Source organism: Hyla sarda, chromosome 5 (genome assembly GCF_029499605.1).
Source record: "Hyla sarda isolate aHylSar1 chromosome 5, aHylSar1.hap1, whole genome shotgun sequence".
In the NCBI taxonomy this organism is placed as follows: Eukaryota; Metazoa; Chordata; class Amphibia; order Anura; family Hylidae; genus Hyla; species Hyla sarda.
This window is the reverse complement of record NC_079193.1, coordinates 153,510,025-153,582,113: the sequence shown is the minus strand read 5'-3', so window position 1 is coordinate 153,582,113 and position 72,089 is coordinate 153,510,025.

Genomic DNA, 72,089 nt, shown 5'->3' with positions numbered 1-72,089 from the left:
GCGGATTGTCTTGGTGTTCAGTACTACGGATGATGTATTATACTAAAGAGTGTTGGAGCCTTCGCTGAACACTTACCTCTGGTTGCATTCACCTGTCTTTTTTGTGTGTTGGACTTGGACAGTGCCAGAATGTAACATAGCAAACTGCCTGAAAAATGCCAATACTAGAGTATGCCGCTTTTTGGAATAACTAACACTGACTACATACGCACCACAAGTGAATGAAAACCACAAAAAAAAAAAAAGCTACTTTGTTCGATTTTTAAAACCTCTCTATTGACTTTTAGCTAACATCTGGTCACAAATTTGTTGTGCTAAGAAAACACTGGTAAAAGTTCTGTAAATAAAAGTTGCCTAAGTCACATTTCTTTAGTGAAAGTGTCAGATGATGCATAAATCTGTTGCATTATATACCACTTTGAAAATGGTAAAAACAGGGTCTAAACAAGCAGCATATTAGCAAAATTATGTATGTAGTGCCAAAATGACCATAGCCCATGCACCATTGTACATACTAGGCACGCACCAAAATTTTGCTCGCTGAAAATTATCGGCAAAAAATGGTGCGAGAGAGAAACTGGGGCTGAAAGTATCAGTGGCCGTGGTTACAAAAAGGGCGTAGGCTACCTGTCCATGACAGAATGAAGGAGGATGAGATGTGTGGTGGAGGTAGAGAAGGCCTGCTGAGGAAAGAGGTTGAGACGTGCGGTGGAGGTAGAGAAGGCCTGCTGAGGAAAGAGGTTGAGACGTGCGGTGGAGGTAGAGAAGGCCTGCTGAGGAAAGAGGTTGAGACGTGCGGTGGAGGTAGAGAAGGCCTGCTGAGGAAAGAGGTTGAGACGTGCGGTGGAGGTAGAGAAGGCCTGCTGAGGAAAGAGGTTGAGACGTGCGGTGGAGGTAGAGAAGGCCTGCTGAGGAAAGAGGTTGAGACGTGCGGTGGAGGTAGAGAAGGCCTGCTGAGGAAAGAGGTTTAGACGTGCGGTGGAGGTAGAGAAGGCCTGCTGAGGAAAGAGGTTGAGACGTGCGGTGGAGGTAGAGAAGGCCTGCTGAGGAAAGAGGTTGAGACGTGCGGTGGAGGTAGAGAAGGCCTGCTGAGGAAAGAGGTTGAGACGTGCGGTGGAGGTAGAGAAGGCCTGCTGAGGAAAGAGGTTGAGACGTGCGGTGGAGGTAGAGAAGGCCTGCTGAGGAAAGAGGTTGAGACGTGCGGTGGAGGTAGAGAAGGCCTGCTGAGGAAAGAGGTTGAGACGTGCGGTGGAGGTAGAGAAGGCCTGCTGAGGAAAGAGGTTGAGACGTGCGGAGGAGGTAGAGAAGGCCTGCTGAGGAAAGAGGTTGAGACGTGCGGTGGAGGTAGAGAAGGCCTGCTGAGCAAAGAGATTGAGACGTGTGGTGGATGTAGAGAAGGCCTGCTGAGGAAAGAGGTTGAGACATGTGGTGGAGGTAGAGAAGGCCTGCTGAGGAAAGAGGTTGAGACGTGCGGTGGAGGTAGAGAAGGCCTGCTGAGGAAAGAGGTTGAGACGTGCGGTGGAGGTAGAGAAGGCCTGCTGAGGAAAGAGGTTGAGACGTGCGGTGGAGGTAGAGAAGGCCTGCTGAGGAAAGAGGTTGAGACGTGCGGTGGAGGTAGAGAAGGCCTGCTGAGGAAAGAGGTTGAGACGTGCGGTGGAGGTAGAGAAGGCCTGCTGAGGAAAGAGGTTGAGACGTGCGGTGGAGGTAGAGAAGGCCTGCTGAGGAAAGAGGTTGAGACGTGCGGAGGAGGTAGAGAAGGCCTGCTGAGGAAAGAGGTTGAGACGTGCGGTGGAGGTAGAGAAGGCCTGCTGAGCAAAGAGATTGAGACGTGTGGTGGATGTAGAGAAGGCCTGCTGAGGAAAGAGGTTGAGACATGTGGTGGAGGTAGAGAAGGCCTGCTGAGGAAAGAGGTTGAGACGTGCGGTGGAGGTAGAGAAGGCCTGCTGAGCAAAGAGGTTGAGACGTGCGGTGGAGGTAGAGAAGGCCTGCTGAGGAAAGAGGTTGAGACGTGCGGTGGAGGTAGAGAAGGCCTGCTGAGGAAAGAGGTTGAGACGTGTGGTGGAGGTAGAGAAGGCCTGCTGAGGAAAGAGGTTGAGACGTGCTGTGGAGGTAGAGAAGGCCTGCTGAGGAAAGAGGTTGAGACGTGCGGTGGAGGTAGAGAAGGCCTGCTGAGGAAAGAGGTTGAGACGTGAGGTGGAGGTAGAGAAGGCCTGCTGAGGAAAGAGGTTGAGACGTGCGGTGGAGGTAGAGAAGGCCTGCTGAGGAAAGAGGTTGAGACGTGCGGTGGAGGTAGAGAAGGCCTGCTGAGGAAAGAGGTTGAGACGTGCGGTGGAGGTAGAGAAGGCCTGCTGAGGAAAGAGGTTGAGACGTGCGGTGGAGGTAGAGAATGCCTGCTGAGGAAAGAGGTTGAGACGTGCGGTGGAGGTAGAGAAGGCCTGCTGAGGAAAGAGGTTGAGACGTGCGGTGGAGGTAGAGAAGGCCTGCTGAGGAAAGAGGTTGAGACGTGCGGTGGAGGTAGAGAAGGCCTGCTGAGGAAAGAGGTTGAGACGTGCGGTGGAGGTAGAGAAGGCCTGCTGAGGAAAGTGGTTGAGACGTGTGGTGGAAGTGCCCGACACCACTGGGAAGCAGCCATTAAAAACACCCCTGCAAAGATACACCTACAGGCAGGGAATAGGGCTAAACATACATATGGCTGTAAGTGTTTTAAAAACAGTGTGCCTCCAGCTGTTTCAAACCTCAACACCCAACATATCCAGACAGTTAAAGAATGTCTGGGCATGCTGGTAGTTGTAGTTTGGCAACAGCTGCAGGTATGCAGTTTTTTTTTATTTTTTTATGACAGTATTTTCCAAACAGTGTGTCTCCAGCTGTTGCAAAACTACCACGTTTAGCTTGCCAAGGGCTGTCCAGGCATTATGCTGTCCAAAGGCTGTCAAGACTGCGTTTTCCAGGGTGTGTTCAGCTGTTGGAAAACTATACATCTCAGCATGCCTAGGCAGTCAGTGGCAGTCAGGGCATGCTGGAAGATGTAGTTTTTCAAAAGCTGGTGGCACACTGGAAAACACAGATCTACAACCATGCATGTTGTGCTATAGAGCAGTTATCTAATCTGTGGATTTGTAGTTAGTGCAGGACTATAACTCCAAGCATGCCCTGAAAGCAGAAGGCTATCAAGATATGTTAGTGAGGTGTCCCAGCACCAAAGGCTGACCTGTGGGCTAAAGATTGCCTCGGGCATCCCTGCTGTCTATGTGTTGGGCCCACTGCTCTATTGACTAACCTGTAGTAATGTAAAATATTGTTGTGTTATGTGTTAATTTATGCACTGTACTATTAAGGGATTGTGGCAGAGGGACCAGGAGACCCTGATACCCAGCGGGAGATCCCCAAACCTAGCCCTTATGTAGTGTGGGGGGGGGGGGAGGAGCTGTTCAGTGGTAGCTTAGAGTTATAGTTACCTAGCCGATTAGGCTTAGGTAACTTTGACTGGGCAGACTTGAGGGAGTAAGGTCTTTGGGGAGTAAGGGGTTAAGAGGCCCGAGTGTGGGAGAGGATAGGGTTAATGTGAGTTTCCCCCTTCCCTTTCCTACTCCTCATGATGTGGGTGGTTCTGGGCGCCCTGTTTGGCAGGAAAGTAAGGCCCCTTTAGGCTGGTATATTCCCCCCCTCCCCCCCTGTTAGCTATACCTGCCTCCTTTTTCCTGGCTCACGCTAGTCTGGCTTACCGGCGTGCAAGAGGTTTTCCGGTGGTGCCTTTGTTTTTCTTTTTCTAGTACTGTTGTATCTTTTGTCACTTTGTTTTTGGCGGATCTGTAACCCCCTGTTTACATTTAAAAAAAAGTGTATATATACCGTATATATATATATATATATATATATATATATATATATATATATTCCAAAAAAAAAAACATTGTAGTGGAGATACTTGATTTTCCGCTTTGACTTTTTCTGCCTTTGTGTTTGCTGCCTCGGTGGAGTTGCTTTTAACTGTTTATGTCTATTGTATGTGTCTTAGGTTTTCTGTTTTTCAGGTTCCAGTTCCTTATTGAAGTCACAGCAGGCGGTGGAGAAGGAGAATAAAAGCAGAGATTGGGAGGCTGAAGGTGGAGTTACCTCGCTAGCAATGCCGGCGACCGGTATAGCGCTTCAGCCATTGTTTACAATTACTGTTGACCGCTAAGCGGTCTTGTTTACAAGTTAAAGTTATTTATAAATTTATAATTAAACGCTGGTCCAGCAAAAGGTTGCCCGTCCAGCAAAAGGTTTTGCTGTTGTCTGTCTCAATTACTTATAGTATTAAACGAGGGCTGGTTGGATGTGGGAGCTAATAGGTGAGGTGGTTCATGTTCTGCACAGTCTTCAGTGTGTTCAGAGTGAAGGAGAGTATGTTCCAGCTAGCAGGCTGAGGAGAAGCCTAGGGAGAAGCTGTCTAAACCTCGCACCATGTAGGTTAACGGTGCCCTGGCATCACAAACTGACAATTACACCTTACACCAAGTGACTACCACAAGAACTTGGCATCACGCACAGGATCTATACACCCTGCACCCAGTCAGTAGCAGTAGTGCACCACACTAGGAGTTGTATAGAGCCACAGATTGTAGATCACTGCTCTGTAGCACAAGTTGCGTGGAAGGTGTAATTTTGGGCCATATTCGGTGTTAGTCTTCAGCCAAGTACATCCCAAATTTTCAGTTTCGGACCAATATTTTCATTTCGGTGTCCCACCAGTAAGTACACTATTGCTGAAGGAAAGACACACTCAGGCAAAGCCTGTAATAGTAAATCTGATCCATACAATCTTAACCCCTTCCTAAAAAAATGGACGTATATGTACATCTACTGCGGGTTCCCGTTGTATGATGCATTCTTACCGGCTGAGAGCGCATCATACCTGGTGTGTCCCGGTTACTATCAGCAACCATCAGCCGAACATCGCCGATCGGGCTGATGTCTGGAATTAACCATTTAAACGCCACGATAAAATTTGATCATGGTGTCTAAAAGTGGTAAATCCCGTTACCGGCTAGCTCAGTGGGCTGATTGGGACTGCCGCGGAGAAACTGCAGAACCCTGATAAGCTGAGAGGTCTCTTACCTTCCTCCCTGTCATCCATTCAGTGCTCCAGCCTTGCATTCAGCAATGCCAGGCTGAAGCAATGGAGCACCGATAACACTGATCAGTGCTCTCCTATGGAGAAGTATAGATCAGTGTATGCAATCTAAAGATTGCATGTTATAGTCCCCTATGGGGACTTTGCAATAACCCCTTCCCTAATAAAAGTTTAAATCACCCCCCTTTTCCCATTTTTCAAAAAAAAAAAAAAAAAAAAAAAAAACAATAAGAAAAAAATGTGTGGTATCGCTGCTTGTGTAAATTTCCAAACTATTAAAATATAATGTTAATTAAACAGCATGGTCAAAGGCACAAGCATAAAAAAATTCCAAAGTCCAGAAATGCATATTTTTGCTCAGTTCATATACTAGAAAAAAAATGAATAAAATGCGATCAAAAGGTGCCATCAAAATAAAAATGGTTCCGATAAAAACTACAGATCATGGCGCAAAAAGTAGCTCTTTATGCAGAAAATAAAAAAGTTATAGGGGTCAGAAGTGGACAATTTAGCATACTAATTTTTGTACAAAAGTTTTTAAAAGTAGTACAATAAAACAAAACCTATATACATTGGGTATCATTTTAATCATATGGACCTACAGAAAAAAGATAATGTTTCATTTATAGAGAAAGGTGCACTGGGTAGAAACAGATGCCCACAAAATTAGCAAAATGGTGTTTTTTTTCTCAGTTTTGCCCTACAAATAATTTTTTGTTTGTTTCACTATACATTTGAAGGTAAAATTACAAAGTGCAATTTGTAATGCAAAAAGCAAGCCCTCATACTGTTCTTTATATGGAAAATAAAAGAGTTATGTCTATTAGAAGACGAGAAGGAAAAAAAATAATAATAATATGACCCGGTCCTGAAAGGGTTAAAATTTTTCATCTTTCATGCTGTCAGTCACTGTGTATGCAGGGAGAAGCAGGATTGGCAGCATATAAACAGTTTCTTATATGAAAAACATTCAGTGAGATTCTAAGCTTTAGAATCCATTAAAATCCATACATGACTGTAAAGAGAAGACAGTAAATAGTATATATATATAAAAAAAAAAAAAAGAAATCATTACTATCCAAGAGTGGCATCGTTAACTGGACGTTTGGGACAGATGATAACAGATTACAATTGGTTGTAAACAAATAGGTATTTGAACAATACAGTTCCATTTTGTTAGACATATGGCACATAAAGCATTTCACATTAAGAACATCAATCCCACAGTCAGTCATGGTATTGATTAAAAGTCGGGTGGGAAGGCCTGCTGCCCTAAGACCTAAACAATTTGTTATATCTGAAATTAGCATATTATTTTTTATTTTATTTTATCAGGTCCTGACTTCTTTGAATTACGATTCCAGTTAGGCCTGGGCTACACTGAGGGCCGATCCTGTGTGAATGCACGAGGTGAAGGAGGGGATGCCGAGTAGACACTTAGGGGGAGATTTATCAAAACCTGTGCAGAGGAAGAGTGGTGCAGTTGCCCATAGCAACCAATCAGATTGCTTCTTTGAGAGAGAGAGAGAGAGAGAGAGAGAGAGAGAGAGAGAGAGAGAGAGAAATATATATATCATAAGGGCTGGTCAAAACTCATTGGTCAGTAGAACCTGTCAGTTATGAACTCTGGGTATATCACATGACCCGAAGGTCCTTAATCCATAGCATAACATATATTAAAGGCACGTGACCTCTAAGGTCCTATACATAGGTATCCTATATGCATTAAATATATAAATATACACATTATATATCAACATATTAGAAGGCCACTAGGGGTTAGCCCTTCAGGAGAGCCCATTGTCATGGAGGGACTCTGGTTGAGGGGACTCCAGACAAAAGGGACAGGACATGTCCTGTACCGGGACACCAAAGAGGCTTTACTAAGTGGAGGCACAGAGGTAGCCTGACTATGTGGAGGCACAGCGTAGGGGCCTGTACTATATAGGGGCACAGAGGGGGATAAACTTTATGGTGGCACAGTGTGGGGGCTATAATATATGAGAGGCATAGACTGACTTAGGCAAACAATCCCCATAGCACCATAGCAGACACTGTCTTAACCCCTTAAGGACTCAGCCCATTTTGGCCTTAACCCCTTAAGGTTTTTCAGTTTTTGCACTTTCGTTTTTTCCTCCTTACCTTTTAAAAATCATAACCCTTTCAATTTTCCACCTAAAAATCCATATTATGGCTTATTTTTGGCGCCGCCAATTCTACTTTGCAGTGACATTAGTCATTTTACCCAAAAATGCATGGTGAAACGGAAAAAAAAATAATTGTGCGACAAAATCGAAGAAAAAACGCCATTTTGTAACTTTTGGGGGCTTCCGTTTCTACGCAAGGCATATTTCGGTAAAAATTACACCTTATCATTATTCTGTAGGTCCATACGGTTAAAATGATACCCTACTTATATAGGTTTGATTTTGTCGCACTTCTGGAAAAAATCATAACTACATGCAGGAAAATTTCTACTTTTAAAAATGTCATCTTCTGACCCCTATAACTTTTTTATTTTTCCACGTACAGGGCGGTGTGAGGACTCATTTTTTTGTGCCGTGATCTGAAGTTTTTATCAGTATGATTTTTGTTTTTATCGGACTTTTTGATCACTTTTTATTCATTTTTTAATGGTATAAAAAGTGAACAAAAATGCGCTTTTTTTGTCTTTGGTATTTTTTTGCGCGTACGCCATTAACCGTGCGGTTTAATTAATGATATATTTTTATCATGTTCGGACATTTACGCACGCGGAGATACCACATATGTTTTTTTTTTTTTTACACTTTTATTTTTTTTTATGGGAAAAGGGGGGTGATTCAAACTTTTATTAGGGAAGGGGTTAAATGACCTTTATTAACACTTTTTTTTAAAACTTTTTTTGCAGTGTTATAGGTCCCATAGGGACCTATAACACTGCACACACTGATCTTTTACACAGATCACAGGCGTGTATTAACACGCCTGTGATCAGTGTTATCGGCGCTTGACTGCTCCTGCCTGGATCTCAGGCACGGAGCAGTCATTCGCCGATCGGACACCGAGGAGGCAGGTAAGGGCCCTCCCGGTGTCCTGCAAGCTGTTCGGGATGCCGCGATTTCACCGCGGCCGTCCCGAACAGCCCGACTGAGCCGGGTCACTTTCACTTTAGAAGCTTTGACCGCCGCTTCTAAAGGGTTAATACCGCACATCGCCGTGATCGGCGATGTGTGGTATTAGCCGCGGGTCCCGGCCGTTGATGAGCACCAGGACTGACGCGATATGATGCGGGATCGCAAATATACGTCCTGCGTCGTTAAGGGGTTAAAGGGGTACGCTGGTGGAAAACTTTTTTTTTTAATCAACTAGTGCCAGAAAGTTAAACAGATTTGTAAAATACTTCTATTAAAAAAATCTTAATCCTTCCAGTACTTATTAGCTGCTGAATACTACAGAGGATTTTCTTTTCTTTCTGGAACACAGTGTCTCTGCTGACATTATGACCACAGTTCTCTCTGCTGACATCTCTGTCAATTTTAGAACTGTTCTTAAAATGGACAGAGGTGTAAGCAGAGAGCACTGTGGTCATGATGTCAGCAGAGAGCTCTGTGTTCCAAAAAGAAAATAATTTCCTCTATAGTATTCAGCCGCTAATAAGTACTGGAAGGATTACAATTTTTTCTATAGAAGTAATTTACAAATCTGTTTAACTTTCTGGCACCAGTTGATAAAAAAAAAAGTTTTGCACTGGAGTATCCCTTTAAAAGGGTACTTCGGTGGATAACAATTTTTTTTAAATCAACAGGTGCCAGAAAGTTAAACAGATTAGTAAATTACTTCTATTTAAAAATCTTACTCCTACCAGTACTTATCAGTTTATCAGATGCTCCAGAGGAAGTTCTTTTCTTTTTGACTTTCTTTTCTGTCTGACCACAGTGTTTTCTGCTGACACCTCTGTCTGTTTCAGGAACTGTCCAGAGCAGGAGAGGTTTGCTATGGGGATTTGCTTCCGCTCTGGACAGTTCCTGACATGGACAGAGGTGTCAGCAGAGAGCACTGTGGTCAAACAGATAGGAAATTCAAAAAGAAAAGAACTTCCTGTGGAGCATACAGCAGCTGATAAGTACTGGAAGGATTAAGATTTTTAAATAGAAGTAATTTACAAATCTGTTTAACTTTCTTGTCCCTGATAACTAAAAAAATGTTTAAGTCCTTTTAGGACCCTTTTTTGTTTTTTCCTCCGCTCATTTTAAAATCCATAGGAGGATCCTTAGGCCGCCACGCCCCCTCCCAAAGACTTGCATTGAGGGGGCTGGGTGTGACATCACAAGGTCCGCAGCCATGAAGTCACGATACTCTGGACCCTGTATCGTGAGTCATCAAACAAAGAGCGATCTTCGCTCCATGCAGCTCATGACAGGTAGGTGCTGCAGGAGAGATTGCAGGGGTATCCTTTGCATAGGGGATAAGATGTCTAGGGGTGGAGTACCCCTTTAATGACAAAGGCAAATTTTCAAAATCTGACATTTATCCCCTTATTTGGTAACAACTTTGGAATGCTTTTACTTATGAAATTTTTTTTGTTGTGACATATTGTACTTTACATTAGTGGTAAATTTTGATTGATATATTTATAGTTTTTTGTGAAAAACTCTAAAATGTTGCAAACATTTTTTTAGCATTTTTCTAGATTTTACATTTTCTGCTAGTATGACAAATAGTCATGCCGTACCAAATTAATAATTAATACACATCCACAAATATGTCTACTTTATGTTCCCATCATTTGATGAACATTCTTTAATTTTTTTGGGAATGTAAGAAGGTTCATAAGTTTAGCAGCAGTTTTCTAGGTTTTCAAGGAAATTTCAAAATCAGATTTTTCAGGGACCAGTTCAGTTCTGAAGTGGAATTGAGGGGCCTGTATGTTAGATATCCCGGAAAATCATCCCTTTTTAATAACTGCCCCCTTAATCCCTTAAGGACCCGGGGTTTTTCCGTTTTTGCATTTTCGTTTTTTCTTCCTTACCTTTAAAAAATCATAACTCTTTCAATTTTGCACCTAAAAATCCATATGATGGCTTATATTTTTTATAATTCGGACATTTCCGCACGTAGTGATACCACATATGTTTATTTTAATTTTTATTTACACAGTTTTTTTTTAATGGGAAAAGGGGGGTGATTCAAACTTTTATTAGGGGAGGGGTTAAATTATCTATTTTCACTTTTTTTTTGCAGTATTATAGCTCCCATAGGGACCTATAACACTGCACACTCTGATCTTTTACATTGATCAGTGGTTTCTCATAAGAAACCACTGATCAATGATTCTGTTGCTTGACTGCTCATGCCTGGATCTCAGGCACTGAGCAGTCATTCGGCGATCGGACATCAGGAGGCAAGGTAGGAAACCCTCCTCGTGTCCTACAGCTGTTCGGGACACCGTGATTTCACCGCGGCGATCCCGAACAGCCCCCTGAGCTAACCGGCATGATTTAGTTTCACTTTAGACGCGGTGTTCCAGTTTGAATGCCGCGTCTAAAGGGCTAATAGCGTGCGGCACCGCGATCAATGCCACGCGCTATTAGCCACGGGTCCCGGCCGTTGTTAGAGGCCGTGGCCCCGCGTTATAGAACGGGAGCTAACTCAGGTACGCCCTGGGTACAGGTTCGCCCTGTGTCCTTAACAGGTTAAAGTAGTCAGAATTACATTAAAGAAGTTTATTCGTACAGGTACGCCCTGGGTCCTTAACAGGTTAAAGTAGTCAGAATTACATTAAAGAAGTTTATTCACCCTTTAGGCGTATCACAGAAATAAAAGCAAAGTGGAGGCGGAATTTTAAAATTTTGGGGCCTCCATTGTCAGGCCTCTGGGTTGCCATGGCAACCGACAGCGCTCTGCTCCAGAGCGCCGATCGGGAACAGAGGTACATGTACGTGGTGATGCGGGAAGTCATCCCTAATCACCACGTATGTACCATAATGCGGCAAGAGGTAAAAAAAAAGTTGCTAACTTTTTTTTTTTTTTTACAAAATTGGTATACATAAAATTGTCCTTTTCTGACCCCTATTACTTTTTTATTTTTCCGTATGCAGGGATGTATAAGGGCGCTTTTTGCACCATTTTATCAGGACCATTTTTGTTTTGATGGGACTTTTGAATCACTTTTTAGAATTTTTTTCCTGATATATGATGTAGATAATAATCAGTATTTTTACCATGCGGGGTCATAAACATTATATTTTAAAAGTTTCGACATTTACGCATGTGTTGCTACCAAATATGTAATTTTTTTTTAAATGTTTTCCTTTTTTTGTAAAATGGGAAAATAAAGGTATTTTTTATTTGGGGAGGGGGCTTTATATAATTTTAGAGATTTTTATTTTATACTGTATAAGGCTATGGCATAGCATTACACCGTGTGATCGGCTATCCACTGATATAGCCTTGCTATACCACGTTACATCAGTGAGTCAGCAATTGGCGGCAGGAGGCAGTTAATGGGGACCCTCCTCCACCATTTTAGCTTACCAAACCCACGCAGGTTGCAGGGATTTGGTAAGCTCCTCTGAGCTACGGACGATTTTTACTTTAGACGCAGTGATTGGCATTGATCAGGGCGTCTAAAGGGTTAACCCCTTAAATTTCCACATTAAAATTTTTTTTCTTAGCCCCCATAGGGCTCAGCATTGATCAGTGTTATCAGTGCTCTGCTGCTCCAGCCTGCAGAGGCTAGAGACAGCAGAGGATCACTGATCAGACGACGAGGAGGCAGGTATGGGCCGTCCTCTAAGCTGATCGGATGAAATCGCGATGGTCCTGATTAGCAACACTGAGCTGACAGTATAGTTTTTACTTTCATTTTAGACGCCACAATTAACTTTGATTGTGGCGTCTAAAGGGTAAATGTGGGGTACCGGCCCGATCGGTGATGCCCGACATTAGCCCTGGGTCCTGGCTGCTGATAGCAGGTGGGACCCACCAGGTTTGAAGCACGCTCAGCCCGTGAGCATGCTTTAAACACTGGTAATGGGCCAGGGCATACAGGTACGCACCCTGGTCCTTAAGTACCAGGAAGCAAGCGTGTACCCATACACCCTTTGTCCTTAATGGGTTAAATGCCAGGCAACGGGATGTCGGGCCACGGTCCGACAGAAGCAATAAGTGTTTGGCTACTGATGGTAGCTGACACTCACTGCTCTGAAGCAAGTGCAGATCCTACATCAGGGTGTACAGGTGCGCCGTGCATCCTTAAGTACCAGGGTACAAGGGCGTACCTGTATGCCCTGCTTCCTTAAGGGGTTAATCCCTGTGCCACCTTAACAGAGGCACATTAAATACAAAATATATTAAAAATTCTTCAAGGGTTAAAAATGTTTAGTATTTAAGAACCTCACATTTTCTACAAATGCCCGTTGCAGATGCAAATTTAAAGCAACACACCACTTTCTATGCAATCATATGGACTGCAGTTGTCACTTAATGTGTACCTCAGCTCAAGGATGTTATTCACACTGAAATTGGGATCATGATCCTGTCCCTTTTATCTGTGTTGACTCAAGTTCTGGCCAGGTATTTTTTATGTGGCCTGCTCACGTCCCCTGCATTCCTCTCCCTAGCAGGGTGCATGTCCCTGAGCAATCTGTGTCAGCTTTTACATCCTTATTCTGTGTCTCTCAGTGCCTGCTGCAGGGATCCAGATAACAAACTGTGAGAACCTAGAGGACTCAGCCAGAAACTGAATATCAGATTAGCCTGAATGGGGACATCTAGTGGCTGGAATTATAACAAACAAATGTAAAAATACAATATTTTTAAAAGACATACATAAGAGAGAGTCTTCGAATTACTATATCTGAAACATGTCAATATTTTATGTTCGTGACAGTGCACAGATAGGGGAAAATAAGACAGTTAGGGGCATAGGACAGACATTAATATTTAAAATCTGTAGTGCTACAAAAAGTCATTGTAGCTCAAGCTTCAGTTGTAGTTAAACACTTATGCATATTCTAGACTTGTATGGTTCTATAAACCCATTCTTATCACTCATAGTGTCTGAAATGTATTTTGCACTATGAGCAAATTTTCTGTTGGAACAATGTCCACATAGTTGACGTAGTCAGTCAATTTACTTGATAAATTGCCTATGACATTTATAAAACCTGACCTTTGAAACATTGCTTATTGGGTACATACTGCAATTGTGTTATAAATCATTAGAGCATTAAAGTGGATCCCTACCTTCGAACAACTTTGTTACTACTGTGTAAAAATTAGTTTACAACTTTTGGGTATTAAAAGCAAATGTTTCAAAAGAAGACAAAAAGTGTTGCCATTGAGCTACTCCCAGTTAGGCAGCAGGATGGTTGTCACGATGCCGGCTGGCAGGAGGTGGATCCTCTGTGCCAGAGAGGGATAGCGAGGACCGTGCTAGTGGACCGGTTCTAAGACACTACAGGTTTTCACCAGAGCCCGCCGCAAAGCGGGATGGTCTTGCTGCGGCGGTAGTGACCAGGTCGTATCCACTAGCAACGGCTCACCTCTCTGGCTGCTGAAGATAGGCGAGGTACAAGGGAGTAGGCAGAAGCAAAGTCGGACGTAGCAGAAGGTCGGGGGCAGGCGGCAAGGTTCGTAGTCAGGGGAGATAGCAAAGTTCTGGTACACAGGGTATAAACACACAAAAACGCTTTCACTAGGCTCTAGGGCAACAAGATCCAGCAAGGAAGTGCAAGGGAGGAGACTAGATATAGCCAGGAAACAGATGGGAACCAATTAAGCTAATTGGGCCAGGCACCAATCATTGGTGCACTGGCCCTTTAAGTCTCAGGGAGCTGGCGCGCGCGCGCCCTAGAGAGCGGAGCCGCGCGCGCCAGCACATGACCGCAGGAGACGGGAACGGGTAAGTGACCTGGGATGCGATTCGCGAGCGGGCGCGTCCCGCTGTGCGAATCGCATCCCCAACGGCCATGACAGGGCAGCGCTCCCGGTCAGCGCTGACCGGGGAGCTGCAGGGAGAAAGGCGCCGTGAGCGCTCCGGGGAGGAGCGGGGACCCGGAGCGCTAGGCGTAACAGTACCCCCCCCCTTAGGTCTCCCCTTCTCTTTATCGGGTAACTGCCTCCCCTGGGATGAGGACACCGGGAAAGGAAGGAGGGATTCCTCAACGGCAGGCAGAACCGCAGGAGTAGGAATGGGGAGAGAGGGCAGAGGGCGAGACCTGGCACGGGGCAGTGTGACACCAGGACGGGGGCCAAGGGGTGGCACAGAGGCTTGCCTGACGGGACTGGGAGGGGGGGAGGGGCATTTCCTGTGGCAGGCAGAGTCCTTAATGACCTTAGGGGGACCGGAAACAGGAGGAACCACAGGGTCACGGCAGGGAGTACTGGGAACCGGTTTTAGACAGTTCTTGGAACAAGAGGACCCCCAACTCCTGATCTCCCCAGTGGACCAATCCAGGGTAGGGGAATGAAGTTGAAGCCAGGGAAGTCCAAGGAGAATTTCCGAGGTGCAATTGGGGAGGACCAAAAGTTCAATCCTCTCATGATGAGATCCGATGCTCATAAGAAGGGGCTCCGTGCGGAAACGTATGGTGCAATCCAACTTGGCTCCGTTGACCGCGGAAACGTGGAGTGGCTTGACAAGACGGGTCACCGGAATGCGAAATTTATTCACTAGGGACTCTCGAATAAAATTTCCAGAAGCTCCAGAGTCCAGGCAGGCCACGGCTGAGAGAGAAGAGCTGGCTGAAGCAGAAATCCGCACGGGTACCGTGAGACGTGGAGGAGCAGACTTGGAACCAAGAGACGCCACACCCACGTGAGCTGGGTGCGTGCGTGCGTTTCCCAGGCGTGGAGGACGGATAGGGCAATCCACCAAGAAATGCTCGGTACTGGCACAGTACAGACAAAGATTCTCTTCCTTACGGCGATTCCTCTCTTCCTGGGTCAGGCGAGACTTATCCACTTGCATGGCCTCCTCGGCGGGAGGCCCAGGCGTAGATTGCAACGGATACTGTGGGAGAGGTGCCCAGAGATCTAAGTCTTTTTCCTGGCGGAGCTCTTGGTGTCGCTCAGAAAAACGCATGTCAATGCGGGTAGCTAGATGGATGAGTTCTTGCAGATTGGCAGGAATCTCTCGTGCGGCCAGCACATCCTTGATGCGACTGGATAGGCCTTTTTTGAAGGTCGCGCAGAGTGCCTCATTATTCCAGGATAATTCTGAAGCAAGGGTACGGAACTGTACGGCATACTCGCCAACGGAAGAATTACCCTGGACCAGGTTCAACAGGGCAGTCTCAGCAGAAGAGGCTCGGGCAGGTTCCTCAAAGACACTTCGGATTTCCGAGAAGAAGGAGTGTACGGAGGCAGTGACGGGGTCATTGCGGTCCCAGAGCGGTGTGGCCCAAGACAGAGCTTTTCCAGACAGAAGGCTGACTACGAAAGCCACCTTAGACCTTTCAGTGGGAAACAGGTCCGACATCATCTCCAGGTGCAATGAACATTGCGAAAGAAAGCCACGGCAAAACTTAGAGTCCCCATTAAATTTGTCCGGCAAGGACAGGTGGAGGCTAGGAGTGGCCACTCGCAGCGGAGGAGGTGCAGGAGCTGGCGAAGGAGATGATTGCTGAAGAAGTTGCGAATGTTGGCGCACAATGGTGGACACTTCCGACAGCTGGTGGGTTAGATGGGCGATCTGTCGGGCGATATCAGAGACAACTGGCAGGGGAACCTCAGCGGGATCCATGGCCGGATCTACTGTCACGATGCCGGCTGGCAGGAGGTGGATCCTCTGTGCCAGAGAGGGATAGCGAGGACCGTGCTAGTGGACCGGTTCTAAGACACTACAGGTTTTCACCAGAGCCCGCCGCAAAGCGGGATGGTCTTGCTGCGGCGGTAGTGACCAGGTCGTATCCACTAGCAACGGCTCACCTCTCTGGCTGCTGAAGATAGGCGAGGTACAAGGGAGTAGGCAGAAGCAAAGTCGGACGTAGCAGAAGGTCGGGGGCAGGCGGCAAGGTTCGTAGTCAGGGGAGATAGCAAAGTTCTGGTACACAGGGTATAAACACACAAAAACGCTTTCACTAGGCTCTAGGGCAACAAGATCCGGCAAGGAAGTGCAAGGGAGGAGACTAGATATAGCCAGGAAACAGATGGGAACCAATTAAGCTAATTGGGCCAGGCACCAATCATTGGTGCACTGGCCCTTTAAGTCTCAGGGAGCTGGCGCGCGCGCGCCCTAGAGAGCGGAGCCGCGCGCGCCAGCACATGACCGCAGGAGACGGGAACGGGTAAGTGACCTGGGATGCGATTCGCGAGCGGGCGCGTCCCGCTGTGCGAATCGCATCCCCAACGGCCATGACAGGGCAGCGCTCCCGGTCAGCGCTGACCGGGGAGCTGCAGGGAGAAAGGCGCCGTGAGCGCTCCGGGGAGGAGCGGGGACCCGGAGCGCTAGGCGTAACAATGGTTAAATATGGCTCACATCAGTGGACACTTTTACACAGCATTTCCTTGTGCCAATTGCAGTTTTAGGATATGTTTATACTGCGCAATATCCAGTGGCTTTTTCATAGCAGGTTTGCATATGGAAAATGCATTATAGAAGCAATACAGTGAATGGGAATCATAGAAATCTCTCAACATGCTGTGCAAAAATATTTGTTTATTTTCCTGAAGATGGTGTTGACAATCATTAAAGGGGTATTCCAGGAAAAAACTCTTTTATATATATCAACTGGCTCCAGAAAGTTAAACAGATTTGTAAATTACTTTTATTAAAAAAATCTTAATCCTTTCAATACTTATGAGCTTCTGAAGTTAAGGTTGTTCTTTTCTGTCTAAGTAATCTCTGATGACACGTGTCTCGGGAACCGCCCAGTTTAGAAGCAAATTCCCATAGTAAACGTCTTCTAAACTGGGCGGTTCCCGAGACACGTGTCATCAGAGATTACTTAGACAGAAAAGAACAACCTAAACTTCAGAAGCTCATAAGTACTGAAAGGATTAAGATTTTTTAATAGAAGTCATTTACAAATCTGTTTAACTTACTGGAGCCAGTTGATATATAAAAAAAAGTTTTTTCCTGGATAACCCCTTTAAGGTTTAGCATTTATCAAGAAACAGGTTAACCAGGGACTTACTTTCCCTATCTAACTTTCCCTGTTACATCCTATCTAGCTGGCAGAGGTTTTAACCTGAAAAGGGCACCCCACCCATCCACCCTATGGAGACTTTACCCTTTTTTAAACTCCCCCTTGCCCTACCGACTCCTTTGTATACTGTGACACTGGGCTCTTATGATAACGCATTGTATGTGTTCAAATGGATGATAGCTCCTAAACCCCAGTATAAGATATTGGAAACATATGCAATAAATAACATTTTTACTCACATGTAATTTGTTTAAAACACCCTCCTAATATCATCATTTGCACCCTTCATCTGCACCCACCAAGCACCAACTGCGGTGGCGAGTGCATCCTGTATGTAAAGCATGTGTGCCCATTCTTCCAAGAGCACGGTAGCACTGTGTGCCTGTGTGCCATCATGCTTCTTCTCGTCATCACTCTGACTACCATAAGATGCATTCAACCATCACTACCAGTAACCAAGCTAGCTACGAGAGTTACGAAAGGCACTGTGAAACTGTTAACTCTGAGCACAGCGCCTCATTCAATGATTAATTATAATAATAAAAAGTAATTACTATGGTTGAAATAAAATCATGACAATAAGATGTAGTCTACCGCATGTCATAGGTCGGTAGATGTAGAACTGACATATATTCTACTGGGGACAACAATAAAATGGGACCATATTGATTAGAAAAAAATATACTACATAAAATATCTGATAAATTAAAGAAATATATCAGCCTTTTAAAAATGTATCTCCTATCCACAAAATAGGGGATCAATGTCTTATCATCGGGGGTCTTTCCTCTGGGATCTCCAGAACGGGGCCCAATTCTCTCTGCTGCATTGAACAAGGGATTGGCACTCACTATGCATGGGAGTGCCAGAGACACCCAAGCATTTTATACAGGTACAAAAGTTTATATTATTTAAAATGTCCTTAGTTAGAAAATATTGTTGTATAATATACATTAAAGAAGATGTCCAGTGAAACAAAAGGTATGCCCTAAGTGTCTGATCACTGGGGCTCTACTCCAGGAAATGACATTTGGCACCCAGCACATCAACTGCTGGAAACACCTTCGTCGGCCTCCGACTCTCCTATAGAGATGAATAGAGGGGCGTGTTTCGGCCAGCTGATGTGCTAGTCAGCTCGCAGAGCAGAGCTGGTAGCTGGGGCCCTGTGCGGATAGGGGATACATATTTTTTCACTGGACATCTTCTTTACATAGTTGAATCAGAAAAAATAAACCTCACACATATAGATGTAGTTAGTGCCAATGTCACAGTGTAGCTAGCTTTGCAAGAATCAGGACACCTATCTTTGACAGGTGTCCGCTCTCCCTTGCATAATTTCCATAGAGCCCTTATTGTTATTAGTGTAGGGCCCCTTGAAAAGAGAAGCAGGGGTAGGAGCAGGGCCACACACAGTATAACCAGTATTTTATATGAGTCTAAGTAAATGAGGGCAGCAAATTAAATTGGTTTAAAATCTAATATTCTGTTTCTAGGTCATATTTTCTCATTGTTTTGTAGACTTTATAGATATTTCTCAATAAAGACTGCAAATAGTCCAACTTTGAACTGCATAGAAATGTAAGTTAGTGCTTTATACAGAATATGCATAAATGAATCATTGCATCCATAAAGGTAGAAATGAATGGTATAAAATCATAAAATTAAATAATATATAATCATGGTAGGAGAGTCAAGTAAAAAGGTAAAATACATATAGGCAGGGCCCCCGTCAGGGGGGTACAGCCAGTACTCCAGTAAGGGCCCCGGACCCCCCTGCAGCTGCCGCAGCACAGAAGCAGGAGACCGCTGTCTACACAGGCCTTGAGCTGTGTAAGGGGCCCCAAAATTTCTGATGGTAGCCCTGCATATAGGGAACATGAAACATTGTGACGGGCCTAGGTTTATTGAATTATCTAGGCACTGAAGCTCTGATACCCTGTTGATTCAACAACTTGAGACATAGTGGATTAGACCTTTCTAAATCATGATTTCCTATGGAGGCAAACAAAGTAAAGCAATCCTTATTACAGGCTTTCTATAAATAACTCAGCACTCTAAGGTTATGTTCACATAAGGGAATATCCACACAGAAAATCTCAGTGCGGACACTCTCTTGACAGCAGATTGCCGAAAGAACATCATAGATGGCAATGGATTTCTGTGCGGAGTCCACAGAAAGAATAGACATGTCTATTCTTTCTGCGGACACCGGAATTAAAATTTCCACGTCAGATGTTTCCGGTGCAGAAATTCTGCTATATTACCAGTGCAGCAGAATCCCATTGGAATCAATTGTACTCTGCTGCTGCAGAATCTCTGTGAGGAATTCCAATGCAGAACTTCGCAGGTAAACTCTGCTGTGTGAACATAGCCTTAGGGTGTTTATTATTACTCCCATAGACTTTGCTAGCACAAAAATACACAGTATCAAATACATATGTGTCAAATACCCATACATCAAATTTGCAGTTTACGCTATGTGTGGCCTTACCCTAAATGAGACTTCTATAAACATAGTAATAATGAAACAGTTAAAAGCTAACTACTACCTAAATCATTGTGTTGTAATGGATTCTTGTTATTAACAATGGAAATTTAAATGTCATTTTGTTACTCCTTTACAAACAGCATGTTACCACATCAGCTTTACAATTTTTTTCCCAATTGTTTCTGAAGATGAAATAAATCTGTCAATTTCACCTTGTCATGCCAATGTTTTACAACCTCACTCTTTTTTTTACTAAAGCTTTTTCCATCCTCAGCAAATTCAGCAGATATAGTATTTTCCCATATCTAGAAATTATTTGCAACACATACATTAAAATAGGCACTTTCCTTCAATCCTTTTCTTTAATCACAGATGTGTTATTTACTGCACACTGTCAAAAAAGTGTCACATACATAGATTAAAGGTACATAACTAGACTTTGTTGCTGACTTTGGACAAAGCAGTCTAGCTGGACATAGCATTAGCAAATTCCTTCTTTTTTTAAAGGTATACAGCATTAATGTGATGAGCCTGTGATAGGCCTTTTCTGACTTACAGTCTGTTATTTATCATGTTGGTTTGTTACATTAAAAGTGAGTTACAACTATGAAATCACATTTAATAGGTTACAAAACACCATCACACTGGCTTTGGGTACCACTAACACAAGATGGCTGCCTCCATGGATTTAACCATTAGGTTTCTTTGTCATTTTCTGTTTCCAGAAGAACGAGAAGACAAGAAAGTAGTTGGTGATGGGACAGTTAGACCTTGTTCACATTGCCCTTGGACTCCGCCATTCAGAGTTCCATCGGCAATTCTGGCTCTATATATTTTTTTCTGTGCTAAACTACCGTATCCATGATGGACCCCATTCAAGCGTATGAGATCTGTTGGGACCCGACAGTGTCCGATCTGTTCTGACCCGTTTCAGTGTCCATTCTGCTCAATAATAAAAAAAGAAGAGCTGAATGGACCCTGAACGGGACGGATGCAAATGGCAATGTAAACAGAGCCTCACCTGGTGTCTAGTGAGTAATCAGATCATTATACTCATAGACTGCTTATTATTGGACAACTTCGTACAGTATGTGAGAATAGGATAGTTGGCCTTAAAATATACAAACAAATTAAATAAATTATATACAGATGATCCTGAAACCATACTAGTTCTCGCAAAAAGACAGAATTTCTATAACATCAATGTCGTCCTGCGTGAGCCTCAATGAAGTTCTAATTATGACCTTCCACAGCCACCTGAAGGATGATGTAACAAGTAATTAGGTAACAAAATAAAAAGGAGAGAAGCAAAAATTGTTCACGCCCAAATGAAAAGGAATTTAAGATCATGTAATTTTCCACAGTGGCTCATTTTCTATATACATCTTGTGAAACATACTGGAAAGGAAGTTTTCTCCAGACAAAAACAGTTTATCTTGAGACACTGTACATTATACAGATTTTTTACTAATAAAGATCTTAGATTGGGATAAAACAATAATACTGTCTGCATAGTTGACGTTCCAGTGTCAAGAAAAAAATAGTCTGAAATTTCTTACTATTTTAAAGAAGCGTGGCCATGGACTCATAAATCACCAAAACACATGGGAGACTTATCAAAACCTGTCCAGAGGAAAAGTTGCTGAGTTGCCCATAGCAACCAATCAGATCGCTTCTTTCATTTTTCAGAGACCTTTTCAATAATGAAAGAAGTGATCTGATTGGTTGCTATGGGCAATTTAGCAATTTTCCTTTAGACAGGTTTTGATATATCTCCCCCATTATCGTCGTAAAAATACACTAGAAGAATTGGGGGGTGGCATTACTGTTCCAAGCAGAACTAGCGGAGAGAAGGAGAAAAAAACAGGTATGAACATATCGAGTGCAGCCGGGCAATAATAGGCATGGGGTGGTGCTCACATCCTAATATATTCCGGTAGAATCCACACTAAAAAAAATAACATGTAGAAAAAATTGGACACTTACTCTTAAAATGTAGCTTTTATTGCCTTATATTAAAACCGATCTTCTGGCAATGGAACAAGATGGATACCGGTGGCCGCCGGCGGCCACCGGTGTCCGTCTTGTTCCCTTGCCAGGAGAGCGGTTTTAATGTGAGACAACAAATGCCATGTTTTAAGAGTGCCCATTTTTTCTACATGACACATTATTGTTGTGGTTTTATTTTTATAGATTTTCTTTTCCTCATTATTCACTTTTAGTCCCAAGCTGTTTGCGTGTCTGCTAGATTATTTTTGTGTGTCCAGTTTCCACACTTTGGCTACTAATAAGAATGTCGTCACAGGGCTTATCCCATTCGTATAATTATGAAACAAAATTTACATCTCATCCCCAAATATCCCAAAAATTCCTGGCTATTTAGGACCCTTCTGTTAGTAAAACTACTGTACACAAATACTGTCCCCTCATGCAAATAAAAAAGTGCATTGTTAATAAAGATATATTAGAGCATAACTGTCATATCCCTGGAAAAAAATAATGCTTATGTATGTTACTCACATATATGTAGGTCATGCAGATATTTTACATGTCTTTTTACAGTGTGTGTAGTGTCTATATTTGGCTCACAAAACCATCTGTTCTGCTGCTCACTCATTCTGACATTCACTGCTAAGAAAGGGGTGTGTCCGAGGCAAACACTAACCCAGTCCTCACTCACCATGCATTCACTTCTGTCCTTAGTCTGCTGTGCTGGGTGTTTTCATAAAAAAAAAAAACATATAACCCTAAATGGATGTGTTAGGGGCCCCCAATATTACAAAACCAAAAAACCCTGGGCCAAAGCTCAGAGTAACTAACACCCCTCCTAATCCTACCCCTTAAATGTAATTTGTAATGTTATGGTAAGAATATATACCCTGAAAATGTGTTTAAAACTAATACTGTGATAATACCCATGTAACAGTGACAATGTAGGATACCAGGTGTAGACCCTAGTATTGGGCAGACTACGGTGCTGCAGTACACTGTATGATACACTATCACAATATGATGTTTAAAATCATAACGAACATGCCATCCTCAACATGTTTCGCCATAACTATGGCGTTATCAAGAGGCCTAGGTTGGCAAAATATTCATTCAGAAAGATGTAAGGAATACTCAGGTAAGTATTAAAGTGGTATTCTGGGATTTTGTTTTATTTTACTATGCTATAGTGGATATAAAGTTAGTGTAGTTCATAATACAGTGTGTGTGCCTGGGTTTGATGGCATATGATATCTTTTCCCCGATGTTCATTTTTAGAGGCATACAAAATTAGTGTTGTCTCAGGCTTTTTCCAAATTACAGTGCGGCCCAAGACATTACATCACTAGTCAGGTTTTGAAAGGGAGCATGGCAATGCTTCAATGGGAGTAGTGACTGCTGGGTGGGAGGGAGATCATTATACTACCGCATGGCAAGTTTAACCGATGATCTTCTAGTACAACCTGCCTAATGCAGACTTTACAAGCAGATATGCCATGGCAGGCACTGAAGCCTCCTGTTGCCATGTTAACCAGCCCTCTGCCATTCTGTTGTGGCCATGCCATTAAGACCCTTGACAGGTTTGGCACCTGTAAATTCATTGTCTACATTCATTCTACATGCTACAATTGCTATTGATCATGGTCTGTTAAACTGATTTTTATCAAACTTAAAGAGGTAACTCAGCAGCTGTTTTTTTTTCCCCCCAAAAGTATGCTTGTTCTGTGGTATATAACAAAACATACCTTTACTCACCTCTGGCGCTCCCACAACGCCTCTTGTGTCTTACTTTCGGCCCACCAGCGATCATCTTATTGAGCAGCAGCCTGACCTGTCTGATTCGGGAAGCCTGACCTGTCTGACCCGGTGTGCCACCGCTGCTCAGCGAGTAGGAGCAGGAGACAGGAGGCATTGCAGCAGTGCAGGAGGTGAGTAAAGGTTTCTTTTGTTATATATTACAGAGCAGGCATACTTTTGAAAAACCCCTTCCACCACTGGACAACCTCTTTAACCCCTTAAGGACCAGGCCATTTTACACCTTAGGACCAGAGCGTTTTTTGCACATCTGACCACTGTCACTTTAAACATTAATAACTCTGGAATGCTTTTAGTTATCAATCTGATTCCGAGATTGTTTTTTCGTGACATATTCTACTTTAACATAGTGGTAAAATTTTGTGCTAACTTGCATCCTTTCTTGGTGAAAAATCCCAAAATTTGATGAAAAATTGGAAAATTTAGCATTTTTCTAACTTTGAAGCTCTCTGCTTGTAAGGAAAATGGATATTCAAAATATTTTTTTATTTTATTCACATTTCCAATATGTCTACTTTATGTTTGCATCATAAAATTGACGTGTTTTTACTTTTGGAAGACACCAGAGGGCTTCAAAGTTCAGCAGCACTTTTCCAATTTTTCACAACATTTTGAACCTCGCTTTTTTTCAGAGACCAGTTCAGGTTTGAAGTGGATTTGAAGGGTCATCCCATTAGAAATACCCCACAAATAGTAAAAACTACAGCCCCCAAAGTATTCAAAATGACAATCAGTAAGTGTTTTAACCCTTTAGGTGTTTCACAGGAATAGCAGCAAAGTGAAGGAGAAAATTCACAATCTTTATTTTTTACACTCGCATGTTCTTGTAAACCCAATTTTTGAATTTTTACAAGGGGTAAAAGGAGAAAATGTATACTTGTATTTGTAGCCCAATTTCTCTCGAGTAAGCACATACCTCATATGTCTATGTAAAGTGTTCGGCGGGCGCAGTAGAGGGCTCAGAAGCGAAGGAGCGACAAGGGGATTTTGGAGAGTACGTTTTTCAGAAATGGTTTTTGGGGGGCATGTTGCATTTAGGAAGCCCCTATGGTGCCAGAACAGCAAAAATAACCCATATGGCATACCATTTTAGAAACTAGACCCCTTGGGGAACGTAACAAGGAATAAAGTGAGCCTTAATACCCCACAGGTGTTTCCCGACTTTTGCATATGTAAAAAAAAATTTAAAAAAATTTCACTAAAATGTGTGTTTCCCCCCCAAATTTCACATTTTTGCAAGGGTTAATAGCAGAAAATACCCCCCAAAATTTGTAACCCCATCTCTTCTGAGTATGGAGGCACCCCATAAGTTGGCATGAAGTGCATTACGGGTGAACTACAATGCTCTGAAGAGAAGGAGTGATATTTGACTTTTTGAGAGCAAATTTTGCTCGGGGGGCATGTCGCATTTAGGAAGCCCCTATGGTGCCAGAACAGCAAAAAAAAAAAACACATGGCATACCATTTTGGAAACTAGACCCCTTGAGGGACGTAACAAGGAATAAAGTGAGCCTTAATACCCCACACGGGTTTCACGACTTTTGCATATGTAAAAAAAAAAATTTTTTTCACTAAAATGTGTGTTTCCCCCCAAATTTCACATTTTTGCAAGGGTTAATAGCAGAAAATCCCCCCCAAAATTTGTAACCCCATCTCTTCTGAGTATGGAGGTACCCCATAAGTGGACCTGAATTGCACTACGGGCGAACTACAATGCTCAGAAGAGGAGGAGCACCATTGAGCTTTTGGAAAGAGAATTCGTTTGGAATGGTAGTCAGGGGCCATGTGCATTTGCAAAGCCCCCCGTGGTGCCAGAACAGTGGACCCCCCCCACATGTGACCCCATTTTGGAAACTACACCCCTCACAGAATTTAATAAGTGGTGCAGTGAGCATTTACACGCCACTGGCTTTTGACAGATGGAACAGTGGGCTGTGCAAATGGAAAATTACATTTTTCATTTTCACGGATCACTGTTCCAAAAATCTGTCAGACACCTGTGGGGTGTAAATGCTCACTGCACCCCTTATTACATTACATGAGGGGTGTAGTTTCCAAAATGGGGTCACATATGGGGGGGGGGGTCCATTGTTCTGGTACCATGGGGGCTTTGTAAACACAAGTGGCCTTCAATTCCGGACAAATTTTCTCTTTAAAATCCCAATGGCGCTCCTTCTCTTCTGAGCATTGTAGTGCACCCATAGAGCACTTTACATCCACATATGGGGTATGCTCTTACTCAGAAGAAATTGGGTTACAAATTTTGGGGGGCTTTTTTTATTTTCCCTTGTGAAAATGAAAAATTTAGGGTGACACCAGCATTTTTGTGAAAATTTTTTTTTTTCATTTTCCCATCCAACTTTAATGAAAAATTGTCAAACACCTGTGGGGTGTTCAGACTCACTATACCCCTTGTTACGTTCCGAGAGGGGTGTCGTTTCCAAAATGGGGTCACATGTGGGTATTTATTGTTTTGTGTTTATGTCAGAACCACTGTAAAATCAGCCACCCCTGTGCAAATCACCAATTTAGGCCTCAAATGTACATGGTGCGCTCTCACTCCTGAGCATTGTTGTGCGTCTGCAGAGCATTTTACGCCCACATATGGGGTATCTCCGTACTCAGGAGAAATTGCGTTACAAATTTTGGGGGTCTTTTTTTCCTTTTACCTCCTGTGAAAATAAAAAGTAAAGGACAACACCAGCATGTTAGTGTAAAAAAAAATTTTTTTTTACACTAACAGGCTGGTGTAGACCCCAACTTTTCTTTTTCAGAAGGGATAAAAGGAAAAAAAGCCCCCAAAATTAGTAACGCAATTTCTCCCGAGTACGGCGATACCCCATATGTGGCACTAAACTGTTTCCTTGAAATATGACAGGGCTCCAAAGTGAGAGAGCGCCATGCGCATTTGAGGACTAAATTAGGGATTGCTCAGGGGTGGACATAGGGGTATTCTACGCCAGTGATTCCCAAACAGGGTGCCTCCAGCTGTTGCTAAACTCCCAGCATGCCTGGACAGTCAGTGGCTGTCCGGAAATGCTGGGAGTTGTTGTTTTGCAACAGCTGGAGGCTCTGTTTTGGAAACACTGCCGTACAATACGTTTTTTATTTTTTATTAGGGGGACAGTGTAAGGGGGTTTATATGTAGTGTTTTACTCTTTATTATGTGTAAGTATAGTGTTTTTAGGGTACATTCACACTGGCGGGTTTACAGTGAATTTACCGCTAGGAGTTTGAGCTGCGGTGAAAAATTTGCCATAGCCCAAACTTGAAGCAGAAAACTTACTGTAAACCCGCCAGTGTGAATGTACCCTGTACGTTCACATGGGGGGGCAAACCTCCAGCTGTTTCAAAACTACAACTCCCAGCATGTACTGACAGACCGTGCATGCTGGGAGTTGTACTTTTGCAACAGCTGGAGGCACACTGGTTGGAAAACCTTCAGTTAGGTTCTGTTACCTAACTCAGTATTTTCCAACCAGTGTGCCTCGAGCTGTTGCAAAACTTCAACTCCCAGCATGTACTGATCGCCGAAAGGCATGCTGGGAAATGTAGTTATGCAACAGCTGGAGGGATCGCAACTACAACTCCCAGCATGCATAGACAGCTGTTTGCTGTTTAGGCTTGCTGGGAGTTGCAGTTTTGCAACATCTGTAGAGCTATAGTTTAGAGACCACTGCACAGTGGTCTCCAAATTGTGGACCTCCAGATGTTGCAAAACTACAACTCCCAGCATGCCCAGACAGCAAACTGCTGTCTGGGCATGCTGGGAGTTGTAGTTTTGCAAGATCTGGAGGTGCACAGTATAGAGATCACTTTGCAGTGGTCTCAAACTGTAGACCTCCAGCTGTTGCAAAACTGCAACTCCCAGCAAGCCTAAACAGCTCTCTGGGCATGCTGGAAGTTGTAGTTTTGCAACATCTGGAGGGTTACAGTTTAGAGACCACTATAGTGGTCTCAGACTGTAGCCCTCCAGATGTTGCTAAGTAACTCACCGGCTTCCGTTGGATCCAGGGAGCTGCGTCGCGGTCCTCTTCTTCCGCCGATCGTCGCCCGCTGCCGCCGCTGATCGTCGCCGCTGCCGTCGCCGATGGGTAAGTGGATCTTCGGCGCCGGTCCCTGTCGGTTTCCCCGTCCTGCCCCGCCTATTGAGGGAGGGCAGGACGGGGAAACCGAAAGTAAACCCCTCCGCCCCCGATCTGCTATTGGTGGTCGCGTCTAGACCACCAATAGCAGAGATAGGAGGGGTGGCAACCCTGCCACCTCACTCCTATCGCTACAGGGGGATCGTGGGTGTCTAGGACACCCGCGATCCCCCTTCTATTCCGGGTCACCGGGTCACCATAGACCCATATGACCCGGAATCGGCGCAAATCGCAAGTGTGAATTCACTTGCGATTTGCGCCGATCACCGACATGGGGGGGGGGTCTAGTTATCAGCAGTCACCCCGGCGCGATCCCCGCCCCGGCGCGCGGCGGGGACCGAAATTCCCACGGGCGTACAGGTACGCCCTTGGTCCTTAAGTACCAGGGAGCAAAGGCGTACCTGTACGCCCTTGGTCCTTAAGGGGTTAAGTCTGATCCCAGTAGTTACAGGCAGTGATTTTTTATTCAATGACAGCCGAGCCACAGTAAAAAGATGCATCAGTGTGGTCAATAAGGCATTTAATTCCTCTCTAATGTGGTACATGTCAATATAAATGAGCAAAAACATTTTTTACAAAGAAAAAAAAAAACCCTATCAAGCAGAAACAAGGTGCAAAACCTGCAGCACTGTCTTATATAATGATTTCCACTGACTTATAATGAGGCAGATAAAAAATTTCTTACATGACATATGTCATATTTATTTTAGATACTTTTCAGAAATGTTTGCCCTTCTTTTGACAAGGGGGCATAGCTTAGGGAAAGTGGGCATAGGTTTGTTGAAAGGGGGAGTGGAATGTGTGCAACAAATATTGAGCCAAAAATGTGGTATAACATTTTAAAGTAAAGTAAGCCAACTAATACAGTAGTTTTTTTATTATTATTTTTATTTATTTTATTTTTTCCTTCGTACCAACAATACAAATCAATGCAAAATCAATATATAAAGTAACAGCCAGTATTTCAATTTTCAGATAAGAAGAAAACAGGCACATAATTACAATATCAATTAATAAGCTCTATAACCCCACTATACCACCCACATCCCCCCTTCCTTCCGATAGAAGTGGGGAGACAGCACAAATTGCATAAAAAAAAAGAAGAGAAGGGAAAGTCTGGGGAAGTTATTTATTACAGTTCCTCCAGTTCTTCTGAAAGCGAATCATATCCTTTTTTGAATTTTTTGCCACTTTAAATGAATAAAATTGGATTTTCTGGGTCAAAGCTCTCCATTCGTGTATGGATTAATTAACCACTTAAGGGTAGGGGAGTGAGCGCAGGGCATACAGGTATGCCCTGTGTCCTTAAGGGGTTAAATAGTTAAACTTAGACTAGACATATGGCAGATTTATCAAACAACCTGAACTACTGTGATAAGACTCAATTCTAATTGATTTACTGCCTAACTGTTAGCCAGCTTTGGAAATTTCAGCACGTGTGTCTGTAAAACATGGGTGAGGTTTTGAAAATACATTCTGACTAGTAAAAAATATAATTATATAGTTGTGATATAATGATAATTGGTGACATATATGGCATGCTGACCACTTTGGAATCTGATAAATAAAGCTCTTGCTACTACAGTGGCTTTGACAAAATTCTCCATATGCCATGTTGATGAAATGTCTGATTGAAAAAGCAGAACCTCGGGGGCGTGGCTTGGCGCAGACTAGGATGCTCTTTGAGACGGCTCCCTTTGTCTATGGGTGACCCACTTAAATTAAACGGGGAGGACCTCCTGAAGAGCCCGGACACCCTCCTCTGCTGCCAGGCAGATTGATACACCGGTAAGAGGTCTCCACCGCTATTTTCAGGTTCCAGCCCCTGCTCAACTGCCTGCCATTACGGGGCCTGCACAGGGCTTGCGCTCCCGCATGAGACAGCCCACTGAGGCTGGGATCGGAGCTCTTCCAGCCTTCTGCTTACCTGCACTGGGTCCTCAGGAACCCTCACTTCTGCTGCTATGGCACGTCCCTGCCGACCAGTGCTGCTCTGTGACATTGCCCGGCCATCCCTGAGCTGCGCTGCAGCACCGCCATCGGAGCCGGGTGAGTGCATATTGCCCCCAGCCTGCCAGGGACTGTGACCCCAGTGCTCCACACCAGCTCCCCATACCTGAGGGCTCTGTGCCCTGCTCTCCCCGCCGGAGTGCAGGCCCACGATCCTGGGCATCTATAGGGAGGAGTTTTCAGCCCCCTCCTTCCTGTACTCTGCAATCTGCAGCTGCTTTCATTGATTCAGCTCCCCCCTCATCTCACTAAATTTCTGGGGGACCTGAGATACCCTCTCCTCTGCTGCCTTCTCTGGAGGGCTCGGGATCTGTGCCTCCTGCACCCCCACCTTCAGTGTCTCTGAACCCTTCTGCTGCCAGCTGTCTTCATCAGGCTCCTCCTCAGTCACAGAGGGTCCCCAATTTTAGCAAAATGTACACCAGTGCCCTCACAGGGGTCACCTCCTCACTCCACTGGGACACTGCTGCCTTCCCCGCCGGGACCGGCTTCCTCCTCCTGGACCGCACTGCCAGAGGCCGACCTGCCTTGCTCAGGCTTACCCAATCTTACCTCTACTCTGCCGGACCTTACTGGTTTTGAAAGGTTGTGCCGTGGTGGGCCTCAGTCACGGGGTCTTCTCTCCGACATATACTCTTTAATCCTCCAGGCCCCAGATGGGGATCCCCTGTCTCACCGCTACATGGGCCATTGGGAGGGGGCTCTTAATACTATCAAGACAGGTTGTCTTTGAGGATAGTATTGGTGGCCTCAATGGGGACATGATATTAAAAGGCTCATTGCATCCTGTACATCCTGTGCCCAGTTGACCATTTCCATTAAAGAACCCTCAGGTCTCCTCCAGCCCTTGTCCATTCCAACTCAACTTTATTCTTGATGATTAAGTCTCGATGTGACCAACTTGCCTCCTGCTGAGGTGTCTTCTAAATCTGAGTTTACCCTTTACCCCTCAGTTAACTCAGATATTCTCCTAGGAAATATTTTGCCTCCATGGTACTCTAGTTAACATTTTCTCTGAAGTTAACTTTCACCAGAAGCTGCCGCCTTCTCTCAGCAGTCTTTGACTTCTGTGAATTTGGGTAGAAAAACAGACATGGTGCACATCTACAATCTTGTATAATGAACTGACTGCTTCTCAGTATAATATCAAAAACTAACAGGTTGTAAGTATACATTTTTGATCAAAAAGTACAAGCCCACTCGCCACGTCAAGGCCACCTATTTAGAGTGGGTCCCTAACGTCCCTAGCATTAAATGGCGAAGCACCGGGCGGCGACCACCACCGCCGCGACACCAATGCCCACAGGGGGGAACGACCCACCGGCGGAGCAGCCCCAATGCCATTCAAACCAGTCTATGGGCCGCACCTCCCCCCCCCCCCCGCAGACACGGCGCCACGGCAGCAACAGACACCGCACAGCACCACACCAGTGTGAACAAGGTCCAATAGCTCACTTACCATGCTCTCCCAGTCAGACTGAGAGGCTGCTAGGAAAGAAATGACCCATGTGTAGCTAACTACTACTTATATAGGGTTGGGCTGAGGGGGTGGGGAAGAGTACAGCACATGTTAAAACAAAAACAAAAAGGAGGGGATAGAAATCACAGTGTGAATTTGGGTAGAAAAGCAGACATGGTGCACATCTACAATCTTGTATAATGATCTGACTGCTTCTCAGCATAATATCAAAAACTAACAGGTTGTTAGTATACATTTTTGATCAAAAAGTACAAGCCCACTCGCCACGTCAAGGCCACCTATTTAGAGTGGGTCCCTAACTTCCCTAGCATAAAATGGCGCAGCACCGAGCGGCGACCACCACCGCCACGACACCAATGCCCACAGGGGGGAATGACCCACCGGCGGAGCAGCCCCAATGCCACTCAAACCAGTCTATGGGCCGCACCCCCCCCCCCGCAGACATGGCGCCACGGCAGCAACGGACACCGCACAGCACCACACCAGTGTGAACAAGGTCCTATAGCTCACTTACCATGCTCTCCCAGTCAGACTGGAAAGCTGCTAGGAAAGAAATGACCCATGTGTAGCTAACTTCTACTTATATAGGGTTGGGCTGAGGGGGTGGGGAAGAGTGCAGCACATGTTAAAACAAAAAAAAGGAGGGGATAGAAATCACAGTGTGAATTTGGGTAGAAAAACAGACATGGTGCGCATCTACAATCTTGTATAATGATCTGACTGCTTCTCAGCATAATATCAAAAACTAACAGGTTGTTAGTATACATTTTTGATCAAAAAGTACAAGCCCACTCGCCACGTCAAGGCCACCTATTTAGAGTGGGTCCCTAATGTCCCTAGCATCAAAAATGTATACTAACAACCTGTTAGTTTTTGATATTATGCTGAGAAGCAATCAGATCATTATACAAGATTGTAGATGTGCACCACGTCTGCTTTTCTACACAAATTCACACTGTGATTTCTATCCCCTCTTTTTTTTTTTTTTTGTTTGAACATGTGCTGCACTCTTCCCCACCCCCTCAGCCCAACCCTATATAAGTAGTAGTTAGCTACACATGGGTCATTTCTTTCCTAGCAGCCTCCCAGTCTGACTGGGAGAGCATGGTATGTGAGCCATTACACCTTGTTCGCACTGGTGCTGTGCTGTGCGGTGTCCGTTGCTGCCGTGGCGCCGTGTCTGCGGGGGTGTGTGGCCCGTGGACTGGTTTGAGTGGCATTGGGGTCGCTCTGCTGGTGGGTCGTTCCCCCCTGTGGGCATTGGTGTCGCGGCGGTGGTGGTCGCCGCTCGGTGCTGCGCCATTTTATGCTAGGGACGTTAGGGACCCACTCTAAATAGGTGGCCTTGACGTGGCGTGTGGGCTTGTACTTTTTGATCAAAAATGTATACTAATAACCTGTTAGTTTTTGATATTATGCTGAGAAGCAATCAGATCATTATACAAGATTGTACATGTGCACCATGTCTGCTTTTCTACCCGAATTCACACAGTCTTTGACTTCTGTTCATCAGTTGGTTTTTCAAAAACATCATGAAACCTCAGCAGATATCTGGCTTACAAAAGTTTTAGATGGTAAGTAGGTTGAAGGGAAATTTATTGACTGGAATTGACTAAGGAGACAGTCTTGATTCCCTGTGATGATGTTCAAAAAACTGTGCAGGAGCATCCCCTCAAGTCTCTCAGAACACCTTAGAGGGAGGGGGTACTGTTACCTATATCTCTTGGTTCCTGCAGATAGTTCCAGTGAGGAACTGTAGCAACAGCAATATCTCAAAGGCTACTGTCTATTACTGTCTGTTGGCTGCATTGGATTCCATTGACTTGTGGGCATGAGTAAGGGAGTGTGCCATCAAAACAGTAACAGATGAATCCAGAGATCCAAATGTCCTGCCTTCAGCTTAAAGGGGTATTCCAGGATCTTTTTTTTATTTGACTATGCTACAGGGGCTGTAAAGTTAGGGTAGTTCATAATTGTTTACATCTAACACAGTAGTGCCCCCATATTCCTGTATTGTATTATTCTAATTGTTACACATCCACACCGTCTATCTGGTGTAGGATTCTATTGTGGCACTTGTAGTTCTCTGCAGGCATCCTCCATTGTATGAATTTTTATGCTGGGGATCGCCCCTAGCAACGGACTACAAGGGCAGGATCTGCTCCCCCAGTATAAATGCACAACCGCATTTGGGGTTGAGCACCTCCAGCCATTTGAGACCACGTTTTTTGTTGTTAGTTCATAATGTAGTGTCTGTACCTGTGTGTGATGGTTTTCTCACAATTCTTAAGTGATTTTCACTCCAATATTTATTTTTAACAGCATACAAAATGACTGTTGTCTCAGATTTTTCCCAGCTTGCAATGCAGCCGAGACCTGACTCACTAGTCAGCTGATGACAGGGAGCCTGTCTGCTTCAATGGGTGGAGCGATCACTTGGTGAGAGAGATCAATCTGCAACTAATGCAACAGTTGTAGGCACCCTGATTGAAAACCATGCTGATTTGAATGGATGCAGCTCATTTATGTTTTAATGGGTGGGGTGGCTGATGTGTGGGAGGGAGGAAGATGGAATTTTGGGATTTGTAGTCAAAAAAAGAGAAGTCAAACAGGAAATACTAGTTCACAAACCGCTAGCCACAGTGTTATGGTAATCTCACAACATAGCCATTTAGCCCCAAGACAAGCGCACATCCATCCTAAGCATGTCCATTACTGTCTGCCAGGTACGTACTAAAATCACCTTATGGTGGATAATCCTTTTAAATATCTGTAATTAATAGTCCTGGAAAATAAGGTGAAGGAAATTATTTTGTACTGTCTTTCAAGTAGCCCATAACAAACTTGCACTGAATTTATGATATGCTTGCCCATAAAGGATGTATTCTCTGTCTAATGTTTAAAGACTGCATTGGGTTCCATCAATTCTGGCAAGAGAAGCTGGTATGATTTCATTGACTGTTGACCAAGGTACATTTTTACCTGGCTATTGTTAATATTATGGTTTTTGACTTCGGAACCTGACTTTTAACTCAGACCATTTTTACAGTATGCCAACATACACATGCAATGTGTCAACAAATTGCGATGTGACTGCAGTCTAAAAATGGTTTCCAGGATTAGAAGAAAAAGATTTCTTTAAAAAACAACACTATACCTGCCTTTAGGTTATTTGTGCTATTGCACGTCAGTTCCATAGTTATAATACCACATACAACCTGAGCACAGGAGGTATGGTGCTGTTTTTGGAAGAAATTAGCTGTGTATTTCCTGGATAACCCCTTTAACCCCTTAAGGACCAGGCCATTTTACACCTTAGGACCGGAGCGTTTTTTGAACATCTGACCACTGTCACTTTAAACATTAATAACTCTGGGATGCTACCTATCATTCTGATTCCGAGATTGTTTTTTCGTGACATATTCTACTTTATGTTATTGGTAAAATTTGGTCAATACTTGCATCGTTTCTTAGTGAAAAATTCCAAAATTTGAGGAAAAAATAGAAAATTTTGCATTTTTCTAACTTTGAAGCTCTCTGCTTGTAAGGAAAATTGATATTCCAAATAAAAAAAATTTTTATTCACAAATACAATATGTCTACTTTATGTTTGCATCATAAAATTGACGTGATTTTACTTTTGGAAGACACCAGAGGGCTTCAAAGTTCAGCAGCAATTTTCCACAAAATTTTCAAACTCACTATTTTTCAGGGACCAGTTCAGGTTTGAAGTGGATTTGAAGGGTCTTCATATTAGAAATACCCCATAAATGACCCCATTATAAAAACTGCACCCCCCAAAGTATTCAAAATGACATTCAGTCAGCGTTTTAACCCTTTAGGTGTTTCACAGGAATAGCAGCAAAGTGAAGGAGAAAATTCACAATCTTCATTTTTTACACTTGCATGTTTTTGTAGACCCAATTTTTTTATTTTTACAAAGGGTAGAAGGAGAAAATTTATACTTATATTTGTAGCCAATTTCTCTCGAGTAAGCACATACCTCATATGTCCATGTAAAGTGTTCGGCGGGCGCAGTAGAGGGCTCAGAAGGGAAGAAGCGACAAGGGGATTTTGGAGAGTACGTTTTTCTGAAATGGTTTTTGGGGGGCATGTTGCATTTAGGAAGCCCCTATGGTACAGGAACAGCAAAAAATCCCCACATGGCATACCATTTTAGAAACTAGACCCCTTGGGGAACGTAACAAGGGGTAAATTGAACCTTAATACCCCACAGGTGTTTCACGACTTTTGCATATGTAAAAAAATATATATTTTTTTCACTAAAATGTGTGTTTCCCCCCAAATTTCACATTTTTGCAAGGGTTAATAGCAGAAAATACCCCCCAAAATTTGTAACCCCATCTCTTCTGAGTATGAAGGTACCCCATAAGTGGACCTGAAGTGCACTATGGGCAAACTACAATGCTCAGAAGAGAAGGAGTCATATTTGGCTTTTGGAGAGCAAATTTTGGTCGGGGGGCATGTCACATTTAGGAAGCCCCTATGGTGCCACAACAGCAAAAAACCCTCACATGGCATATCATTTTGGAAACTAGACCCCTTGAGGAACGTAACAAGGAATAAAGTGAGCCTTAATAGCCCACAGGGGTTTCACGACTTTTGCATATGTAAAAAAAAAAATTTTCACTAAAATGTGTGTTTCCCCCCAAATTTCAAATTTTTGCAAGGGTTAATAGCAGAAAAGACCCCCCCAAAATTTGTAACCCCATCTCTTCTGAGTATGAAGGTACCCCATAAGTGGACCTGAAGTGCACTACGGGTGAACTACAATGCTCAGAAGAGAAGGAGTCATATTTGGCTTTTGGAGAGCAAATTTTGCTCGGGGGGGCATATTGCATTTAGGAAGCTCCTATGGTGCCGGGACAGCAAAATAACCCCAACATGGCATACTATTTTGGAAACTAGACCCCTTGAGGAACGTAACAAGGGGTACAGTGAGCATTTACTCCCCACTGGTGTCTGTTAGATCTTTGGAACAGTGGGCTGTACAAAATGTTTAATTTGCACAGCCCACTGTTCCAAAGATCTGTCAGACACCAGTGGGGTGTAAATTCTCACTGCACCCCTCATTACATTCCGTGAGGGGTGTAGTTTCCAAAATGGGGTCACATGTGTTTTTTTTTTTTTTTTGCGCTTGTCAAAACCGTTGTAACAATCTGCCACCCCTGTGCAAATCACCTCAAATGTACATGGTGCACTCTCCCTTCTGGGCCTTGTTGTGCGCCCCCAGAGCACTTTGCGCCCACTTATGGGGTATCTCCGTAGTCGGGAGAAGTTGCATTTTCAAATTTTGGGGGGCTTTTTTCCCTTTTACCTCTTGTCAAAATGAACAGTATAGGGCAACACCAGCGTGTTAGTGTAAAACATTTATTTTTTTACACTAACATGCTGTTGTAGACCCCAACTTCACCTTTTCATAAGGGGTTAAATGAGAAAAAGCCCCCCAAAATTTTTAGGCAATTTCTCCCGAGTTCGGCGATACCCCATATGTGACCCTAAACTGTTGCCTTGAAATACGACAGGGCTCCAAAGTAAGAGCTCCATGCGCATTTGAGGCCTGAATTAGGGATTTGCATAGGGGTGGACATAGGGGTATTCTACGCCAGTGATTCCCAAACAGGGTGCCTCCAGCTGTTGCAAAACTCCCAGCATGCTTGGACAGTCAACGGCTGTCCGGCAATACTGGGAATTGTTGTTTTGCAACAGCTGGAGGCTCCATTTTGGAAACAGTGGCGTACCAGACGTTTTTCATTTTTATTGGGAGGGGAGGGGGGCTGTGTAGGGGTATGTGTATATGTAGTGTTTTTTTACTTTTTATTTTATTTTGTGTTAGTGTAGTGTTTTTAGGGTACAGTCACACGGGCGGGGGATCTCCAGCTGTTGCAAAACTACAACTCCCAGCATGCACAGTTTATCAGTGCATGCTGGTAGTTATGGTTTTGCAACAGCTGGAGGCACACGGGTTGGGAAACACTGAGTTAGGAAACAGACAATGTTTCCCAACCAGTGTGCCTCCAGTTGTTGCAAAACCACAACTCCCAGCATTCTCAGGCAAGCCTTGAGTAGTAGTTTGGCAACATCATTAGAGCCAGATGTTGCCGAACTACAACTCCCAGCATGTTTGGAGTTGTAGTTTTGCAACATCTGAAGGACTACTGTTTGCAGACCACTAATACAGTGGTTCCCAATCTGTGCCCTTTCAGATGTTGCAAAACTACAGCTCCCAGTATGCCAAAACTGTCCAGGCATGCTGGGAGTTGTAGTTCTGCAACATCTGAAGGGCCAGATGTTACAGAACTACAACTCCCAGCATGCCTGAACAGTAAGGGCATGCTGAGGATGTGTAGTTTTGCAACATCTGGAAGGGCACAGTGGTCTCCAAACTGTGGACCTCCAGATGTTGCAAAACTGCAACTCCCAGCATGCCCAGACGCCAAGGGCTGTCTGGGCATGCTGGGAGTTGTAGTTTACAGGGTCCCATTACAGCAATGCATGTCGCTTTACGGCGACGTGCATTGCTGTAAAGGGCCCGACCACGGCTGAAGATCAACTCACCTGTTGCCGCTGCCGCCGTCTCCGTCACCGGGATCTGGGTCTTCAGGGATGAGGTAAGTACTGGGGCCGGTCCCCAGCTCTCCCCCGTCCCCCGCCGCGTCCTCCAGTCTTCCTCCCGTCCTCTCCGGACTTCAAGGGGCCGGGCAGGATGGGAGGAAGTAACCGCCCCCCCTTGCGATTGATCGGTTAGTTAACCGACGGATCGCAGGGGATCGGAGGAGGTGGCAGGCTTGCCACCTCGCTCCTAGTCTTCAGCATGGTCCTGGCTGTCTGTGACAGCCGGGATCATGCAAAATTACCGGGCGGTCGGGTCCCAGAGACCCTATCAGCCTGGTATCGCCGCAGATGTCGGCGTTTGCATTGGATGCCTGCTGAAGGATTTCAGCAGGCATCTGGTGCCGATCTCTGCCTGACGGGCGGCAGAGACCGGAAATACAACAGGACGTTCTCTAACGTCCTTTGGCATTAAAGCCCAGGTAGTGGGGACGTTAGAGAACGTCCTATGTCCTTAACCTCTTAAGGACCCAGGACGTATGAGTACGTCCTGGGTCCCGGTCCTGCGATATAACACGGGGTCACATGGTGACCCCGCATCATATCGTGGCGGGCCCGGCGTCATAGTGAAGCCGGGATCCGTCTCTAATAGCGCGCGGTCCGAATTATAAAAATATACCGCTTTTTAAACCGCACGTTCAATGGCGTACGCGCAAAAAAATTCCAAAGTCCAAAATATCGCATTTTTGATCACTTTTTATACCACAAAAAAGTGAATAAAAAGTGATCAAAAAGTCTGATCAGAACAAAAATAGTACCGCTAAAAACTTCAGAACACGGTGCAAAAAAATGATCCCTCATAGCGCCCTGAACACAGAAAAATAAAAAAGTTATAGGGGTCAGAAGATGACCATTTTAAACGTATACATTTTCCTGCATGTATTCATGATTTTTTTCTGAAGTGATACAAAATCAAACCTATACAAGTAGGGTATCATTTTAACCGTATGGACCTACGGAATAAAGATGTGGTATCATTTTTCCCAAAAAATGTACTGCGTAAAAACGGAAGCCCCCCAAAACTTACAAAATAGTGTTTTTTCATCAATTTTGTCGCACATTGATTTTTTTCCTGTTTCACCGTAGATTTTTGGGTAAAATGACTAATGTCATTACAAAGTAGAATTAGTTACGCAAAAAATAAGCCATCATATAGAATTTTAGGTGAAAATTTTAAAGAGTTATGATTTTTTAAAGTTAAGGAGGAAAAATTGAAAATGGAAAAAGCCCTGGATCCTTAAGGGGTTAAGAGGTTAAAGGGGTTCCCAGGTGGTAAACATTTTTTTTTTCAAATCACAGGTGCCAGTAAGTTAAACATAAAAACATATAAATTACTTTCAGAAAAAAATCTTATAATCTACTTATCAGCTGCTGTATGCTCCAGAGGAAGTTGAGTAGTTATTTTCTGTCTGACCACAGTGCTCTCTGCTGACACCTCTGTCTGTTTCAGGAACTGTCCAGAGCAGGAGAGGTTTGCTATGGGGATATATGATTTTTCTCCTGCTCTGGACAGCTCCTTAGACAAACAGAGGTGTCAGCAGAGAGCACTGTTGTCAGACAGAAAAGAACAACTCAACTTCCTCTGTAGATTACAGCAGCTGAAAAGTACTGGAAAGATTAACCATTTTTAATAGAAGTAAATTACAAATCTGTTTAACTTTCTGGAGTCAGTTGATATAAAAAAAAAATAATAGTTTTCCGCCTTTAAAGATTTATGGTTTATCCACAGGATATATCATAACTGTCTGATGAATGTGTATTTCCCCTATGGGACCCACATCTATATCCAGAACGCTAAACCAAGCCCCATTTCTGTTCAGCCTTCATTTTGATGTGATGGGTAGCAGCTGCATCATCCGTCTGGAGAAGAAAAGGTTTAGTCTAAAGGGGCGACATGCCTTCTTTACCATAAGAACTGTGAACTTATGGAACAGTCTAGCTCAGGAACTGGTCACAGCAGGAAAAGTTAACAGCTTTAAAACAGGGTTAGATACATTCCTGGAACAAAATAACATTAATGCTTATGAAGAAATATAAAATCCCATCCCTTCCCCAATATCGCGCCACACCCCTACCCTTCAATTCCCTGGTTGAACTTGTCTATGTCTTTTTTCAACCGTACTAACTATGTAACTATGTAAGTTGGTCAGGGAGTCAAGAGACCCCTATTCTAGAGATAGATGTGGATTCCATATTTGACATCCGCCACTATATTCTGAGGATATATTATAATTATCTTACACAGGAAGAAAAACTTTTGACTTAAAGGGGTATTCCGGGCACAAACATTTTATCCCCTATTAAAAGTATAGGGAATAAGATGTCTGATCGCGGGGGGCCCGCTACTGAGACCCCCCGCGATCTCCCTGCAGCACCCACATTCTTTGGGGGTGCTGAATCGACGGTTTCGGAAACCTCCGGGTTTCCGGGACTGGGGACGTGACGTCACACCATGCCCCCTCCATTTATGTCTATGCAGGTGCTGCAGGGAGATTGCGGGGGTCTCTGCAGCTGGACCCCCGCGATCAGACATCTTATCCCCTATCCTTTGTATAGGGGATAAAATGTTTTTGCCCGGAATACCCCTTTAAAGTTTACTGCTTGGGCATGTAAATCTGAGTTTTCTAAACTGAACAGCCCATTTGAACTTAATCCCTTAAGTACCCAGCCCATTTTCATCTTAAGGACCCAGGCATTTTTTGCACATCTGACCACTGTCACTTTAAGCATTAAAGGGGTATTCCAGGCAAAAACTTTTTTTTATATATCAACTGGCTCCGGAAAGTTAAACAGATTTGTAAATTACCGTATATACTCGAGTATAAGCCGAGTTTTTCAGCACGATTTTTCGTGCTGAAAACACCCCCCTCGGCTTATACTCGAGTGAACTCCCCCACCCGCAGTGGTCTTCAACCTGCGGACCTCCAGAGGTTTCAAAACTACATCTCCCAGCAAGCCCGGGCAGCCATCGGCTGTCCGGGCTTGCTGGGAGTTGTAGTTTTGAAACCTCCGGAGGTCCGCAGGTTGAAGACCACTGCGGCCTTCAACATCATCCAGCCCCCTCTCACCCCCTTTAGTTCTGAGTACTCACCTCCGCTCGGCGCTGGTCCGGTGCTGCAGGACTGTCCGGTGAGGAGGTGGTCCGGTGGTATACTGGTTCCGGGCTGCTATCTTCACCGGGGAGGCCTCTTCTAAGCGCTTCGGGCCCGGCCTCAGAATAGTCACGTTGCCGTGACAACGACGCAGAGGTGCGTTCATTGCCAACGTACTTCTGCGTCATTGTCAAGGCAACGCCTCTATTCCGGGCCGGAAGCGCGGAGAAGAGGCGCCCCCGGTGAAGATAGCAGCCCGGACCACCTCCTCACCGGACCACCTCCTCACCGGACAGTCCTGCAGCACCGGACCAGCGCCGAGCGGAGGTGAGTACTCAGAACTAAAGGGGGTGAGAGGGGGCTGGATGATGTTGAAGGCCGCAGTGGTCTTCAACCTGCGGACCTCCGGAGGTTTCAAAACTACAACTCCCAGCAAGCCCGGACAGCCGATGGCTGCCCGGGCTTGCTGGGAGTTGTAGTTTTGAAACCTCTGGAGGTCCGCAGGTTGAAGACCACTGAGGGCGAATGATGAGAAGAGGATGATGAAGGGGGGGTGTGGGGATGATGAAGGGGGGTGGGGATGATGAAGGGGGGGGTGTGGGATGATTACAAGGCGATGATGAAGGGGGGATGTATGGGATGATAAGGGGATGATGAAGGGGGGATGTGCGGGATGATAAGGGGATGATGAAGGGGGGATGTGTGGGATGATAAGGGGATGATGAAGGGGGGGATGTGTGGGATGATGACAAGGGGGGATGTGTGGGATGATGACAAGGGGATGATGAAGGGGGGATGTGTGGGATGATGACAAGGGGATGATGATGAGGATGTTAATGACGGGTCTGGATGATGACAGGGGGGGATGAGATATTTCCCACCCTAGGCTTATACTCGAGTCAATAACTTTTCCTGGGATTTTGGGTTGAAATTAGGGGTCTCGGCTTATACTCGGGTCGGCTTATACTCGAGTATATACGGTATACAATGTAGCCCGGACCTTCTAGGTGAGTAAATAAAAATGGATATACGTGGATCGTGCTTCAATAATAATCAACATTTATTATAAAATATAAATAAGATTCAACACTTCTCACAGGGCCCTTGTGAGAAGAACAAACATATTAAAAGGCAACCTAACAATGTATTTAGGCAATAGTAATTAAAACTATAAACCTGGCATAGGATAATAAAATAGCAGAGTAAGATCTGTACCAAACAAATATATTGAAGAGTTGCTCTTCTGGGTATTTAGGGTAGATATGTCCCTTTTAGATACAGTAGCAAACAGTCTGTAATATTAGAAATTGTTACCGGTCTGTAAATGGTAACTCAGGCGATGGGTGTTGTTCCCGCAATGGCTGAGTGTCTGTGGTGTGCACAGTTCTCTGTGCGGCGCTTCCAATTGTGAGCCTGGTCCAGTAGTATCTGAGTAACTGCTCAATGTTGATGTCACGTCCCGGGAGCTGTGCATGATGGGAGAATATCCCTTGCATGATGGGAAAATATCCCCATAGGAGCTGGACAGCTCCCGGGACGTGAGCCATCAGAAAACAGTTAGACAGAAAACAGCAACTCAACTTCAGAAGCTAATAACTATTGGAAGGATTAAGATTTTTTAATAGAAGTAATTAAAAAATCTGTTTAACTTTCCGGATGCATTTACTTTTCATTCTGATTCAGGGATAGTTTTTTCGTGACATATTCTACTTCATGTCAGTGGTAAATTTTTGTCGATACTGGCATCATTTCTTGGTGAAAAATTCCAAAATTTGATGAAAAACTTTGAAACTCTCTGCTTATAAGGAAAATGGACATCCCGAATAAATAATATATTGATTCACATACACAATATGTCTACTTTATGTTTGCATCATAAAGTTGACATGTTTTTACTTTAGAAGACATCAGAGGGCTTCAAAGTTCAGCAGCAATTTTCCAATTTTTCACAAAATTTTCTAATTCAGAATTTTTCAGGGACCAGTTCAGATTTGAAGTAGATTTCAAGGGGCTTTATATTACAACTACCCCATAAAAGTCCCCATTATAAAAATTGCACCCCTCAAAGTATCCAAAATTACATTCAGAAAGTGTGTTAACCCTTTAGGTGTTTCACAGGAATAGCAGCAATGTGAAGAAGAAAAAAAAATCTACATTTTTTACACTCACATGTTCTTGTAGACCCAGTTTTGGAAATTTTACAAGGGGTAAAAGGAGAAAAAGCCCCCCAAAATTTGTAACCCAATTTCTCTTGAGTACTAAAATACCTCCCACGTGTATGTGAAGTGTTCTTCAGGCGCAGTAGAGGGCTCAGAAGGGAAAAAGCAACAATGGGATTTTGGAGAGTGAGTTTTTCTGAAATGGTTTTTGGTGGGCATGTCACATTTTGGAAGCCCCTATGGTACCAGAACAGCAAAACAAAACAAAAAAAAAACATAAAAATTAAAAAGAAAATAAAACAACATGGCAACTATTTTGGAAACTGCACCCCTCAAGGAACCTAACAAGGGGTACAGTGAGCCTTAAAACCCCACAGGTGTTTGAGAATTTTAATTAAAGTCAGATGTGTAAATGAATTTATTTTTTACTGAAATGCTGGTTTTCCCCCAAATTTAACAATTTTTTAAGGGGTAATAGGAGAAAATGCCCCCCAAAATTTGAAACCCCATCTCTTTTGAGTATGGAAATTCCCCATGTGTGGACGTCAAGTGCACTGCGGGTGCACTACAATGCTCAGAAGAGAAGAAGCCACATTTGGCTTTCGGAAAGCAAATTTTGCTAAAATGGTTTTTGGGGGGCATGTGGCATTTAGGAAGCCCCTATGGTGCCAGAACAGCAAAGAAACTCCCACATGGCATACTATTTTGGAAACTAAACCCCTCAAGGAATGTAATAAGGGGTACAGTGAGCCTTAACACCCCACAGGTGTTTGACAAATTTCCGCTAAAGTTGGACGTAAAATTTTTTTTTTTTTCACTAAAATGCTGGTGTTACGCCAAATTTTTCATTTTCACAAGGGGTAGTAGGAGAAAAAGCCTCCCAAAATTTGTAACCCCATTTCTTCTGAGTATGGAAATACCCCATATGTGGATGTAAAGTTCTCTGCGGGTGAACTACAATGCTCAGAAGAGAAGGAGCACCATTAAGCTTTTGGAGAGAGAATTTGGTTGGAATGGAAGTCGGGGGCCATGTGCATTTACAAAGCCCCCTGTGGTGCCAGAACAGTGGACCCCCCCCCCCACATGTGACCCCATTTTGTAAACTACACCCCTCACAGAATTTAATAAGGGGTGCAGTGAGCATTACCCCACTGGTGTTTGACAGATCTGGTTGCGCAACACAGTTTGTTACTTAACTCAGTGTTTTGTAATCAGTGTGCCTCCATCTGTTGTGAAACTAGAACTTCGAGCATGTACAGTCTCTCAGTGGATGCTGGGAGTTGTACTTTTGCAACAGCTGGAGGCACACTGGTTGCGAAACACTGAGTAAGGACACAAACTCTGTTTCACAACCAATGTGTCTCCAGCTGTTGCAAAACTGCAACACTCAGCATGCATTGACAGTCGAAGGGCATGCTGAGAGTTGTACTTTTGCAGCAGCTGGAGGCACACCACTACAACTTCCAGCATGCCCTTTGGTAGTCTGTGCATGCTGGGAGATGTAGTTATGCAACAGCTGGATGCACACTTTTTCAAAGAAAAAAAAATGTGCCTCCAGCTGTTGCATAACTACAACCCCCAGCATGTACAGACTACCAAAGTGCATGCTGGGAGTTGTAGTTGGAAATCCAGCTGTTGAAAAACTACAACCCCAGCATGCCCTTTTGCTGTGCATGCTGCGAGTTGTTGCTAAGCAATAGCAGGAGGTGAACAGGCCTCACCTCCTGCTGTATCCTGCCGCTGGGACCGCCTCCACTGCTGCCACTGCTCCTGCCGCCGGGACCGCCGCAGCCACTCCTGAGGGGACCCCCCACTGGGCCAGGGAGAGGTAGGAGACCCCCGCTGGCCCCGATCGCCACTCTAATCGCCGCCCCGATCACCGTCCAGCAGGGCAGTGAATGGTCGGTCGTTCAGACCGATCAATCGAGTGATCATGAGGAAGCACCCGTGCCACCTCACTCCTGCTGGGTCAGGGTGAATGGGGCTGTCTCAGACAGCCCCATTCACCCTTTTTTCCGGATCACCGGGTCACCAGAGACCAGATTGACCCGATTGGTCGACGGTCTGAATTGACATTTCAGAACCCTCTCAGGGGTTTGCATGGGGTGCCTGCTGATAGATATGTCTGTTCCACACCTGGCATGCGGCAGGGACCGAAATTCCCACTGGCGTACAGGTATGCCCTGGGTCCTTAAGTCCCAGGGCGTCAGGGCGCTGTTACATAGCGGCTTGAAGAAAAGACCTAAGTTCATCATATTCAGTCTCTTAATCTTATAAACCTGAAAAGATGAAGCGGAAGGTGAAAACCAGTCTTGATTAGGCCATTTGCCATAAAGTGGAAAATTATTTCTTTACCCTTACTGGTAAACAGTCCGTTCCCTGGATCAACCATAGTAACTCTCTGTATTGTGTTTCTGAAAGAAGATGGCCAACCAAACCTTGTGGAAAGATGCTCCATACAGTTTGGCCACTAAAGTAATGATTTTCAGTTATAATGGTCTCACTGGGATCTGCAAAAAGAATAATATGACATTAGTTTTGATAGAGAATAATTACACATTTTACAGTACTCAGGAAGCTAGAAGCTATGTCTTCCCTAAAACAAGACAAAATCTTGTTAGTGGATTGGCATTTCATGCTATAATTTAGTTTCTTATCTTCTAAAACATTTGTCTTATTTATTCCTGAAAAGCATGCTAGAAATGGTATCAATATTTTCAGCATCACCTTGAGGACCAGAGAAATCTCACATGACTTTCCCAGTTGTAGGCTACCTTCTTGTGCGATAACTAATCATATAACAGATAAGAGAATTTGCTTTCAAGCAAGAAATGCTCTCACAGCTTCCATAATAATAAGCACATGCCGTTATGATCAGAGATCTAGCTTGAAGCTATTGGGCTCCAATGCCATTTATTGTACTGACATTTTTTTTACATGTTGAGGGGCTCTTGGGTTCCCACAGGCAACAGAGCTGAATGCAACCACTGCGCCTTCTATAGCTACTCCACTGTCTGTGATGTTGGCCAAGTGTATCATAGCCCATTTTGACAAAATAATCAGTTCTTATTACACAGAAAAATGAAGTCTGATATCATGTATCTATAGAAATCAATTAGCACAAAACATTAAGTGTATGCATAAGTTATCCAAAATCATCTTATTTGACTCAATGTTCCAGAGGTTTAGCAGTGGTCTAATAGAGAGTCTAATAGCTTTTGATCAGCAGACATCTACTTCTAGGGTTCTAGTAGGGTTGCATTTAGTTGGAACCAGATTTTTTTTTCTACTCCAACAATTCCGAAGTCTTCCGAGTCCTTCCACTTGTCGCATTGGTCTGCTGCCTCTGATAACATCAGGCCTGGTGGCCTAAGTAATGGAGAATCCAACAGGAATTCCTTGCTTGTACTAATTTACATCCTTGCCTGCCCCATGGTTTCTGTGTAATGGACTCAGTTCCTTACTCCTGGCCTTGCTCTAACCCTAGGGCTTGTCATCTGGTGTGTGTGATCCTTTTCCAAGTATTGACTCCTGGCTTTATTTCTGACAACATTTACATCATATCCTCCATCTTGGGGAATCCTGACTACCAACCCTAAGTTCACTACTGCCTTGGAGGCTCTGTCCAAGGCATCCATCGCAGAATCCGTTTAAGTAACCAGGAAAAAAAAGTTTTACATAGTATTTTTTTTTATCCATTTATTATCCAGTAAATTACGGACATCAGGCAGAAATCTAACAGAGCCCATTAAAGTCAGGGAGGAACATCTTTCTCTGTTGGTGTTTGTCATGCAAAGGATAGGCTGGCTTCTGACCGCCTTTGATACAGATGTAAACCTAGCCTAATCCACAACTTTCTATGTTCTTGAAATTGCAGCAAGTTCTTTAATACAATGCATCAATTGTCACTAATGTTTTAAGAATTTTTTTCATAATATTTTATGCTCTGTGCTCTACTATCAGTCCCATAATACTTCACCGAGAATCCCATAAGCAGCTAGAGCTAGTACCATCCCTGCCTGTTGGAAGGAAAATGTGGCTATTCCAAGTATAGAGCCAGGGAGGCTAAAATGTGATTATATCTGCTTGCCCGAAATCTGCTTATCAGCACCATTCAGAGCCTCTGTTGATCTGAAGGGAATCATGGTACTGCATGAAGAGCTGGTCTTGCAGTGAAAATGACAGACACCTCAATGGGCACCAGTATAAGTCAATGTGGTCCACTGGGCACTGTTGGTATCTGTTGAAAAATTGAATCCTTAGCGCAGATGTGAACAGAGCCTAATTACATTTTACAGTGACTGACACAGGATTATCATCATTGACTCAAAAAAAGAAAAAGGGTCAGTATAGTCATATTCATACTGTAACTATGCAATGGTCCCAGGATAAGGCTTCTGATATATAGTGAAAACAACTGGTACGAGACTGACACATTGAGGAACACATAGGAAACATTAGTTTTTGTCTGAGGCCTAGGCATCACCTAGTTTATCCATCATCTAGCCATCTGGACGTCATCATCCTTTCCTTCATGCCAATGGATACCATCTGATACATCTCTACTATTTTCCCCTGAGGAGGTTCATTTAGCTGAAACAGGTATGGGCTTTAGTATCCATTTAATGTATGTATCTATTACATTTTCTGGCATGTTACATTGTTGCTTGTAACATGATTACTCCTATTGGAGCCACATGTTTGGCGCAGCATTATTATATCTTTATTAGCCATCTTATTGGTGCAACACAGGTGTTGAAATGCATATTGTTGTATATTGTCAGAAAAGTCCTGGGCTGACAATTTTTATTAATCTGACATGGCAGGTTTGGGTTTTTATTAGAATTTACCAGTGCCTTGTGGATTTGATAACCTTTGGGTGGTGCGATTCCCCTATCCCCTCTCACCCTTGGTCCTGGGCAAAGTAATTCAGCCTCCTCAAGACCACTTAAAATGGTACAACTGTAGGGTTATAAGGTGTTTTAAGGAGAGATAGGTTCCTGTACAGATATAGAAAAGAGAAAAAAGCAGCAAGAGGTGCGCCCCTAGTGAGGACCGTTTGGCGGATGTATCCGAAAAGAGACAAAGATGGGTTCTTATCCTTGGGTGTTGCGCTCAGGGCACAACCCCTACAGTAGTGTCTGGAGAGAGGAATGGCTGGACCGCTGCCACGAGGAACTTCCATGGGTGACGTCAGTCTATCTGGTGGAAGTGCAATATGGAAATTTTAGGAAATAAAGTTCCTCTAAATGAAGGTGCTGGTCCCCAAGTAGTTTAATAAGGTTTAATTAGCGACATGTTTTGATCCCTGTCCGTGATCAAAATGCGTCGCTAACAAACCCTATTAAAATAGAGCCGAGGCCCCATCCTAGAAATTGCACAGTGGGTGGGGCACAGCAGTAGGACCCCCCACTATTAGACAAGTTGTCTTTCACCATACAACCCCTTTAATTGTATCCAATAAAATGTATTTCCTAGGTTTGGTTTTCAGTGATAGTAGTTGGCTTGAGCTTCCTTAAAAGAAAGGCTGAAGACAAATACTGTATTGTTATATTGCTTTAACCAAAAGTAACATTTTTATTCAGTCCATGTATATACAAAATGATGAATTATAAATGCTTCTAATATATGCATGTCCTTACACTCAGATTAAGACATTCATCCTTGATTTATGATGGCAATAGGAGCAAAGTGTAGCAAATGTCGGGATAACACATTAGTGCAGTAGCTGCAACAAAAGGTGTGTTTACTGGCAAAAGAAATTCTCAGAACACTAAGCCATCCCTTGGAAGCCCTAAACGCAGGCTTGGTTATGTTTATGTAAGACAGATGTAGCTGGGCAGTGTGACAAGAGATTTGAGGCATGGTGTTTTCTGGCTGCTAAGGAAGTTGTGCACATAAAGCACAAGTGTGTTCGTTCCCATTAATACTGTCCCCTTGGCTGCCAGATCATGTCACACTTTGAGGCCTCGTGATCCATCAGCCAACACAAATAACAGAAAGGACATGGGTTTTCTTTCTCTATAGTAAACTATTCATTAGAACAGATATGAGCGACATAGCCCAGAACTATGCCGCAAATTATTCTTATTAAATAGTTCTTCTCATATTCAGCACCATGAAAGCGCTATCTAGAGATGAAATACTACCGGGAGTGCTGCAGGGATTGCATATCCTTAATTAGTGTTGGATTCTGAATTTTTGTCATTTTTCAATAATGTGTTTCATTTATATTGTTTAGTTTCATATCTCTTATGTGTTTAAATTTATGTATTTTCAGATAAATTGGATTACTATTGGCTATTACTAGGTTGGCATAAGGAATGACATCACCTTGGTGACAACATTAATCTCCTTTTCACAATCTCTGCTGTCAGCACAGTGCCAATCCTGCTTCTGTGTGAACTAAGGGTAATTGTAATTGCGCACTAAATGTTGATGTGGATTTGTTGCAGATTTTAGACTTCCCATTGACATACACAACAATGCTGCAGATTTTCACACTGCAAGTCGAATTCTGTCCACAACATTTCCTCTGTGGTGGTACTCCACCCGTAGACATCTCTGCCCGTAAACCTCCCTCCCACTAACTCTGGCGCGGCACCCCAGTCATCCAGTGCATGGGGCGAACTCCACTCCGTGACGGAAGACCGGTGACAGCAGCCAATACGTCCCCTACATTTATGTCTATGGGAGGAGGCGTGACGGCTATGTACGAGCCGTCACACCCCCTCCCATAGACATGAATGGAGGGGGCATGGCTTGACGTCACGAACACAGAAGCTCCAAGCTTCCATAGTTGGAAAGCCGCAGCACCAGCCCTGAGATTGTGGGAGGTCCCAGCGGAAGGCCCCCTTGCAATCAGACATCTTATCCTCTACCCCTTTAAGGTTTCAAAATTCACATTTACTTTGCTGGAACTGTAATCTGCTGCGGATTCAGCATTTATCCTTATGAGTCATTTGGAACAGATTGACTATTAGATAAAGATGGTCATATACTGTATATATTGGAGTAATAGTGTTTGTCAGGTCCTTACACACAACTTTTCATTTCTGGTGGAAAAGGGGTCATAGCTATTTTTTCCACAGAGAAAGGTTGCAATGAATAGCACAGGTATAACATGGCATTGTTTGGCATCCTTTATTGTATTCACCTGCAGGTGTGCACAATGACATGAAATATATTGCAGGTTATAGTAATTTTTAGACTGACTCATGTCACAGCAGTATGCTACTCTTCATATATGTGCCATATAATGCCTAACAGTTACAGTCTTTTATATGGAGCTTCATGTTTTATTTTATCTGTCAGGTATTGCCATAATATTAAGATTTTTAAATAATCAAATGAACTGAAGAAGATCTTAAATTATGGGTTTTAAAAGGGCACTGCCACTTTAAAAACTTTTGACATTTTGTTGAGACATGTCAAAAGTTTTCATCGCTTGGGGTCTGAGTGTTTAGACTGTGACCCGATAGCTAGAACTAGCTGGGAGAAGTGAGCGTTAAACGAGACAAACCTACAATAAATCTATGTAAATCTATGAGATTGTCAGCCGTGTTATTCTTTCTGCTCGTTCTAACACTTGGTCAGGTTCTGAACACTTAGCTTCATCCAATCAAAACTTTTGACATATCTCTACAACATGTCTAAAATTTTTCAAAATGACATGTACACTTTAATCAACTATTGAATTAGAATAAAAGTACTTATAACATTATATGCAAAATATCGGTTTTATAGAACCAGAAAGCCTAAACGTTCTTAGGAACTGAATCATACTATGCAAGAATGTGAAGACATCCAGGTCATAGGATTTAAAACCAGTGCTGTAACTTACTATTCCTCATAGAGTGATTCTCTCTGTATCAAACTCTGGCCCAACTTTTTACCAAAGACGAGCCTTGGTCCACCTTTATTATTGCCATTTTAGATGTTGCTCAGACCTTCATAAAGTCTTGTGTTCACTGTATTCACATTTTTCTTTCTTCGCCTAAAAGATCATATGTACTCTTTGCATTTATTAACTACTGAATTGATGTGGTTACAGCTCAGCCTATGTTACTAAAATCAGTATTTTGTGTTGTGCCTATAGCTGGTTTTATATCTAAAATGAAAAACCTCGTGCACTGAGCTACACTATACACAGAAAACTACAAACCAAGGTTGAAGCTTACGAAAAAAAATGAAAGAAAAATGTCTGACTTGATTTTCGCATTACTAGTTTTTTTTGAACCCTAAAGCTCCTTGATATCCACAAACATAGGCTTATATGAAATAAACACAGGTTTACTTTTCCCTCGTCTCCTCCGTTATCCCCAAGCTTCTATACCATACCTGCATCAGGGGACTTGCAGTAGAGTTGCGGTGTTCAGACTTTATTTAATGAACTCAGAGCTAGTAGTGGCTGACCTTGAGGTCAGCACCATCATGTTAGAATCCCTGCAAGTAGAAACAACCAAAGCAATTTCACAACAAAGGCCTAATGGTGTGAAACTGTGTGGAGGAGGAATAGCAATAACCTGTCGAGTTGCTACCTTTGGAATGCGGGTGATGAAAGCTCTGTTATCCATTGATTTCTGCATCAACCTTTATCTTACCACTTGATTCCCTTCACGCAGCGGTGATGGGAGTGGAAACCAAGCAGATCATACAGAATTTGGTAGAGGATGGTTCTACTTATATCTCAAACCGATGTACAAAAAAGGCATACAGCTGTCAGTTTATATAGCATAGAGTTATTTCCAAATAGATAAGGGATACAATAACATCACATTTCTAATTATTCATTATATATAAATATATATATTATTCATTGCATATATTTACAATAATCAATTACTGCATGTAAATAATCCTTCAGCTCTCGTTTATGGCATACCTCAATTACCAATAAAATAGTACTTTACTTGTGCTTCCTCTCACGGAAATATATGAATACCTTGTCAATTGGGTGTTACCATTTACTTAGGGTGTGACAATAACAATTGCTGCTACCATTCTGACTAGTTGTCATATATTGCTTTAAAATTGGTTATGATAAAGTAAAATTATTAGTTAAAATTAAAATAAGTGAAATATGGAGAAAACATATGGTGGTCATAAGGAACCAACCAGTGGTCTGTTTAGTATCAGCTTTAAGTCTTCACCATGGTGGTGCACAGCTATTTCTCATTGTCTCAATTTATGGAGGATAAGATCAGAGCTGGGTAGCTTGCCAGTTGTACACACACATGGACTTCCTTTTGTCTCATTCCTCTTGCTGATCACAGGGCAGCACTTACTCCTCCCTCCTATGTCATGAAATTGTTTTTGAGAAAGTGCACTGGACTGAACAGGCTAACACTGTGGTGAGGGATGATGGCATGTGGGCAGAGAAGGGGGGTATTTATGAACTGTAATTGCAAAGTACTATGTGAACAGAAATAAAAGAAACTGCAGCAGGATAAGAGCATGGAACTGCAGCTGCTGATGACAAGCTAAAGGAAGGAGGAGGAGTTACATTCAAGAGGCATCACTTAGTACATACAGTTGATAGAACACAAGTGTTTACATTATGGACAGCAGCCCAGAACATTATGGGTGGTAAGAGATTAGAGAGATGGCTTAATTTACCCTTCAGGCTCAACGTGGATCCTCTAGAGGATGCAGACAGTCTCAGATTACATATATACAGTCCAGGTTCTTTCTCCTTCATAGAAGTAGCTAATCCCTGCCCCCACTTCCTGTGTTCCATCTAGTGAGACACCTAGTGACCTAGACATTAGGTTTTTTTTTCTGCGAAAAGGAGTCATTATTGGTAAATTAAGTGATTTACAAATATGTTATGAATCGTCAAAGTTAACAACTAGAGGGAAGTTGTCAACCATCTAATGTGTCTGGAGGCTTCCCAACTCTCCCCTTACAGATGATGTTGGGGGAGAGAACAGTAAGGCCTATTGGGTTTACACTGCCTGACCATCTTGTGTTTAGGTAGATAAGTCAATGCCAGAGATGTCTGTTAGTAGCTTACCTCCCATCTCCCCAATTAGAACATAGGAACAGGAACATTAGACTGAGATGACCATTCATGTGTATGTGGGATTCCTATAAGAAAGTTGTTGGCCAAACAAACACTCAGCCCATAGTTGTTGAAGGTGAATAGGCACATTTAGAAATTTTCACCATGGGAGGAGAAAGGCTTACAAACAAACCACAATGTGGTGACTTCGGACCACAAGTTACATTTCCTCCAAGTCCTATTCTTCTAGTGAGCCAGCCCCTGCTAAGAAAAGAGCCCACCACATGACCTGCTGTGTACAACCTCAGAATCATTAGGTGTCTGTAAGCTGCCAACTCCAGGTCAGGTAAGGTAGGCATGTCAAACAATGGGACCTTCTCAAGGCTTCAAGCGGGCATAACAGACAAATATAGAAATGGTTTTTTTTTTCTTGTGGACAGAAAAACCAGAGAATGTGAGGGTGCCTTTTAGAGGAATCACATTATAGAAAAGAAAAGCCAAGTCTAAAAATATATTCCTTAGATAACTCTTTAACAGGCTCAAAAGGAGGCTAAGTACATTTTGTAAAGTTAACACCACATTTCAATTTGCATAGCTATGGTATATTGTCATTTACAGAGAAACATTTACCTACTCCATGTTTTATAGTGTGTATATGGGGCTTTAGATTTAGACTATAGTTGTTTAGATTAACTTCAGATATTACAATAATTTGTTACATGAACCCGATTTTCCTTCACACCCGACCAATTAGTGTGGAATTCTTTTATTTTCATATATTTCTGTTTCCCATGTAAATGACTCTGGCAATGCTTAGTTATAAACTTGTCTGTTTTTTACATGTTCTGTAAATCACCTCTTTTAAAACAACAATAATCTGAACACAGGAAAGCAGGACATGTAACCTTCATTATTCCCCTGGACCTATCCATCCCTAAGGCTATGATGGCAGGAGTATCCAATTTACTGCATCGTAAACTGTGCAGCGGTAATCAGGTCTTGGCTCCTTAGTGTTTGGCTATGTTAGCGGATAGTGGGGAAGATAGAGTCCAAGGGGAAAAGACTTACTGAAATTAAAGTACTTGCTGAATGATGTTATGTTAGCAAAATAAATGTGATGATCTTTACACCCATTTAATTCAAACCACTTGTGCCAAATAAAGTTTTGTTTGTTTCTGTTGTGGCTGTAGAATTGGTTTTATACATGTTATAAAGTTTATAAGTGTAATATATACAGTAGAGGTCAAATTGCTTGACTGCCAGTTATAGCTACCTGTAGTAATGGGAATATTGCAAAAACAGATAGAGGAAATTTTCAGGAAATGGCGGACATTCCCAGTAAGATCATCACCTTCCTATTAATTGACAAAGCAGATTTTCTCTTAAAAGCAGATTAATTGTAGTGATCAAAAATGAGGCGATACTTCCCTCCTAAACTGAAGGTAGCAACTTTATGACTATATTATGTCAAATATACTGACAAGTATTCTATATTCTAAACATCATTTTGTTGAACAGAGTGATTAATTGTAGCAAAAAAAACTAAGAAAATTATTACATTAATTCACTATAACGCTATTCACTGTAACTAAGAAAATTATTACATTAATTCACTATAACGCTTCTCATAGTAAACACGCATGCAGATTATTATTTACAAAATGGTGTTATAGTACAGAATATCTATGCTCATTAGGGAGAACAAAACAATAGAAAAAAAAGAGTTGTAATATAAAAATATAGTAATAATAATAATATTAATAATTATCATAATTATATACCGTATATACTCGAGTATAAGCCGACCCGAGTATAAGCCGAGACCCCTAATTTCAACCCAAAATCCCAGGAAAAGTTATTGACTCGAGTATAAGCCTAGGGTGGGAAATACCTCATCCCCCCCTGTCATCATCCAGACCCGTCATTAACATCCTCATCATCATCCCCTTGTCATCATCCCACACATCCCCCCTTCATCATCCCCTTGTCATCATCCCACACATCCCCCCTTGTCATCATCCCACACATCCCCCCCTTCATCATCCCCTTATCATCCCACACATCCCCCCTTCATCATCCCCTTATCATCCCGCACATCCCCCCTTCATCATCCCCTTATCATCCCATACATCCCCCCTTCATCATCCCCTTGTAATCATCCCACACCCCCCCTTCATCATCCCCACCCCCCTTCATCATCCCCACACCCCCCCTTCATCATCCTCTTCTCATCATTCGCCCTCAGTGGTCTTCAACCTGCGGACCTCCAGAGGTTTCAAAACTACAACTCCCAGCAAGCCCGGGCAGCCATCGGCTGTCCGGGCTTGCTGGGAGTTGTAGTTTTGAAACCTCCGGAGGTCCGCAGGTTGAAGACCACTGCGGCCTTCAACATCATCCAGCCCCCTCTCACCCCCTTTAGTTCTGAGTACTCACCTCCGCTAGGCGCTGGTCCGGTGCTGCAGGACTGTCCGGTGAGGAGGTGGTCCGGGCTGCTATCTTCACCGGGGGCGCCTCTTCTCCGCGCTTCCGGCCCGGAATAGAGGCGTTGCCTTGACAATGATGCAGAAGTACGTTGGCAATGAACGCACCTCTGCGTCGTTGTCACGGCAACGTGACTATTCTGAGGCCGGGCCCGAAGCGCTTAGAAGAGGCCTCCCCGGTGAAGATAGCAGCCCGGAACCAGTATACCACCGGACCACCTCCTCACCGGACAGTCCTGCAGCACCGGACCAGCGCCGAGCGGAGGTGAGTACTCAGAACTAAAGGGGGTGAGAGGGGGCTGGATGATGTTGAAGGCCGCAGTGGTCTTCAACCTGCGGACCTCCGGAGGTTTCAAAACTACAACTCCCAGCAAGCCCGGACAGCCGATGGCTGCCCGGGCTTGCTGGGAGATGTAGTTTTGAAACCTCTGGAGGTCCGCAGGTTGAAGACCACTGCGGGTGGGGGAGTTCACTCGAGTATAAGCCGAGGGGGGTGTTTTCAGCACGAAAAATCGTGCTGAAAAACTCGGCTTATACTCGAGTATATACGGTAGTTATAATATTTTGAATATTTTGAAAAAAGAATGTTTATGATCACCAATAGAAATTGACTAGTGGAGTAATTCTGGGGTATTTTTGTTTAGACCACACCAATAAAGAGTATTTTCCCTGCAAAACTAAGTTAAACTGATAAAGACAACAAGAGTAGGAGGATGAGGGCTGAATTATATGGACAGATGGCTACGTTACAGTGTCAGTCAGCACTGTACATGTCAATTGGTGCTTTTTTATTCAGCCCTTTAGGTGAGCCTTTAATTAATGGTGAAGAACATTTAGAGTAGAAATATTGTTACTGTTTTGATGAACTTTTGTGGACTTTTATACACAACAGGAAATTCTGCAGTTCATATCACTCCACATAAAAGGGGCACTCCACTGGAAAACATTTTCTTTTAAATCAACTGGTGCCAGAAAGTTTAACAGATTTGTAAATTACTTCTATTAAAAATGTTGAATCTTTCCAGCACTTAGCTGCTGCATACTACAGAGGAAGTTATTTTCTTTTTGAATTTCCTTTCTGTTTTACCACAGTGCTCTCTGCACCTCTGTCCATGTCAGGAACTGTCCAGAGCAAGAGAGGTTTGCTATGGGGATTTGCTCCTACTCTGGACAGTTCCTAAAATGGACAGAGGTGTCATCAGAGAGCACAGTGGTCAGGCTGAAAGGAAATTCAAAAAGAAAAGCATTCCTGTGGTGCATATAGCAGCTGATAGCTGATAAGTACTGGAAGGATTAACCCCTTTAGGACTGAACCCTTTTTTACCTTAAGGACTGAGCCCTTTTTTGCAATTCTGACCACTGTCACTTAATAACTCTGTGATGCTTTTACCTGTTATTCTGATTCTGAGATAGTTTTTTTTTTTTGTGACATATTCTACTTTAACATCGGGGTAAATTTTCATCATTACTTGCATCCTTTCTTGGTGAAAAATCCAAAAATGTCATGAAAATTTGGAAAATTTACAATTTTTCTAATTTTGAAACTCTCCGCTTGTAAGGAAAATAGACATTCCAAATAAAGTATATATTGATTCACATATTCAATATGTCTACTTTATGTTTCCATCATAAAGTTGACATGTTTTTACTTTTGGAAGACATCAGAGGGCTTCAAAGTTCAGCAGCAATTTCCAATTTTTCACGAAATTTTCAAAATCTGAATTTTTCAGGGAGCAGCTCAGCTTTGTAGTGGATTTGAGGGTCTTTTATGTTAGAAATACCCCATAATTGACCCCATAATAAAACTGCAACCCTAAAAGTATTCAAAATGACATTCAGAAAGTTTGTTAACCCTTTAGGTGTTTCACAGGAATAGCAGCAAAGTGAAGGAGAAAATTCAAAATCTTCATTTTTTACACAAGCGTGTTCTTGTAGAGCCATTTTTTGAATTTTTACATGGGGTAAAAGGAGAGAAATCCCCACATGATTTGTAACCCAATTTCTCTCGAGTAAGGAAATGCCTCATATGTGTATGTCAAGTGCTCTGTGAATGCACTAGATGGCTCAGAAGGGAAGGAGCGACAATGGGATTTTGGAGAGTGAATTTTGCTGAAATGTTTTTTGGGGGGCATGTCACATTTAGGAAGCCCCTATGGGGCCAGAACAGCAAAGAAAAAAAAAACACATGGCATACTTTTTTGGAAACTACACCCCCCAAGGAACGTAAAAAGGGGTACAGTGAGCCTTAACACCCCACAGGTGTTTGATGTCTTTTCGTTAAAGTCGGATGTGTAAATGGCAATTTTTCTTTTTCACTAAAATGCTGTTTTTTCCCCCAAATTTCACATTTTTATAAGGGGTAATAGGAGAAAATACCCAACATAATTTGTAAACCCATCTCTTCTGAGTATGGAAATACCCCATGTGTGGACATCAAGTGCTCTGCTAGCGCACTACAGTGCTCAGAAGAGAAGGAGTCACATTTGGCTCTTGGAAAGCCAATTTTGCTGAAATGGTTTTTGGGGGGCATGTCGCATTTAGGAAGCCTCTATGGTACTAGAACAGAAAACTTGACTGTCCGGAAATGATGGGGGTTGTTCTTTTGCAACAACTGGAGGCTCCATTTTGGAAACACTGCCGTACGATAGGTTTTTAATTTTTATTTGGGGGGGGGGGGGCAGTGTTTCACCCTTTATTATGTGTTAGTGTATTGTAGTGTTTTTAGGATACATTCACACAGGCAGGGGTTTATGGTGAGTTTCCTGCTAGGAGTTTGAGCTGCAAACCTCCAGCTGTTGCAAAACTACAACTCCCAGCATGCACTGACAAACCATGCATGCTGGGATTTGTACTTTTGCAAAAGCTGGAGGCACAATGATTGGAGATGTAGTTATACAATAGCTAGAGGTACGCAACTACAACTCCCAGCATGGCGAGACAGCTGTTTTCTATTCGTGCATGCTGGGAGTTGTAATTTTGCAAGATTTAGAGGGCCACGGTTTAGAAACAGTACTCCAAACTGTAGCCCTCCAGCTGTTGCAAAACTTCAAATCCCAGCATGTGCAAACAGCAAACAGCTATCTGGGCATGCTGGGCGTTGTAGTTTTGCAACATCTGGAGGGCTACAGTTTAGAGACCACTGTAAACTGTAGCCAACCAGATGTTGCTAGTCAACTCACCGTCTTCCGTAGTCTGCACCAGGGAGCCATCCATACGCCCGCTGCCGCCGCCACTGGTCGCCGCCGATGATGAGTGACCTCCGGTGCCGGTCACAGGAAAGTTCCCCCGTTCTGCCTGGAATACTGTGGGGACCCGAACTTTAACCCCCCCCTGCCCCCGATCTGCTATTGGTCGGTTGCTTCTGACCAACCAATAGCAGTGATAGGAGGGGTGGCACCCCTGCCACCTCACTCCTATCCTTTAACGGGGATCATGGGTGTCTTGGATAGCCCTGATCCCCCTTATTTTTCGAGTCAATGGAGACACGTATAACCTGGAATCCCCGCAGATCTCCGGTCTGAATTGACCAGTGATATGCGGCGATCGCCTTCTTGGGGGGTCTCCGGACTCCCCTCTGTGATGTGCAGGGATGCCTGCTGAATGATCTCAGCAGGCATCCTTGTCCGGTCCATAACCAGCTAGCGGCGGGGACCGCAATTCCCTCAGTCCTTAAGGGGTTCTATATTTTAAATAGAAGTAATTAACAAATCTGTTTAACTTTCTGGCACCAGTTGATTTAAAAAAATAAAAATAAAATGTTTTCCAGCGGAGTACCCCTTTAATGTCACATTTTTCCTGCTGCCCCATCAATCACCTTTATACCTGGGCTGGTGAATGTAGAGTTTGAGTGTACAGCGATGCGGAATCTGTGTGCGCTATTTAAATAAAGAATTAATAAGTAAGTCACGATGCATAGAGTTCTGTGTGCATTGCTGTTCACTTGTATCTCAGCCTCAGAAACATGACAGATAAGTTGCAATCCACCTCCCATTCCTGTGACATTCCCTCAACTAAAGCAGACACTTCTGACAGTCTGCATTAACTAACTGTGCTACAGCCAGCTCTCCATTTGGACCAACCTCAACATTACCTCACAGTGGGACTCCAAGTAAGGACTCCTACACTATTAGACTGTTTCTAACATGGTCACTGCCATTGCCACCTTGGCTCTTATCATGCGTTCTCCTACCTCTGCTCCAACCACCAGAAATACTTTAGGAATTAAAGTGGCAGAGGAACTGTTGGCACTCAGACCAGAGCACATCACATTACATCATCATCTACCTGTACTTTTCCTGGTGCTGAGATACAAATGATCGGTGATGCATACAATTCTGTATTCATCACGGTTTACTTTACATTTGCCAGGGCAGATTTGAAAGTGCCCAGAGAAAGTATTAAGCGTTGAGGTATAAATTACAGTGTAAGGCTGCTTTCACACTATGAGGTTCTCCCGTTAATACACGTATGTTTGAAACATAATTATTAACACTGACGTGCACTAATTTTCCGCACGTCACAAAAAGACAGGTAAATTAACGTTGTTATTTTTAACATTGAAGTCTATGGCCGATGTACGTTTATAAATACACCCGTTAATGCCCGTTATTATAACATACGTTATTTTTACTGAGCATGTTCAGTACAGCTTTCACGACCCTGAAGTCATATGGGAATGGGGTGTAGTGCTCGCACCCCCTGTCCCACCCCCTCTTTTCTTGTGAACCCAGCAGGAGGCAGCAAGAGCTCTGCAATCAATCCGGATCAATCCTTAAGCTATCCCAAAAATCCGACAGCACTCGCAGCAAAAATATATAGCCATAAGGTGGGTACATTGATGGCTGCTATTATTTCAGTTTTTTTCGGTGTTTAATGAAACATGTGCTTTGCTCTGTGTGTTTTTTTCCCGAAGATTGTATGGGTGCATGAATGTTTTGATAGGGAATTGCGCATGATCAGTTTGGACCGTGAAGTGTGTCTGCAACTTTTTTTTTTCCAGCCATGTACTTGCATTTTTGCAGGACATTTGCATTTTTGCATGCACTTTTACAATGGTTGCATGAATGCTTTTTGAAGTGTGCATGATCATTTTTCACCGTGTGGTGTAAGTGTGCAATATTTTTATTTCAGCCATGTGCTTGCATTTTTGCAGGGCACTTGCATTTTTGCATGCACTTTGGATGGGTTCATGAATGCTTTGGAATAGTATCTTTTTATTTTTAACTAATCTTTTTATTTTATTACAGACCCTAAAAAACTGAAAAAGTAAATTGGACAAACATAAGAAAATATCCAAAAAGGTGAGTTATCATAATTTTAATTGATTTACATTCTCTAATTGCTCATATTTCTGAAATTGTATATAATATTTATTTTTTAATTTGTATTTTTCAGAAACAAACACTACCACCACCAATTGAAGAATCGTCTGATGATGCAGAAACCTCACAAGTTTCGTCAAGCTCCAGTGTGAGTATTATAATTTTATAAATTAATTTATGCTTTTATTATTCAAGTGGGCAGTCAATTTTTTTCCAATGTGTTACGACTACATATACACCCCTTTACACGTCCCCCCCCCCAATAAAAATGAAAAACGTCTCATACGGCAGTGTTTCCTAAACAGAGCCTCCAGCTGTTGCAAAACCACAACTCCCAGTATTGCCAGACAGCCATAGACTGTCCTGGCAGGCTGGGAGTCTTGCAACAGCTGTAGGCACCCTGTTTGGGAAACACTGCTGTAGGGTTTTACTGTAGGCAACCGGGTCCACCCCTATTGCAAATTCCTTATTTAGGCCTCAAATGTGCATGGCGCTCTCTCACTTCACAGCCCTGTCGTATTTCAAGGCAACAGTTTAGTGCCACATATGGGGTATTACCGTACTCGGGAGAAATTGCACTACAAATTTTGGGGGGATTTTTCTCCTTTTACCCCTTATGAAAAGCCTCATGGCTCAGGAGTGAGAGAGCGCCATGTACATTTGAGGCCTAAATTGGTGATTTGCGCAGGGTTGGCTGATCGTTACAGCGGTTCTGATATGAATGGAAAAAAAAAACACCCACATGTGACCCCAATTATGAAACTACTTTGACAAATTTTCGTTAAAATTGGACGTGAAAATTAAAATTTAATTTTTCCCTGAAATGCTGGCGTTACCCCAAATTTTTCATTTTCACAAGGGGTAATAGTAAAAAAAGCCCCCCAAAATGTGTAACCCCATTTCTTCTGAGTATATAAATACCCCATATGTGGAAGTAAAGTGCTCTGCGGGCGAACTACAATGCCCAGAAGAGAAGGAGCGCCATTGGGCTTTTTGAGAGAATTAGGCTGGAATTGACGGCTATGTGTGTTTACAAAGCCCCCATGGTGCCAAAACAGTGGACCCCCTCCACATGTGACCCCATTTTGGAAACAACACCCCTCACAGAAAGTTACAAGGGGTACAGTGAGCATTTACGCCCCACAGGTGTCTGACAGATTTTTTGAACAGTCATCCATAAAAATAAAAAAAAATATTTTTATTTTGCACAGCCCACTGTTCCAAAGATCTGTCAAATGCCAGTGGGGTGTAAATGTTCACTGCACCCCTTATTAAGTTCTGTGAGGGGTGTAGTTTCCAAAATTGTATGCCATGTGTTTTTTTTTTTTTACTGTTCTGGCATCATGGGGGCTTCCTAAATGCGACATGCCCCCAAAAACCATTTCAGCAAAATTTGCTCTCCAAAAGCCCAATGTTGCACCTTCCCTTCTGAGCCCTCTAGTGCACCCACAGAGCACTTTACATACACATATGAGGTATTTCCTTACTCGAGAGAAATGGGGTTACAAATTTTGTGGGGCATTTTCTCCTATTACTCCTTGTGAAAATGAAAAGTTAGGGGTAACACCAGCATTTCAGTGTTAAAAATCATTTTACACGTCCAGATTTAACAAAAGTTCAGCAATCACCTGTGGGATGTTAAGGCTCACTGCACCCCTTGTTACGTGCCTTGAGGGGTGTAGTTTACAAAATAGTATGCCATGTGGGTGTTTTTGTTCTGTTCTGGCACCATAGGGGCTTCCTAAATGTGACATGCCCCCCATAAACCATTTCAGCAAAATTTGCTTTCCCAAAGCCAAATGTGACTCCTTCTCTTCTGAGCACTGTAGTGCGCCAGCAGAGCACTTGACGTCCACACATGGGGTATTTCCATACTCAGAAGAGATGGGGTTACAAATTTTGGGGGCATTTTCTCCCATTACCGTTTGTAAAAATTGTAAATTTGGGAAAAAAATGCACTTTAGTGAAAATAAATTTACCTTCATTTACACATCCGACTTTAACGAAAAGTCGTCCAACACCTGTGGGGTGTTAAGGCTCACTGGACCCCTTGTTATGTGCCATTAGGGGTGTAGTTTCCAAAATAGTATGCCATGTGTTTTTTTTGCTGTTCTGGCACCATAGTGGCTTCCTAAATGTGACATGCCCCCCAAAAAACATTTCAGAAAAATTCACTCTCCAAAATCCCACTGTCACCTCTTCCCTTCTGAGCCCTCTACTGCGCCCACCGAACACTTCACATACACATATGAGGTTTTTCCTTACTCGAGAGAAATTGGGTTACAAATTTTGGGGGGCTTTTTCTCCTATTATCCCTTGTAAAAATTCAAAAACTGGGTATACAAGAACATGCGAGTGTAAAAAATGAAGATTTTACATTTTCTCCTTTACTTTGCTGCTATTCCTGTGAAACACCTAAAGGGTTAAAAAAAACTTTCTGAATGTCATTTTGAATACTTTGGTCATTGCAGATTTTATAATGGGGTCATTTATGGGGTATTTCTAATATGAAGGCCCTTCAAATCCACTTCAAAACGGAACTGGTCCCTTAAAAATTCAGATTTTGAAAATTTTGTGAAAAATTGGAAAATTGCTGCTGAACTTTGAAGCCCTCTGATGTCTTCCAAAAGAAAAAACATGTCAATTTATGATGCAAACATAAAGTAGAAATATTGTATTTGTGAATCAATACATAGTTTATTTGGAATGTCTGTTTTCCTTACAAGCAGAGACCTTCAAAGTTAGAAAAATGCAAAATTTTCAATTATTTCATGAAATTTTGGAATTTTTCACCAAGAAATGATGCAAGTATTGAATTTTTTTTTACCACTAACATGAAGTAGAATATGTCACGAAAAAACTGTCTTGGAATCAGAACTAAAAGTAAAAGCATCCCAGAGTTATTAATGCTTAAAGTGACAGTGGTCAGAATTGCAAACAATGCTCCCATCCCTAGGGTTATAATGGGCTCTGTCCCCAAGGAGATAAAAAAAATTATTTTTTCCTGGATAACCCCTTTAATGATTGATTAATAATAACACATTTTTTTTTTCTTTTTTGCAGAAGCATGTACCGGAAAAAAGGAACAGGCAATCCTCAGAAAAGTCTGAGTCAGAAAAAAAGGACCAGATCCTGTAGTCCCAGTGTACATTTTTTTTTTGTATTTTTAGTTATATTTTTAGTAATATTTAGAGATGAGCGAACTTACAGTAAATTTTATTCGTCACAAACTTCTCGGCTCTGCAGTTGATGACTTTTCCTGCATAAATTAGTTCAGCTTTCAGGTACTCCCGTGGGCTGGAAAAGGTGCATACAGTCCTAGGAGACTCTTTCCTAGGACTGTATCCACCTTTTCCAGCCCACCAGAGCACCTGAAAGCTGCAGGAAAAGTCATCAACTGCCGAGCCGAGAAGTTCGTGACGAATCGAATTTACTGTAAGTTCGCTCATCTCTAAATATTACTAAAAATATAACTAAAAATACAAAAAAAAAATGTTCGCTCATCTCTAGTAATATTTAAATACCATATTTATAGTGGTATACCACGCACCGGCCTAACACGCACCCTCATTTTTCAAAGTCAATTTGTAAAAAAAAAAAAAAAAAAGATTTATCACAAAATATCCTTTGTAAAATGAGGGTGGGTGTGTGTTTGTGCAGGTATACCCTGTTAGTGTTTCTGGCCATGCATAAGATGATGCAGATCAGATTTCAGACAGGCGGTTTAAATGAATGGACTGCAGTGGCTTTTGCGTGGTCAGAGACCGCTGACGCCGCTGCCTGCTTCTCTCCCCTTGCCTGTCCTGGGGCCAGAGATTGCTGCCGTCACTGCCCTATTGCCTACACGGTGACATCACATTGAGGGCTTCAATCGTCATTGTGCATGGCACAGCATGAGTGCAGTACGCCACCAGAGCCAGAAGCAGCACGGACCCCCGGAACAGGTAATTATAAAACGGGGAATGGGGGAGGCAATGGGTCAGCAGCGTAGGTGTTCGCTGGCCCCAGGATAGGCAGGGTGATAGAAGCGGGCAGCAGCATCTTGTCTCTGGACCCGCAAACGCTGCTGTAGTTCATTGATTGAAAGCGCTCGCCTTAGATCATTAAAATGTAGCCGCTTTGGCGGGCATATAAAAAGTTTATTAGCGTATAGACTTTATGCAAAAAATGTTATCAAAATTACAATGATAAATACTGTATATTTTTAAATTCTATTTTTATTTCATTATAGTCAGAATATATTCCTTCCCAACATTCAGAAGAGGAATCCGAGGAGGAGAGAGTTCGAGTCCCACATGTGTCGGCCCCCAAGGACTCCCAGGATAGGCCTCCCAAAGAGCCTGAACCAGTATGTATTGCATAATTATATTGCATTTTTTCAAAATGTTGTATCCCGTATGTTAAATATATAACCTTTTTTTTTAAATAGCGTCCCGAGCCTCATCGAAAACGAGGAAGAGGAGGCCTCGTTGTCAGTGGCAGAGGACGTGGTCGTGTGAGTATTTAATAAAATTTCTTAAGTGTAATTTTAAAATCAGTTGTCAATAGCAAGGAATGACTTTGATTCATAATTTTTTTTTTTAAAGAGCCAATGTGATTGCTTGCATAGTCTACTGAATACACCAGTGTTTTCAAAACTATTAACAGAATATTTCTAATTTCAGGTTGGCGTCAGGCCCAGATGGGCGAATATTGAAGAGGGGCAGGACGTGCCCGAGGTGCTAAATGATGACCATCTCCTCATCTCCATGGTCGAGGCACATCCCGCCCTTTGGAATTCGTCCGACCCAAATCACGCTAGGCGCCAATACTGCCAGGCTCTTTGAGATGAGGTATACAGAGGAATCTGTAATTCCTGGGAGGACCTTTCAGAATCCAATCGATGGGTCATTGGTAAGCAGAATTTTCCTTTTTAATTTTTTTATTTTGTATTTAATTCTTTTTAAATTTATTTTTCCTTCCAGGCAAACAAATTAAACAGCATTGGACATAGATCAGGGACCGGCACATGCAGGACTTAAGAGAGGAGGAACAACGGCCAAGTGGGTCGGGGGCCTACATAAAGACCCCCTACATATATCGGCCACTCCACGGATTCCTCCAGAAGGTTTCCAAAATTAGGAAGTATGTCAAATTCTATTTATTAAATATTAAGACATTTTTTTAGGGAAAAAAAACTAACAATTTTTTTTTTTTTATATTTCAGAACACAGTCAAGTTTGAGGCAAATGCTGAGGACAGAACCTGATCCTCCACACTCCCCCACCCCCACCGTCCCTGTCCCAGACCCCGACACTGCTGATCAGGGACAAGAACATTTTCCCCTACCAGCGTCTACCAAATCGCAAGAGGATTGAAACATCCTTTTGAGATTTGGTCCAGCCGGTGAGGACCAGTAGTAGAAAGCATGGGATCATGGAAAATCTCTTTAAGCTACCAAGGAGAGCTTAATGAGATTGGATCATAGAGTGGAACTCTTAAGGGAGGAGTTTTGCCAGTCACGGCAGGTGGAGGCAGACTCTGCTGTCCCCTCTTACCACCCCCCCAACTCTCCCCACCCCCCCCTCTCCACTCTCCTTCCTTGTCCATGTCCCCTGCACATACTGCTATCCCTCCCCGTCACCGTTCCCTTCCCCGTCACAATTCCCCTCCCAGTCACCATTCCCCTCCCCGTCACCACTATTCCAGCCACCGCTCCCGTTCCTCCCAATATTCCCGTCACCACTCCCCTTCTCATTCCTATGGCCGTTACCCTTCCATTTCCACTCCCCTGTCATACGACTGTCCACTTTCACCTCCCCATTTTACCCAGTCCATGTCCCACACCCTGCCCCACTACCTGGGACATTCCCAGCATTTGGGCCAGTTACCCACCACACTCTCAAGTAGTATGGTCCAAATGCTGTCCCAGGGAGAACCTTCGGCCCATTCCACCCCTTCCTTCTCAACTACCAATTTACCTCTGCCCCCTAATATTCCCACCCCTTCCACACCCTTTAGGCAAATTTCATTTTCACAATCCCAGTCCTACTCCCTGGATATTCCCAGACTCTTTACAGACCAAAGAATCGATTCCTTGCGGCCCCCGGAGGACCCCAGTTCCCAAGACCCTTTCCAAGTCCACCCCCCCCACCCCTCCATCACTGAATTATAAGTGCATTTTTATGTCACATCACATCAAGTTTTGTTTGGCTAAAGCCAGTTAGAGAAAAAAACACATGTGTATATAGTTAAAGTAATTTTTATCATAAAAAAAAAAGAAAAAAAAAGAAATTCCAAGTAGGAATAAAAATTTTGTATTTCACAACATATAATTACTGTGTGTATTTATTTTACAATCACTAAGGTTTGCTTTCAGGAAACTAGAGGTACCTTCTATTCAAAATTTGGTTGGTAGAAGATAACGGTACTATGCTTAAAGCAAATATTAAAGATTATGGAGGTGGCATATTGTCCGCCACAGTGTGACTGACACTGTGCCAGACAATCAGCCACCTCAAAAATCCTGCAAGCAAAGTGTGCAACCAACAATGCATACATAAGCACTTTGCTAGCAAGATTATGGAGGTGGCATATTATCCGAATTTTGAACACATATTGGATGAACACTAAAAAAAAAATGCATTTAAAAAAAAAAAAGAAAAAAGGTGAATTTTGCAATACACATTGGATGAACACTTAAAAAAAAGTTGCATTTTGAATTCCTACCTAAGGGTTTCTATGAGGCGCTCCTCTGGCGAGATGCTCCGTCTGAGGTGGGTGTCTTGGCGGCGGATCTTGTCTCGGATGCATTGCAGGAGGTAATCAAAGGTTTCAACCGTCATCCGTAGGTAGCTTGAAAACTTGTCTGGGTGCTGGAGAAGTACAAAGTGCTGTGCACCCCATGTGTCATCTGAGCCGCAGTGATGGAATGGATCCAATATCTCTGGCGGCGGCGACGTCTCTCATCATCTTCAGATCTTTTTCTTTGGGCACACCACAGCAGCACATCAAAGCTGTAGGAAAAGTGAGTAGGAAACATGGTGAAATCGCAAAGGTAAAGTCTGAACAGCAAAAAATGCAAGAAACAGTACTCTCCCTCTCAATGCTGAAATTCAGACTCCAGCCGGATCATTGTGGCACCCTTTTATATCTTCCCTTTGGAGTAGGAGGCGGAGCTTCAGGTGTTGCAAGGTGTGACAGGTAGGAGAGGTCAAAAAAGGGTTAATTATTAACGGACTGCATGATGGCAGTAAGAGGCAGGTGAGGGGACCTCCGGCTGCCATTTTAACTGATCTGATCCCAGCAGCCATGCCGCGGGCGATAAGTTCAGCCACCGGAACCGGCACAGATGCCGTGATCAATAATGATCACATCATCTGAGGGGTTAATGGCGGACATCAACGCTGATGTTCGCCATTACCAGCGGGTCCCTGGCTGCTGAAAGCAGCCGGAACTTACGGGCTATGATGCGAGCGCAGCTCCTGCACTCGCGCCATAACCGCGGCAGGACTCAGGGCATACGGGCGCGTTCTGGTGCACTGGCCCTGTGTCATTTAGGGCACGCCCCCTGAAATTTTCGGCACGAAAATGCATCAGCTGAAAATGCCAAAAGGGGCGTCCCTACCAATTAATATATGATGAATTGAATTAACTTGTTAGGAAAACAATGTTCCCATATCTCACAGCTCAATGCCTCGTGTAGCAGGGTATATTGTAGTTGTGTACATAGTAAAGCTACGGTGTGTGAGGGTGAATTTGTGTTTTGTGGCTGTCACATCTGGTTTACAGACCGTTAAACATGAGTTCAATATGCCTGTGTGAATAAGATCTAATATTTAGTACCACCTGTCACTTTTAACTAAATAAACACTCAATATCAATACCATACTAATCTATTTGTGTGCAGTAAGATCCATTTTACAGCTCCCTGAGTGGACAACGCATGAAGTCTTTCTTTAAATATCTATATTCTGTTTATAACAATAAAATGCGCCTATAAAATGAGACAGATGGTGACCACATCTTAATATGTTTCAAATGCATTTGAGTTCAACATGCTAAAGTTGGTAGACGGTCACATAAAACATACTTGGCGCTCTTTACTGTACATCTTGTGGCTTCCTTGTTAGCGGGTCGGCGGTGAATTGCAGCAACTTTTTAACATGGGGGGGGATGAGTTAAAGAGACCACATTACATGTATAAAGACGGGCACCACCATATCGATAAAAGATGGGGTGCTATCAGTGGCTACAACAAAAATTGTATATCAAAGAAAAGAAAAGCTAGCCACTATTAATAGATACACACCACAATAATAATATAAAAAAGTATATGTCTTTAGTAAATCACACAACAAAAGCACAAACATTTAAAACCACTTAAAAACACAAAGAACAGGGTGTAGGATTATAACCCAAATAACCACCTACATACATCACTCCTGAGGAAGCTGTTGCAGGACAGCGGAACGCGTGGAGCTTCTGTGCCCCCCCCCCCCCAGGTTGGTGAGGTAGCCCCTGGTATACATGCACATCATTTGACAGGCGATACAGTATTAGCTGGTGGTGATAGCCGTATTTGGGATTTTTACTTGAGTCATAGCATTACTCTATATTCATTACCAGCCTTACTCATACAGGTGTGTTTTTTCTAACTCCAGTTTTTACTCCAGGGGCCCTTACCATATACTTATTGTATATTCCTAGGGGGGGGGGGGGGAGTAGGTGGTTATTTGGAGTTACAGAGACTGTATTTCACACGCTGGTCTAAAGTAACCCCCCCCCCAGGAATGCACTCGATTTATCATTAGGTACATGCCTCTTGATACATCCAGGGGCAGGTGTGTTGGCCCCGCTCAACAGCCTAAATTGTAGTAAAGTGGGCACACAGTGGGCATGCAGTGCCACCATGGCCCATTTGCGTGGAACTACATGTCTTCTATCATAAGCCCCAACATCTTGGCAAGCACAGTGGAGATTGTCAAAAAGTCTAAAAATTTTGGTGCAATGTGGGTGCTTGCACAAAATTATGCAACGTTAAAGGGGTACTCTGCCCCTACTAGACATCTTATCTACTATCCAAAGCATAGGGGACAAGACATCTGATCGCGGGGGGGGGGGGGGGGGGTCCCGCCGCTGGGAACCCCTGGAATCTCGGATCCCTTCTGTCATTACTGCACAGAGCAAACTCGCTCTGTGCGTAATAACGGGCAATAAAGGCCATCACGACCCCTCCCATAGACTTGCATTAAGGGGCGGGCCGTGACATCATGAGGGGGTGGAGCCGAGACATCAAAATGCTCCGGCCCCTGTATGGCCATCATTTCGCACGGTGCGAGTTTGCTCTGTGCAGTAATGACAGAGGGGTGCTGCAGCCGAGATCCCGGGGGTCCCCAGCAGCGGGACCCCCGCGATCAGACAAGATAAGATTTCTAGGGGCGGAGTACCCCTTTAAGGTGAGACAACTGCATGATACTTTTCATAGCAAGAAATATCCCAATTGAGTGATATTTCTAGCTCTCTTACTATTGTATAAGGTGTTAATAAAAATGGCAAGGTTATGTTCACATAAAAATTTTCGACATGCATTCCGCAGATAGCGGGCATTGCCAGAACATGCAGGTACTAGGACCACTTGGAAAGACGGTATCTCTATAGACGGCAATGCATTTCCAAACGGCTTTTACAGAAAGAATTGACATGTAAATTCTTTCTGCGGAGACTGCGGTGCAGCAGAATCGCATTGGAAACAATGGAAATTTAAAGCGGAATTTTTTTTGTAGGATTGTATTTGGAAATTCCACTGTGTGAACAAGGCCTAAAAAATTCCACCATGTGAACCAGGCCCAAAAGATCATTTTTAAATAGAAGGGGGGAATTTATCAAGACTTATACTAGAAAACTGCCCTATAAAAGTCACAAATGTTTGCACAATGCTTTCAATTTGTGCACAAAATACAGAAAAAGTTGCAGGTTTTTGGCTCAAAATTATGCAGATAAGTCATGGCTCAATTAATTACATGTTAAAGGCAAACAGTATCTAAGACGTATAAACTTTATGCCATATATAAACCATACAACCATGCATGCATAAGCAGAAACATGTACTGCAAGCGGATATAAGTAAACCATGAAGTAAAAATGACACAGAGAAATGAATAACAGCAAGCAATCAGAAAACAAGGATATTTGCTACATGTAACAAGTCATATATGTAATATGTAATAAGTCATATATGTGATATGGTCAAATTTTCTTTCTTTGTTTTTTTCTCTTTTTCTCTAGTCTTTTTTGCCTTTGTTTTATTTTTATTTTTATTCCTCGCCCCCGCTCCATTTTTATCTTTTTAATTTTTTTCTTTATCTTTTTTTTTTCTTTTCCTGCTGTTATTTGTCTTGATGCACATGATTGATAATGATTGTTTTTATTGTTAAAAATGTATTCATACATTTTATCTCTTTCTTCTAATTTTAAGCACCCGTTGGTATGCACTGTCACTTTAAGACTATGTTTAGATGTGGAAGAGTGACGGAGGCTTGGTGCCGCTAGGACCGCTGGGAAATGCGCTGTCTCATAGACAGTAATGCATTTCTGTGTGAACTCCGTAGAAAGAATAGAAATGTTTTTTCTTTTTGTGGACTCCTGAATCGGGATTTCTGTGACAGAAGCATCTGCCCAGAAATTCTGCCATGTGTACAGTGCAACAGAATCCCATTGTGTCAATTGAAAATTCCATCTTGAGAACATAGCCTTAAGAATACAGAGGTGGGGATTCCACATTAGCTTATGTATATTATGCAGACATATTATTTATCTTAGTTATTGTCTGCCGATTAAGTCATTCAATGTATTGTCTCTAATTAAATTTATGCTCCTTTTACTGAATTCTTGAATAATGATTGACAGACATTAAATCCTGTCTTTTGTTGGCCAATTGGCGCATGGAATTGCAGTGCGAATATCACGGCAGGTGTGCAGGGAGTTTGCAAATGCACACTGAGGTCTGGCATCCCTTTTAGAGAAAGGACACACATCTGATCAGAGAGCAAGGGGTGTAATTATCGATGCCAATGAATTAATGCAGGCCACTGAATTTGTTTACAAGCCTTCGACAATATATAGCAGGTAAAAAAAAATTATTATCATTGAATAGATTTCCAAAGGTGGTATTGACATGTAATTTTATCAGATGTTGGAAACAACCCAAGTAAACCAAACATACAAAGAAACCAAAACAAATAAG